This window comes from Equus quagga, chromosome 13, assembly GCF_021613505.1.
Source record: "Equus quagga isolate Etosha38 chromosome 13, UCLA_HA_Equagga_1.0, whole genome shotgun sequence".
NCBI lineage: Eukaryota > Metazoa > Chordata > Mammalia > Perissodactyla > Equidae > Equus > Equus quagga.
In genome coordinates, this window is record NC_060279.1 from 87127230 (window position 1) to 87199318 (window position 72089).

Consider the following 72089-nt stretch of genomic DNA (forward strand, 5'->3'; position numbering starts at 1 on the left):
ATACAGAACATTGCACATATCATAAATGTACCATCAGTAAGTGTTCACAATGTAACCGACACCCAGATCAGGGAGCAGAACATCCCCACTAGCCGCATCCCAGTCACCCTACACACTCAAGTATACACGCTTTCCTCACTCTAATCAGTATCCTTTAGTTCCTTGGTTTTAAAACCTCATGTGAATGGAATCGTACAGTGTGTCCTCCTTTATGCCTGGCTTCTTTCACTAAACAATATGTCTGTGAGATGCATCCAGAGTTGTGCATGTGGTTATGATTTGCTCATTCTCATTCCTATAGGGTTAGCATCTCCCTGTGTGAATACACTCTATCTCTTTTCATTGTGCAGACAAGCCTCTTCAGGAGGGATTGTTAATAGATCCATTTTACAAATGAGAAGACAGAGGCTCAAAGATCCAGGAGTCTGGGCCCCCGGAACTCCCTCTTAGTCACCCAAGAACTGCGGTTCTCAGTTCTCTACCTATCAGATCTGTTTCTGATGGGCCCAAAGCTTTTTAAGCTTTGGTGATGTCCGAAGGAACAGGGCTGAGGGACAAGAAGGGGAAGTAGACCTGGGGCAGCTTGAGTAACAGGAACTTGATCCCCTTCTGATTTCCAAACAGCCAAGGATGTGAGGCCACAGTGCCTGTGTTAGCACCATTACGGGGGAGCCTGGGCCCCCTGGGAACCTAAATATCCAACCCCCTGACCTCCTTCCATTGCATCACCTCCGTGTTCCTACCATCCTGCAGCCCTCTGCACGTTGGGGGATGATTTATTACCTTCTTGCTGAGGCCATACAGATCTCTTGGAGGTTTTAAAGGTTAGCAGCAAACGCCAACGGCTGTCTCCCAAACACATTTGTCAAAAGTAGAAAGAAATCTGGAAAATGGGAGAGTGTGTGGATGCTCATTCCTTTGTGTTTAGTGTGGCCTGTGTGCCAGGCTCTATGGGCAGAACAAAGAGGCAAATTGGACCCAGAACAGCCTTAACAAGCTGAAAGTGTGGTGGAAGAGGAGGAAGGGAGGCCCTCAGTCATACTAGAGCCACACAGGTCAAGACGTTGGCCACTAGCCACATGCAGCTATTTCAATTTAAATGAATTAAAATTGAATTTATAATCTATCTCCTCCACTGGTTATTTAGACTCTGAGCTGGATACACTGCTGCCATGAAAAGAGTGCAGTCCATGAGGAAGAAAGTGAGGCATGACTGTTGACGGGTGCAATGGTCGGATTCCACCACCAATTCTGATGTCTGGGTCTCCACCACACCATGCAGGCTCTGACACCAGGTGGGTGTTCTGCAATTCAACCCAATTCTGACGCTGTCTACCTGGAGATAGCATCAGTCACCACAGGTTAAGGGCTCAGTCCTACAAGACTGCCCCTCAGTTCAGATGCCAATCACAAGTCCAGGCTGTTACCTGTGCTTCTGGCAGACTGGCTATAAATCAGAGGTTACCATGACCTCCTCTTGAGTTCAATTAATTTGCTAGAGTGGTACAGAGAATTCGGGAAAACAGTTTACTCACTAGATTACCAGTTTATTATTAAGGATATTAAAGGATATGAATCAACAGCCAGATGAAGAGATGCATAGGATGAGGTCCTGAACAAAGGAGTTTTTATCCTCGTGGAATTTGGGGTCCAGCATGGTGGCACGTGGAAGCGTTCTGGTTCACCAACCTGTAAGCTCTCCAAACCCTGTCCTGGGTTTTTATGAAAGCTTCATTACATTGATGGGATTGATTAGATCATTAATCATTGGTGATGGAACTCAATCTCCATCCCCTCCCCTCTTCCCGGAGGTTCCACCCCTTAACCACATGGTTGGTTCCTCTGGTGACTAGCCCCCCATTCTTAGGTGCCTTCCAAAGGTCACTTCATTAACACAACAAAAGTCACCTTTATGCTCTCACCCTAGGAAATTTGAAGGGTCTTAGGAGCTCCCTGCCAGGAACAGGGATGACGATCAAATATATATTCCTTATAATAAATCACAGTATCACAGATGCTCCTTTAGCTAAGGCAGATTACTTAGCCAAGGAAGACAAGGTCCTTACCCTCCAAGAGAAAATACTGGGCAAAAGGTGTAGAGAGAGCACAGGCAGTCCCACAGAAACCTGCACAAACCTGTTCACAGCAGCACTCTCCACACAGCCTGAAGGTGGAAACGACCAAAACGTCCACCAACAGATGAACAGAGAAACAAAATGTGTTCCATCCATACCATGGAATATTATTCAGCCATAAAAAAGAATGAAGTTCTGCCACCTGCTACAACATGGATGAAGCTTGAAAAGTGAAAGAAGCCAGACACAAAAGATCATGTATTGTATGATTCCATTTAGATGAAATATCCAGGATAGGGAGATTCACAGAGACAGAAAGCAAGTTAGTGGTTGCCAGAGACTGGGAAATGCGGTGTTACTGCTTGATGGGTACAGAGTTTCTGTTTAGGGGGATGAAAATGTTCTGGAACTAGACGGTGGTGATGGTTGCTCAGCAATGTGAATGTACTTAACACCAATGGATTATATATTAAAATGGTTAAAATGGGAAATTTTATGTGTATTTCATCACAATTTCTATAAAGGAAAAAAAAAGAAGGTGTATGGACATCAGAAAATCCACGGTAGACAGCTTCTGTGACTCATTGTCAGGCAGTCGGGAGCTAAGGCTGGTCTTCCTCCTATGACTTTCTTCCTGAGGGCTATAAGGTAGGCAACTTCTCCATCCCAGAGTCTGCCCCTCTCTCCTAGGGGGCATGAAAGCCTCTTTTCTTCTGCCGTTGTGAGAAGTCAGGTGCAATATCTGGTTAGCTTTCAAAGTGAGGCAAAATGGATCAGTGGGTGATACCAGACAATGTGGAATCAAGTAGTTACACCTTGTGGATTCTGTGTTTGAGGAAGTCAGAGCAGGAGACCCCATTTCCATTCTTGTCTCTGTGGTTATCTCTGCCTAATGGATGGGATGTGCTTTTCCATCCACTGGGTGGGCTCAGTACTCTTGGGGACGAAAAAGCGCATGACAGTATTCTATCCAAATACCTGCTGGGTGTGAGACTTAATTAGATTCGGTATGCAGACCACAAGCCAGGCTCTTGCAAACAGCTTTTCTTCTCTTCTAACCCTTGCAGCATCCTTCTCAATGGTTGTCGTGAGGAGGAAGTTGGTGAATACCAGAAAGCATGGGCCAGTGAGTGACACACAATACGTACGCAGGAATGTTAGCTTATTGTTATTATTATTATACCCATTTTATAGATGAAGAAAGTGAGACTTAGAACATTTAATTGCTTAAAGTCACCCAGAAGCTCAGGCTGTCAGATTCCAGCAAAGGCCTCTTTCTGCCCCTGCCCTGCCATCCTGCCTCCGCGGCTGAGCTGTCTAACCCAGCAGCCACTCACCATGTCAGGCCCTGGGGAACGTGAAATACAGGTAGGACTATTTGGGAGGGGACGTAAGAGGAAAATATGGATTAGATTTCAAAAACTTAGGTTGAAAAACCTAATGTGACATATCTCATTTATAATTTTTATATTGACTACATGTTCAAATAATAATAATTTGACCATAGAAGGTTAAGTAAAATATTTTATAAAGATGAACCTCGCTTGTTTCTTCTTACTTTTTCACAGTGCCTGTCGGACAATTTGAAGGTCCATGCGTGGTTCGCATTTCTCCAGAACTTCGATGCTCTACAGTCTCAGAAACAACCTGGATGTGTTTTCCCACCCCACCCACCATCCGACCACAGAGACACCCTGAGAGCTATTTGTCCTCAAGAATCTCTAAGGCAACCATTTGAAAAGACTGATGCAATGAATCAGGAAGAGTCTGTAATGAGAGGAGGGGACACACCAGAGAGGAAAAGCTGTGCAATTGTGACTCCACCAAGGTTTGAGGGTGGGGGAGAAAACCTGTGGTCTGCAACCTGTGACCTACGTGGCAGTCACTGTAACACATTCTTACCTTCTTGCCTCTGATCTCAACAAGCTCCGGATTGGCTAAGCACCGTCATCACCTTGTGATAGAAGAAACCTGGGCTTTGAGAGTGTAGGTGACTGGCCTAATGTCTAAGCTTGCAATTCTTGAGGGAGCAGAGCTGAGCCCTGCTGATGGGTCCCAAGGAACATCCAGGACCAGTCTCTTCATGTGAAGGCGCATCACTGCTCTGGAAATCTACGCTTCCCTGTTACATTCATCTTCCCATGATCCTAATAATTATTTTGCTCCTTCTGATTTCTCCTCGAAGCTTAGAACCTCCTCTCCCGTCCCCTCTCAGCTGATGCCCTTGCTTCCTACTGCACCAAATCCACCCTCCTGTCTGCTCCTGCTCCACTGCTCTCTGCCTTTGCCTCTCCAACCAGAGAACAAGCAGCTCTGCCCAAGACTTGTCCCCTGTCGTCCTCTGAATCCTGGCCCCCTCACTTTCTCAAGAACTTCCCTCCTTCACTGATCCCTTCTCGCTCCTGCAGCATCAATATTTTCCCTCCACTCCATCACTCCCAGCAGCCCAATATGGTCTAGAACTTCTTCTTTTTCTTTTTAAATTTATCCTTCAAGTCCACATCCTTCTTTAGTTCCAACCAAATCCTTGGTTCTCTGTCACAGCACCACCTCCTGACAGAGTTGGGTATGTTTGCCGTGCTCATTTCTTCACCTTACATTTCTCTACAACTCACTCCAAAGAGTCTTTTGTCCCCACCATGCTATGGAGCATACCCTTCTCTAGCTCCCCAGCCCCCAGGGATGCATTTCTCACCTGGACTTTCCACAGACTGTGGGCTTGCTCAGGACGGTTCCAAGTCCTGGTCTTCTGAGGAGAGTGACTCTGGACTAATGGTCTTAGCAGAAGGTACCCCAAAGGGATGGGAAAGGGATAAATGAGCTGAAACAAATTGAGGAACAGGAAACCAGGCCTCTTGTGCTTCTCAGTGGCCCCAAGAATACACTCATATGGCACTTGTTTTAACAGCATTTGGGGAGTAGACTGGGCCCTTTTAGAAACTCAAGTGTGTATGGATTGTTTTCCTCAACCTCCATCCTCTGCGGGATGCCAAAGTTCAACTCCCTCAACATCAGGGGTCTAGGAATCTGAGTAGCTCTTCAACAACTTCACCTGGATCTCTTGCAACATTCTCCACCCTAAGACCTCTTCCAATGGATTTCTCCAATCGGGAACATTCTCAAATCCATCCCTTTGCTGGATTCTAGGACAGTTTTGTTCCCTGAAGCACACGCATAACAATTCCCTTTCCTGCTTAAATGGCTTTGCATGTTCTGAAGAAGAAATTCCAAGTCCTTCTTGTAGCATTCAAGACCCTCTAAGAGATGGCCCCTGCCGCTCTCTACAGCCTCCTTGCTTGTTGCTCTCTGTCCCACCATCTGTCCCCCAATAACCAAACGAAACCTACTTCTTGGCCTCTTTCCTGTGTGTCTTCACTCCCCTTTGCCTGGAATGCAATTTTCTTTCTCCTCTTTACCTTAGGCTCTAGGTTCAGCCTAGATGTTACCTCTTTCAGGAAGTAACACTAGACCCTGTCATTCTCAGTTAGCTGTTCCTTTTGGGGAATCCCATAATAACCCCGGCAGCATACTGTCACTACATATACCCCCACTCCACCTCTCTAAGCACTGCACTCTCATCTCTCCCTCCAGTTGGCCAGCTTCTCCAGGGCAGAACCCATGACTGATTAACCTCTATGGCCTAGGAGCCAGCAAGGGAGCACCTCTTTGGAGGCTATACCTATATAATACCTATCAGCCTTTTCCCTCGATAAGTGAAGTCCATTATATGCAGGTGCAATGTACCTTCATCTTAAGCCAATCGTGGCAACTTCATTAATTTTTTTTCCCCGAGGATTGCTCTAGAGACGGGTATGTCACTCAGTTCTGCCAATGAAAGGTAAGACAAGGTCCCGTAGAGACTCTAGAAAAAGTTTCCTTCTCTTATAAAATGAGAGAGGCATGTGAATGAAGTCAATTTTTCTGCTCATCGTCCTCCTTCTGGCTTGGGAGGTTATGTGGATATAATGTCTGGAACAATGGCAGTCACCTTATTGTCATGTTCAAGAAGTCCTTGGGAGAAACCAATAAAATGGTGGCATGGAAGGATTAAATTAAGCTCAATTCTTGTTCAGATTCAGAACTAACTTTCTTCCAAATTTTTTAAAGCAATGAATTTCTTCATGGTTTAAGCAATTCATGGGTTTGCTATAACTTATGCCTGAAAATATCCTGTTGGTGCAGTGATTTGGGGAAAACAAAGGGAACAGTTGTCTTTATCTCTTTCTCTTGGACATTTGTTTTCTGGCTCTCCCCTTTTCTTCATGGTTATATCCACTGGGTTTGAGAACAACTCTGAAGAACATTCTGATGGCACTTACAACCTTAGAAAGGGCCCATCTCCTCAGATCAGTGGCCCACAAGTTATCTCCTTCAGGAGCAGAAGGTTAGGGGATTAATCTTGGTGATGATGTTGGGTTAAGAGTGCTCTCTCACATATCTGCTGGACCTCTCTTTGTGTTCCTGGTTATTGTCTTTTTTAGCACCCCCCATACCTTGCCCTATGCATTTCTTCCATTTGGCTGTTCTTGACTTGTATCTTTTATATAATACAGTGGTAAACATAAGTAAATAGCCTTCCTGAGTTCTGTGAGTCATTCTAGCAAATTATTGAACCTGAGGAGGGGTCATGGCTATCCCTGATTTATAGCTGATCAGGCAGAGGTATAGATGTCCACCGGAGACTTGCAAGTGGCATCTGCAGTGGGGGTAGTCTTGTGGGATGAGCCCTTTAACTTGTGGGATCCGATACTAGCTCCAGATAGATATTGTCAGAATTGAATCGAATTGTAGGACACCCAGGTGGGGTTCACAAGAAATTGGAGCATTGATGGTGTAGAAAAAAAATCACAATTTGGTATCAGAGTGTCATGTGAGTAGAGAAAAAGTTTTTGTTTAACCATCATCTCTGCGTTTTATTACCTGCCCTTAATTCTTCTCACCTCAGTAATTGTTTCTTTCATTTTCCTGAATCTCTGAAGGAGAAAAGCCATGGACTCCCAGATTCCTTAACCCTTGATATTCAGAGGATTGAAATCCTATCTCCTCAGAAGGTTGGAGGTGAGGGAAGCGTTCATATATTAAGTTTCTAAGGTGAGTTATGCTGTCAACACCTCCAGGGTGCTTTTTCGGAAATTGCAAGATGTTCTGAGTTTCTGCCACCTGATTGGTTGCAGCTCCATTGTCCCTCCCCCTTGTCTTTCGATAAAGCATTTGCAGAAGCCCTTCCACCTACATTGCTCAGCAAGAAGCCAGGAACCAGCCACCGGAAAAGGATCTCGGCTGGTGGTAAGGTGGGGGCCTGACAATTTAAAAATTATCGTTTCAACATCTCCTATGTGGCTGATGCCTCCTAAACTCTAGAGCTGGGCTACCCAATATAATATGCACTTGCCGCATATGGTCATTGACCTGAGATGTGCTGTAAGTGTAAAATGCAGCTACTATCTTCAAAGACTTAGCATGAAAAAAGAATGTAAAATATCTCATTGGTAATTCTTATATTGGTTACATGTTCAAATAATACTCTTCTTGATATGTTAGGTTAAATAAAGTGTGCTATTAAAATTCATTAAGTTATTAAAAATAATTGCTTTCACTTTGTAAAAGGAATTGTAAGTCACATGTGTGTAACTCATATTTGTGGCTTGCTTTTGGTGGCTCACATTTATGTGTTGGACAGCATTACTCTAGAGATGTAGTGCTGAAAGAACTTGGTCATCTTGTGGAGCTTATATCCTGATGTGGAGGGTATTTATAATAGAAAATAAATGAATGGATAAACCAACAGGAAAAGCATCTGGTGAGATGGCCTGTGTCTGGGGTAGCTGATTTGCATTATAGAGGCAGGACCTCTCTGAGGATGAAATATCTAAGCTGAGATATGAATATTCAGAAAGAGCCAGATGTGGGAAGCCTGAAAGGAAAAGCATTGTAGGCAGAGGAACAGAGGACACGAAAGCAATGAGATGGCAATGAGCTTGGCGTGCTCAAGGAATCGAAGGAATTCAGGGTGGATGGAGCACAGTGTGTGAGGGGAGAGTGGATGTGTGAGGTATGAGGAACAGACTGGGCGGATCTCGGAATGCTTGGCAAACTTGAATTAGGAGTTTGGAAGCCATTGAGGGTGTTGAGTAGAATAATGTCAGGATCTGATTTGTGTTTTTGAAAGACCATTTGGCTTCTGTCAGAAAGGATTGGGGGAGGGGGCAGCATCAGGAGCAGGAACAAGCTATTTGCAAGGTTAGTGCAAATATGCAGGTCAGATGAGGCCATGGATAAGGGAGGTGGTGATGGACATGATCCCGGGTGTGGATTCAGTTGCTCTGTAGATAGAGTGAACAGACTTGGATTGGACTGGATGGTGAGGGAAAGGAAAATCGAAGGTGAGTTTCAGATTTGGAGCTTTAACAACTGAATGTTTAAGCTCCAAATAGATACAGATACCGGGAGAGAGGCAGACTTGGGAGGATGGAACAATTTAGAATTTGGTTTGGGCAATGTTTGGTTTGGGGTCACTCTGAGATTCCTGTGGGGAGATGTCAAGTCAGTTGATTATACCAGGCTAGAGCTCTGGGGAGAAGCCAGGGCTGATGGTTTAGATCAGAAGTTATCAATATGATGTTACAAGCCATGAGATTGTATAGAGGATGGGGAGGGGGGGCAGTTACAAGCCCTAGGATGCCTCAAAATTTAGAGTTAAATTTGGAGGCAATAAAGCTGGGAAACTGGACTGAGGAGAGGTGACCAAGTATGCTATAAAGACAACCAAAATTGTTGTTTGTACATTTTATCATCTCCAGGCATAAGAAAAATATGTCTTAAGAAGGAGGAAGGGGTCAAGTGGGTCCTTTGTCACTGAGATATCAGGGTAAGAACTGGAGGCAGCATAGAGGCCATGAGCATCCTTAAGGAGAGCACATTCCGTGGAGTGCTGAGGATCAAAGTCAATGTCGGGTGTGTTTAGGAGAAAAATGTGAGGTGAGGAGGTGGAGACACTCCCTTCTAAAGTTTGGCTGTGAATCTTCTTCACAGAAAGAATCCTCTTGGAGAAATAGGGCTGAAGCTGGAAAGGAATAAAGGCCAAGGATGGCTTCCTCTTTTTTTTTTATTAAGGTTATGAAAGTTAACATCCTTGTGAAATTACAGTTGTACATCATTATTAGTCATGTTGTAGGTACACCACTTCACCCCTAGTGCCCTCCCCCCACCCCCCTTTCCCCTGGCAACCACCGATCAGTTCTCTTTGTCCATATGTTAACTACCACCTATGAGTGGAGTCATACAGAGTTCGTCTTTCTCTGTCTGACTTATTTCACTCAACATAATACCCTCAAAGTCTATCCATGTTGTTGTGAATGGGATGACTTTGTCCTTTTTTATGGCTTAGGAGTGTTCCATTGTATATATATACCACATCTTCTTTATCCAATCATCAGTTGCTGGGCACTTAGGTTGGTTCCATGACTTGGCTATTGTGAATAATGCTGCTATGAACATAGGGGTGCATGGAACTTTTGGAATTGCTGATTTCAGATTCTTAGGATAGATACCCAGTAGTGGGGTGGCTGGGTCATAAGGTATTTCTATTCTTAACTTTTTGAGGAATCTCCATACTGTTTTCCATAGTGGCTGCACCAGTTTGCATTCCCACCAGCAGTGTATGAGGGTTCCCTTTTCTCCACAGCCTCTCCAATACTTGTCACTCTTGGTTTTGGATATTTTTGCCATTCTAACAGGTCTAAGGTGATATCTTAGTGTAGTTTTGATTTGCATTTCCCTGATGATTAGTGATGATGAGCATCTTTTCATGTGTCTATTGGCCATCCGTATATCTTCTTTGGAGAATTGTCTGTTCATGTCCCCTGCCCATTTTGTAATTGGGTTATTTGATTTTTTATTGTTGAGTTGTGTGAGTTATTTGTATATTATGGAGATTAACCCTTTGTTGGATAACTTGTGAATATTTTTTCTCAGTTAGTGGGCTGTTTTTTTGTTTCAAATCCTGTTTTCCCTTGCCTTGAAGAAGCTCTTTAGTCTGATGAAGTCCCATTTGTTTATTCTTTCTATTGTTTCCCTCAGGTGAGCGATTATGGTGTCCGAAAAGATTCTTTTGAAGCTGATGTCAAAGAATGTACTGCCGATATTCTCTTCTAGGAGACTTATTGTTTCAGGCCTAATCTTTAGGCCTTTGATCCATTTTGAGTTTATTTTAGTAAATGGTGAAAAAGAATGGTTGATTTTCATTCTTTTACATGTGGCTGTCTAGTTTTCTCAGCACCATTTGTTGAAGAGACTTTCTTTCCTCCATTGTAGGCCCTCAGCTCCTTTGTCAAAGATTAGCTGTCCATAAGGATGGCTTCCTTTTGAAGGGAGGAGATATGATAACGTTTATGTGACAGTGAGAATGATGTAGTGTAAAGAAAATCTTGAAAGTGTTTTGGCAGAAAAGAAAAGGGATGATGCAGGAGGAAACTTCTTGGGAATGTGAAAGAGAGAGGGATCCAGAGCAAACACGGGGAGCAGGGCAGCCTTTGGAATGACCAAGAACTCTTTATTCACTGTAACAGGTGCAGATAGATTGGAGGGTTTGGGTAAGGGAAGGCTAAGAAGTTCACAACTAATTTTTATGATTTTCTCATTAAAATATGAGTTAAGGGCTTCAGCTGAGAATAAGGATGGGGGAAGAGGTTAGGAAGTCTGAGGAGAAAGCAGAACTGAAAGCATTATTTCAAAGCACAGAAATGCAAATATGCTGGAGAAGAGGATCAGCTAACAAGGAAGTGCTGAGTTTCCATCTGAAATCTGTGGTTGTAAATCCAGAGGGTCCCTTAATAATTGTGACATTGGTCAACCCACTTTGCCTGCAAGAGTCATGGTTTCCTGTTGTAATACACAGTGATGATACTTAGGCGAAAGCAAGGATGTTGTAATTGGAGATGATAAAATGTACAGTGACTGACACATATTTGGAGTTCACCAAACAGCAACCACCATAGGCCACGCGAGTGTCATCTGTGGTCACAGGTTCTCTCCCCAACGCTGCAACAAGGGTGGGCCCATAATTTTACAACTTTGCTCCTCTGTCCTTTCCCCAGCTGTCATTGCACAATTGTCCTTCCTGGTTGTATCAACATTTTTAAAGGAATGATTTAGAGATTATTAAGTGCATCCTGTCTTCTAAGCACCTTGTAGGGTGTTTAGTGGGTGCATAGAGAGAAACAGATTCAGTTGAGTAAATATGGGGTGGGAGAGAGTTAATAGCGCAATTCTGGTGGAGTCGGTCTGGCTGAGCTCAAATTCTGACTCCACCTCTTCCTCAATGGGGGCATTAAACAATGAATATAACCAGCTGAAGTCTTAACTTCCTCTTCTGTACAATGGCCATACTAATTATAGCTAATATTATTCCATATTTACAATGCTGCAGAGTATGCTTGATGGTTTATACATATTAACACATGCAATCCTCAGGAAGCCTAAGAGATGAATCATTATGAGGGTGGAAGAGAAGCTCTTGGCATGTGGAAACGCTTCATACGTAGTACTACTACTGTTTCGAGCATTGTTCTTGCCCTAACTTGAGCTTCTACAATGCGTGGCCCCAGAACAAGGCATAGAGCCTGGTGAGGACTGAGACTTCACATTTGTTAAGGAGTCACTCGGTCCTACCTAAAAGATTTTCATGTCTGTTCTCACTAATCCTCACCTGAAACTCAGTCGTCACCACAAAATCATTCCCATTCTGCAGAGGAGGAAAGTGAAGTTGGAAGAGATGTCACTGACTAAGAACTCACTGGGCAGGTGTCAGAGATGAGATTAGAATACAGATTGACCAAACTCCAGGGCCCAGCACTCCTTACCCTGTAACAGTGACTCTCAACTGGGGGTGACTTTCCCCCCAGGGCACATTTGACAATGTCTGTAGACACTTTTGGTTGTCACAACTGGAGGAAGAGGGTGCTACTGGCTTCTGATAAACAGAGGCCAGGGATGCTGCTAAACATCCTACCATGTAAGGGATGGTCCCCCACAACAAAGAAAGATAGAGCTCCAAGTGTCAAAAGTACCGTGGTTGAGAAACCCCACACTACACTAAGTCATGTCCCATAGAAAACTTTGCTGAAAGTGACTGGTAAAGACAGGAAGAAAAAAAAATGGAGTAAAGGAAGAAGGAAGGGAGGGAGGAAAACGAACATACTGAGGGATGATCATCTCCCAGAGGTCTTGGGGGAATCCCTTGGAAAGGCAGCACTTTAGAGAGGCAGAGACACAGGTTCTGGAGTTGTTTAAATCTGGTTTTCAAAGCTTGCTGCCTCCACTGACAGGCTGGGCATGACGTTAAACAAAGTACTGAAACCCCTGGGCCATGGTTTCTCCTTGATAAAAGATGGATGATAATGAGTACCCTGAAATATTATTATGAGTATTAAATATGAACAGGTGCTCTGTAACTGCTATTTCTCTTAAGGAGGCAGGATAGCCTAGGGTAAGATGATTCTCAAATTTTTGAGGCCATAGGAAATCACCCTAGTTTTTAGGCAAAGAGATTCTAGGGTGGGGTGCATGAATGTACATTTTAAAAGCCACCCTGGATGTTTCTGATATGGCTACCCGACTACAGGTGAGGAAATTTGGACAAGTGGCATGGACAAGGGGCTCACATAGACCTCCGGGTTGAATTTGGATGCAATAGTTACAGGTGTGACCTGGTCCAGAGGCAGACCCTACACCTTTTGGATTCTCATCCCTAGAGCAAGGAAGTCTATCCCAGAAGTTCCCCAGGATATCTTCCCGTGGTGTTATTTTCCAGGATTTAGTCATGTGCCCACTGCTAAAACAATCCCTTGCAAAGCAAACAGGATTCTAACCACTAGTGAGACTAATCTCGATTTGCCTCCAAAGATGGAGCAATGGACATCTTCCCTGATGGGTGAGTGGCTAAACAAAATTGTGGTTTGGTAGCAGAGAAGAAGAGGGAAATGGTTGTTGGGTGGACAACCAGCAATGTTGCTCACAACCAGCAATACACAGTTGTGTAGTGGAGAAAAGACTTGGAAGTCAGATCAGGCTGGATGAAGTCATTCCTCTACCACTTAGTACTTAAATGACCTTTGGCAGGTTTCATTATTGCTCTGAACAATTATGAATTTATTCTTATAAAAACTATAAATAATGAACATTATCGAGTTGTTATGTAGATGAAACTGGATGCCTATATACAGCAATTAACACAAGGCATGGTCTCTAATAAGAGTCCCACAAATATTATTAACAATACTTACTACTCTCATACTCTTTATCTTACAGAATTCTAAAGCTGTACAATGAGTGAAAATTCTTTTCACCTCAAATAGAGGAGAGCCGCATAAGAAGCAGAGACAATGAAAAACAGAGGGTTGAACATAGAGACAGGGCCCCCTGCGCTGACTTCCTCTAGCACAGAATCACAGGATGTAACATATTACTACATATTACCAGTAACTGTCCAAGATCCTCTTCAACATTAAACTCAAACCCAACTCTAAAACTTTAACTTAAAGACTAACCAAACAATAGGTCAAGGGTCCTCAGAGTGGGAAGGGACAGGAGCTGGGAGTCTGGGAGAACCTGGAGCTGAAAGAGGCTGCACAGCTTGCCAGCGTCCATGCACTGAGTCATGGGTGGAAGAAGATGTGAACCTGCTCACTCTGAGTCTAGTGCTTCCCTTACTCTGCTGAAGCTGCCTCCCGTCAATTTTCTGTTGTCTATGCACCTTCAGTTCAGTATTCTGCTGGTGCACAGGATCCTTGAAATCCTCTTGGTTAAGTAATCAGCGTGTTAGGTTGAATGCATATTACTAATTATGGGAATATGCAGAACTATCCTTTCCCTAAGGAACAGCCAACAGGGCATCAATTTTATAGTATGACTGGCCACAAGGTTCAGTACAGTGGGTATCCTGATTGGAGTGGGAACTACAGTGGAAGTTGATGTTTGCCATGAATAGGGATGCTGTATGATGGTTCTGCAGCTGAAAAAATGGTCATTTTTTATATGTTTCAGGTGTCAGCAAGATGGAAACCAACTTCTCCATGCCTCTGAATGGATCTGGTGAGGGGCCCCATGAGCCTCCTGGCTACGCTGTTGTGAATATCCTCTCATTGGTGGTGCTTGGGGTCACTTTTGTCCTCGGCATCCTGGGCAACGGGCTTGTGATCTGGGTGGCTGGATTCCGGATGGCACGCACAGTCACCACCCTCTTTTACCTGAACCTGGCCATAGCTGACTTCTCTTTTTCTGCTTCTGTCCCATTCATTTTTGTCTCAATGGTCATGGAAGATCAATGGCCTTTTGGCTGGTTCTTGTGCAAGTTAGTTAATGGTGTGGCGGACATCAACCTGTTTGGAAGTGTCTTCCTAATTGCTTTCATTGCTCTAGACCGCTGTATTTGTGTCCTGCATCCCGTCTGGGCCCAGAACCATCGCACTGTAAGTCTGGCTAAAAAAGTGATCATCGGACCCTGGATTGTTGCTCTAGTCCTTACCTTGCAAGTTTTCATCTTCGTGAAAACAGTAACGGATGTGGATGGAAACACATACTGTACTTTCAACTTTAGATCCTGGGGTAATACCATGGATGAGATGGTTAAGGTGGCCATCACCGTGTTGACGGTCAGAGGGATCATCCGGTTTATCATTGGCTTCAGTATGCCAATGTCTATCGTTGCTATCTGCTATGGGCTCATTGCTGCCAAGATGTACAAAAATGTCATGATTAAATCCAATCGCACCTTACGGGTCCTCACTGCTGTTGTGGCTTCCTTCTTTCTCTGTTGGTTCCCCTATCAGCTGGTTGCCCTTCTGGACACAGTCTGGGTCAAGGAGATATATATTGAAGGTCAGGACACAATCATTACTCACCTGATTAACCCAACGAGCTCCCTGGCCTTCTTCAACAGCTGCCTCAACCCAATACTCTATGTCTTCATGGGTCGAGACTTCCGAAAGAGACTGATCCACTCCCTGCCAGCCAGTCTGGAGAGGGCCCTGAGCGAGGACTCAGCCCAGACCACTAACACAACAACCAAGTCTTCCTCTCCTTCAGAAGTCCAGTTACAGGCAATGTAAGGAGGCCTGGGGGACATTTTTGAGCTCTGCCTTCTCCTACCTTGCTCCCAGTTCCAGCTTCACCTTACCTTGGGTCATCCTGAGCCACTCAACATGAAAAATACTTTGGGGCCCTCTGATTTTGGGGGAAGAAGGACATAAGGACACCATTGGTGTCATTTTTTGTTTTTGGACCTCAGCCTATATACTCCGGTGTCAGTGGAGGTGGGAAATGAGAACAAGAGAAAGAGTGTTGGGGAATTTGTAAAGCTTAGATAAAAGAGTCTATTAAGGGAGAAACTTTATTATTTCACCATGAAGTAAGACGTTTGCTGTAGGGTTTTTTTTAAGCTATTTTTTTTTTGTCAGACTACAGAAGTCTATTCCTATTTTATTAAGAGTTTTCCTCTTTTTCTAATCGTGAATGACTATTGCATTGTGTCTAATGCGTTCTCTGCATATATTAAGATGATCATGTTATTTTTATCCTTTTACTTATGTCATCATAAATTATTCTGATTAATTTTTGAGTGTTAAACTAGCCTGCATTCCTAGAATAAATCACACTTGGTGATGTATTTTACATATTTGTAATTAATTTCACTAGATTTATTTAGAATTTCTGCACTTATGTTTATATAAAGGTTAGTCTGTTATTCTGGTTTCCTCTAATGTTCTTGTCAGGTTTTACATCAAACTTATAATGGCCTCCTGAAAGGAGTCAGAAAGGGACTCCTCTCATTCTATTCCCTTGTGTTACATCTTTTACAAATGTTTAGAGAAATTCTCCAGTGAAGCCAATTGGGTCTTAGCTTTTGTTTCTGGGAAGGTTTTAATGGCAAGTTCAATTTCTTTATGAGTTATTGGACTATTCAGATTTTCTATTCCATCTTCTGTCAGCTTTGGTAAACTGTGACTTTCAAGGAATTTAGCCATTTCATCAAAACTGCCAAACTTATTGGCATGAAACAGTATAATAACTGTGTACAGCGCTTGTATGGTTTCCTTCATGTAATGAGAGTGTAAGCTGAGGGCAGGGATTTTGGTCTGCATTGTTCACTGATGGCTCTCCATACCCTATGTGTAAAATAGTGCCTGATATGCGACAGAGTCTCAATAAATAGTTGTGGAATTAATGAATCAATAAACAATAATATCACTCAGGTGTCAAGTGAGAAGCTTCAATGTTCAGTTAAAATTGTCTCTGACTCTCCTACCATGCCTTGGGCCATTTGCAGTGAACTCTCACCCCTGTGCTCACCATTTTTACAAATTCCCACGTGGTTTACATTTTATGAACACCTGTGGTTTGGGGTTTCTGCTAAAGTACTCTGGCTAACTGTTGCCTGACGACTTTGTTTTGAAATAAATCAGTCCACAATAGTACTGGGTCTTTTTCCTTGCTTTCTGCAAATAATCACTCACCAATTGTCCTTCAGTGCATAACGTATTTTCCTGGATGTTCTGGCAAAAGAAAGAACTCAAAATAAATATCAGTCTTGTTTTCAAAAGCCCTTCACCCACCCCACTGCCTTACTCAGTCATTCTTCTCCCTTTCCCTCCTGTCACTGCTAAAGTCTTTGCAATTCCAATGCAGAGCAGCTTACCCATCTCATCTGCATCCTTGACTCCTAGAAATGCTTTCCAGTTTCCAAGAAATGTATACTCTTTAATGCTTAACTAAGGTGTGGCCATAGAAAATAAGGAATAAGAAAGAAATGAAGGGGGCAAAGCCAGGAGCCATGAAGGACAGTATACATCCTGTAGATAGAGAACCAGTGCTTCCAACTGGCTAAGAAACTTCCTCCACTGGCAGGGCAGGGAGTTCTTACTATCCCTGCCCACTGGCCTTGGTTAATTGCAACAGAATAGTACCAGCTACATCCTCTCCTTTTTTCTTTTCTTCATTGGGAGTTTTCACTGTGGATGCCCACTTCCCATTGCATCATTGTATATTGGGTCTCTGGAAGGTAAGGGTTCTTTAAAGTTTATGTACTGCTCCCCACAAAGAAACACTTCTAGACCTGATTGAGTCAAAAACTCCCAAATAAAACTTGGGGGCCATCAACCTGGGGAAGGATGAGACTACTTCTGTTTCGGGAGAAGAGTATCCAGGGATGTTGAGTAGGCATAGGGATAAGATGTGGTAAGAACTTCCAGCTTCCTACCCAGTGCTCATCCCCTTCCTTCATTAACAAAAGTGGCTGAAAACTCATCCACCTAAAACAATACTTTCTCCATCATCCTTCCAGCTACACATGAGTAAATTCTAAGCAATAAAGATGCATGGTTGTGTACATCAGTACATAAACAGCTTCCTTGTTCTTTTCAATACTTGCATGGTACTCCATTGGGTGGATGAAACAAAATTTATTTAATCACTCACATATTAATGAAACTTTAAATTGTTTCTAATCTTGTGCTGTCACCAAGAATGCACAACTGTGCACACACATGTCCCTTGGTGTGTGTGTGGGTTTATCTGTAGAGTAAATTAAAAGGTAACAGAATTTAGTTGACTTCCTTGCCATTATCTATTCCTAGGGTTATAAGGCCCATTGCTAATCTTTTTTAGGAAGACAACTTTTCCTGGTACATATATAGAAACCTGAATAGGCTGCCCAGGAAAGATCAATACAATTAAGAAATTACTGTAATTTTGTTTGGGTGTAGTAGTGGTATGGGGGCTATTGTTTTTAAGGTCCTTACCTGTTAGAGATACAGATGGAAGCAAGTTATGATGGAATGGTTGAAACTTGCTTTAAAACATTCCAGAGTAGGAAAAAAAAGGGGAAGAAAAATGCAATAACATTGGCAAAATATTTATAATTGATGAAGCTGATAATTCATTATTCTACTTTCTTTTCTTTTGTGCATACTTAAAATTCCTAAGACTTGTTTTTTTAAAAGACTCTCTCATACCCAGCAATCCCACATAGCCTCGATTATATGTATTCACGTTCAACAGCATATGTGTTCACAAATTTTCATTGCAGAATTATTCATGGTAGCCCAAAACTATAAAGAAGCCAAAGTTCATCAGCAACAGAATGAAAAAATTGTAGGGTATTCGGACAGTAAATTATTATTCAGCAATAACTTAAGAAAAATTACATCTACATGGATGAATCTCAGATATCATGTTGAGAAAATGAAAGAAGACAGAGTATGTACAGCGTGATCCCATTTATATTAAAAATAATTTTTGTTGACAAAATTAAACTGTACAGTATAGGGATACACAACTAGGTAGCAAAACTATACAGGAAAGTGATGAATTGATTACCATAATAGTCAAGGCAGTGGTTATAGTTGGAGGGAAGGAGAGAAGATGCTGAGTAAAAGTATGCTGTGACTGGTGGCTTCTAGAATGCTGGCAGTGATCTCTGTCTTGACTTGCTGGGGGTACATAGGTGTTTCTTTTTAAAAAATGTATTGATCTTTATGTTTATCTTTTATTCTTTTTTTTCTGCTTAGGTCTGTTATATTCTACATTTTAAAAGTTAAAAAAAAAGTATCAATCAAATTTAGGTCACTTTTCCTTTATGCCAGGAAAGCTTCATAGCTTCTGGAGACAGGCTGCTTGAAGTAGGGCGACCCATTCATATAGACACTGCAATTCTCTAAATCTGGATTGGTTAAGACTGGTATTGCTGAGGAACCAAAAGGCAGTATCAGTAAGCAAGCCTGGCATGACCGGCTTTGGGGTCCTTCTGTTGGTCTCAAGTGCTGATGAAAACTAACTCATTGGAAATCGAGCTCCACCTGGTGACTGCGACAGCACACAGCAGGGAAATGGAAGTCTTGAGCTTCATCTTCAGCTCTATGATCTCACTGGGAGAGAACTCTTAGGAGCTTGGTTATTTTCCATGAGCTCGCCTAGAAGAATTGTGTAAGTGCATCTGAACAGGGAACTTTGTTTTTTTAAATCCAGAAAGTCCCCTTCAATCCAGAATGTACATTCCAGAGAAGGGAGGGTCTGGAGATCTCTCCTGTATCTATCCCCGCCTAAGAGTTCCCACTGCTACTACATAAGTGAAAACCTGTGTGACACTTGGATTGTACAACTGGGTTTTCCCCTCACATTCCCATCTCATGCCTCTCCCAGCTCCAAACATCTAGGTAACTGATTCCCAAATCTTGATCTACAACTGATGTCCCAGCAGAATCACCTGGGGAGATATTTTTTAAAATATAGGTTCGGTCACTGCAGCCTCAATGCATTTGATTAATAATATCTGGTGCTGAACTCAGGAATCTGTATTCACAAGGCTCCCTGGTATTTGTGATGTGCAGATTCCTCTGATCATTAGCAGTTGAATAAACGCTCTCTTTACAAGAGAACAGAGTAAGAACTAATATTAGTTCTTGGAAACACAGACATAGCTTTATAGTCCACACCAAGAACTAATGGTCTTCTTCCTATGTAACTGGTGAGGCAGCCATTGGGAGGCAATGTGAATAGAAGTTCACTTAGCAACATAAATCTTGACAGAAAGGGTGTTGACCCCAACATCTTGTTCAAGGCCCTCTGGAACTACTCTGGTCTTGGTAAGCTGTCAATATTCCGTTCTTCTGAAGGGAGAGGTTCTCAGAACAGTTAACAGAATTACTAATTAATCAGAAAGATGTCTTCCCCACCCTTTCCACCCCTTGAATCCTCAGCCTCCATAATCATGTGAGCCAATACCTTACCCAACACTCTATTGGTTCTGTTTCTCTGGAGAACTCTAATATATTAAAGGATTACTATTAATTTTGTTGAGTACAATGGTATGGTGGCTATAGTCTTTTTAAATCCTCATCTGTCACAGATACGTATTAAAGTATTCAAGGGGGAAATGATATGACACATTGATGAGGATCAGGGCTGTCCTAGGGAGAGAAGCCCAAGGTGACCTGTCCTATATACCAATCTATATCATCCTCCTAAAGCATAGGATGTCCTGACTTAATCCAATCTGATTCTTATCTACAGTTATAGGACCACCCAGTAACCAGACCCCACCTGCACTGACACCATTTAATGACTTTTTACGCCATCTTTCCTTTGTCTTGTAAAGAAGTAACTCACATACTTATGCCTTATAAATTTAACTCTAACCCTCAACACATTGCAGCTCTTCCACTGCCCATGGGTCCTGTCCTCATGCTATCCCATGCTATCCTCTGAATAAAAGAGCACTGCTGTCAGACCTTGAGAGTCCAAGAAATCTTTCTTTTGACTCCTTGACTCACTGAGCCCACATCAACATGATACTAGATTAGAAATATTCCTGGGGAAAAAAAGGAAAGAAAGACAATCAATGAGAGACGAACAAAATGTTTTAAATTTTTGAAGTTTCCTACTTTTGCATATGTTTATAGTTTCTATTTTAAAGTCTTCTTAAAGACTTTAAAAAAGACTATGACTCAACAAATCAATGTGTAGACACATGCCCTACCAAAAAATGTATGAACACTAGGATACAGAACATGTGAGGAAAAAACACGGTTGAACAGAGTATGCCCAAGATGATAAAATATTTACATATTTCAAAATAGTCCCAAACTGGAAACGAACGAAATGCCCATCAAAAGTAGGATAAGCAATTGCAGTATATTTCTAAAACAAAGTACTATACAGTGATAAAAGTTATTGAATTAGCCACACAATGTGGATGAATCTTAAGGTCATCATGGTAAATGAAAAAAGTTACATGCTTCAGAATAGACATGTCATATTCCATTTACATAAAGTTTCCTAAAAGGAAAAATTAAACAATACTTCTTAGGTATGCATAATCAAAGGAGTTTTTAAAAAACAAAGAATGCATTACATAAAATCCAAGAGAGTGATCACAGCTCAGGGGAGAGAGCAGATCTGATCTGTAAAGTATCTGAAAAGCTGACATGGTTGGCTGGCAGGCTTGCAGGGTTCTGGTTAGTTTCTGTTTCTTGATCTTTGTGAGGGCACATAGGTATCTGTTTTACAAGAATGGGTTAAGCTGTACATTTATCTTATGCACTTTTCTGCACCTTTGCTGTTTCACAATAAAAGGGCTATTATTTTTTTAAAATCAATCTATCATGTGTGTACCCTGCCCTTTACACTAAAGAAACATCACAGCTCCTGGAGTCCAGGCTGAACTAGGGCAACCTATTGCTATCGGAGCTGTGGTATCTCACATTGGGTGCCCTGGGGAGAAATCTAGGGGTTCAAAGGACAGCAGAAGTAGAACACCTCTGGTTTGACTTGACGTTGACGCCACTTGGGTTACCTTTATTTGTCCTGAGAGAAAATGAAAACTCAATTTAGAACACAATTTCCAGCTCGTGATTGTTTAGAGCTACACCATGATGAAGAAAGTGGAATTTTTGCTAAATCTCACTTTTTCATCCTCCCTGGGAGAGCCCCTTAGGAAAATGTCTTTATTTCCCTGTCAGCTTCTCCAGGGTGAGTTTTCTGGGGCCCTCTGAATGAATACCTTCCAGGAAATCCAGGATATCCTCATCCATCCAGAATGTATATCCCAGAGATGGGACCTCATCTCATTCCTCACTGTGATGAGACAGAGGAAAACAGTTATAAATGTTTCACAATCTTGGGACACTCTGTTGTTCAACTGTGTCCCCTCTCATTCCCACCTCCCTCCCCCATCTCCAAGTACCATCTGTGGCAGTGTGTCCATAGTGTCTGTCTCTAGTGTGGCCCAACAGGATCACCTGGAGAGGGAGTTAAAAATACAGATTAAGAAACTGTATCTTCTGAAGAACCTCCCCAGCTTCTAAATATTTACCCAAGAGAAACAAACACAGATTCCAACAAAACAACTTCAAGAAGGTTCATAGTAACTTTATTCATAATATCCACAAACTGGAAATCCCGGGAGTCCATCAAGAGGAATAAGGATAAACTGGTGTGCTCATTTATGTTTTCTGCAATTTTCTGTATTGTTATACTTCACAGTAAAAATGGTTAGAGAAAAGTAATACAGGGTATTAGAGGTATGTAAAAGCATTGTGCAGAAGGTAAATATTAACCTTAGTCTCCACTATTCTTGTATATAAAATGTGTGGCACAAACTAAAAGTCAAAAGACACACACGAAGAAAGAAAATTTGATACCCATTCAAGAAGAGACACACATAAAAGGTAGACCCAGAGAACCACCTAGATTTTGGATTTATCAGACAGGGACTTTACTATAAAATGTAAAAGGATTTAGCGGAAAAGGTGGATGGACAATAGGTGTGAAGAGCTGGGAAATTTCAGCAGAGAGATAGAAATTACAAAATAATCCAATGGAAATGGTACAAATGAAAAATACGGTATCAGAGGTGTTTAACAGCAGATTGAACTCAACATCAAGCATCAGTGGACTTGGATTCACATCAACAGAAAGAATCCAAAGTGAAACAAAAGGAAAAAACAGTGGGAAGATCATCAGAATAGAGGTTCCAAGATCTGTAGTAAAATATCAAATGATGTTAAACGACAACAACAAAAACAGTAAAAATACAGGTAGATTTTAACAACATGATCACTCAACTGGCCTAACTGGTATTTATGAAATACTACACTGAAAAACAGGATAATACATAATTCTTCTCAAGTGCTGGGTTATAAAATGTCTCAATAAAAGTCAAAGGCTTTCAATGATACAAAGCATATTCTATGACCACAACTGAAATCAACATATCAACAAAAATATAACTAGAAAATATCCACATATTTGAAAACTAAACAACATACTTGTAAACAACCCATGGGTCAAAGAAGAAATCTCAAGGAATACTAGAAGATAATTTTAGCTGAATAACAGTAAAAAATAAAATATATTAAAGTTTGTGACTTACAACTAAAGGCAGTGCTTAAAGGGAAATTTTTACCTTTAAGTGTTGTTATTAGAGGAGAAAGGTGTGAACTCAATGAAATAAACTTCCTTAAGAAGCTAGAAAAAGATCAAATGAAACCCAAAGGAGGTATAACAAAATAATTAAAGAAAAGTGGAAATAAATGAAACAGAGAACAATCAATAAGAGAAAATCAACAAAGTCAAAAAGAAGGTTATTTTAAGGTGCCAATAAAACTGATACACTTCTAGCAATACTAAGCAAAACAAACAAACAAAAAAGAGCGAGAGAGAGAGAAAACATAAATTACCGGTTTTAGGAATAAAAAAAGGGACATCCTCACAGATCCTAAACACATGAAAAGGATATTATAAATAATTTTATGTCACTATATTTAACAATCTAGATGAAATAGACAAATTCCTTGAAAAGCACAACATACAAAACTGACACAATGAAATAAAAAATCTTGATAGTACAATACTAAGTAAAGAAATTGAATTCCTAATCAAAAACCTTTATTGAAAACTCCAGCCCTGCATTGCTCTGCCTGTGAATTCTACTAAACATTTAAGGAAGAAATAACACCAATCTTACAACAAACTCGTCCAAAAGACAGAGAAGGGAACACTTCACCTTTACTTTTTTTTTAAAGATTTTATTTTTCCTTTTTCTCCCAAAGCTGCCTGGTACATAGTTGTGTATTTTTAGTTGTGGGTCCTTCTAGTTGTGGCACGTGGGTCGTCGCCTCAGCATGGCTTGATGAGTGGTGCTGTGTCCGCGCCCAGGATTCGAACTGGCGAAACCCTCGGCCGCCAATGCACAGTGTGCAAACTTAACCACTCAGCCACAGGGCTGGACCCTCACATTTACTTTTAAATACACCAGTTCAAAATAAACATTGTGCTTGAAGAGTAATGTAACTTTTAGGAACTGGAATCATGATTAATACTGTCTTTCAGTGCAACCAATGTTCAAGAAAAGGGTTTTGTTCTCTTTCTTTTTTTTTTTTGGCAGGGGCACAGTCAGACATAACAGAGAGATCAGTATCTTGGTTGCATTATACAGTTTTAGAGAGAGGCATACTATGCACATGAGTGGTTTAAAAAGGTAGGTTTTCTTACACTAATGTTATGGCAATACATGGAAGAGAAAACATCTACTTCTTTAAAACAATAATACAAACCTTGGTTTCTAATGATTTGTCATGTGCAAATTTGTGGTGAAGCAAAAATGAAACCAAGCAATTCAATTCTTACTGTTCCAAAATCTCTGCATGCTGTAGCTTTCCCAGGTTTTTGACTATATAATAAGGTTGTCCCGACCTTACTGTCAGACACTTCACGAAATCCTAAGATGATAAAAACAATAGAGACACTATGAAACCTTACTGTTCAAATACTTCTGCTTCCTTGGTGCCAAAGTACTTGAGTTAGACACTTGTTAATTAGGGATCGCAGTGTGAAAACAAAAGGAAGCGATGTGTTGATGTTTCAGACGTTTATGTAAGTTAGAAGAACAATTAGGGAGCACTCATATCCACCACCAGGCACAAGAGAGAGAACACCATCAACATTGCTGAAAGCCTTCTCTTTGTGCTTCTCTGACTACATACCTCTTCACACCACGAAGTGCCCATTATCCTAAATTTTGTGCTTAGCATCACCCTACTTTTCTTGATGGTTTTGCTATATGTGCACCTCTCAGAAACTTGTTTATACCATTTAATTTTATTTAGTAGTAGTACACTGCTCTATGAAAAGATTTCTATTTTATGAACAGATTTCTCATTAACGTTCTATTGGTAGGTTGAGTCATACTGATAAATATTGCTCTGGGTCATTTCTTTGAGTAGTGTATGGCATCCTGCTAATGAACACGTGTGATTTTTGCCTTTGCACATAAAAAATAGATAAAATAATTAGCTATCCTCTTTTGTAAAGGCGTCCACTGGGGGTCTTGGAATGTATCCCCCAGAGATAAGGCGGACTACTGTATTCTACAAGATAAGTGGCCTTTATGCTTCAAAATGGCAAAGTCATGAAGGACAAAGACAGGAACTGGTCCACAGTATAGGAAACTAAAGAAATATGACAATTATACACAATGTAGGGTTTTGAATCTAGATTTTTTTTTTTTGGTTATAAAGGATATTAGTAGAGACAGTCAACAACCTTCAAATAAAATTTATAAATTAGATAATAGTATTGGATCAGTGTTCCTGATTTTAGTAGTTATACTGTCATTATTCTGGAGAATGTCCTTGTTACATACAGAATTGGTGTCATGTCTGAAACATACTCTCAAATGGTTCCAAGAAACAGAATAATTTTTACGTATGGAGAGTGAGAATGTAATAAGGCCAATGTAGTAAAATGTTAACAGTTGGCGAATCTGGATGAAGAGGTCTTTGTACTATTCTTGCAACTTTTCTGTAATTTTGAAATCATTTCAAAATAAATCTACAAAATATCACATGTATTCATTTCGTGCCCATAAATACTATACTTACATACAAAACTCAAGAAGCCACAAAATTCATACTCCCTGATATTCTCAGGGAGAAAACATCCAGATACAGCTGAAATTGCTGGTATCTTCTTCACCTCTTGTTCTGATTATTCCATTTATTCACACACTTAAAAAGTCTCATACCCCACAATGAAAATCTCTTCATACTGAAAGTCTTTGGAATTACTTTTGTTGTTTTTGCTGAGGATGATTTTTCCTGAGCAAACATCTGCTGCCAATCTTCCTCTTTTTTGTATGTGAGCCACTGCCACAGCATGGTCAGCGACAAATGAGCAGTGTAGGTTCAAGCCCAGGAACTGAACCCAGGCCCCTGAAGGTGAGCACACTGAATGTAACCACTAGACCACTGGGGCTGGCCCGTGAAATATTTTCTTTATCAACATATTAGTCACAGCAAGAACATGACTCACTTTATGAAATAATTTCTAGAGAAAATGATTTCCTCAATTCATTGACCTGGCTTAATTTTCCCTAAATGTTAATTATCTTATACACAATAAGACAAGAAGACTTTTAATAGGGCAATCATCCAAATATTTAAATATTTATAGGTTTGGATTCTTATATGTATTATCTGTGGATATTTTGTCATAATCAGAAAACGCTTTAATGTATTTCATGGCAATCAGAGAGTTCTTCCTTAGTGTAAATTCTCTAATATCATATGATTTTGACTTTTAATAAACCGTTTTTCTCACATTTATTACTTTTACATGATTCATTCTGGTGTAAATTCTCTGACGCATCTGAAATTTGATATCTCAATGGAAATACTGCAACATTTCCCTCTTGTGTGTAGTTTCTTTCCCATATGAGTTTCTCTGATATAAAATAATGTATACTTCTGGGAGAAAGTTTTCACAAAATTACTACATTTGTAGTGGCTTTCTTTCTGCTGTGTAATGAATGTGCTAGGACTTGTATGTGAAAACTTTTGCACACATGCTGAATTCACAATTTCTCTCATGTATGCATTATCCTGATAAACAAGGAGCTGCAGGTTATTACTGAAGATTTTGCCATATTTATTTACTGCATTACAGATTTCTCTATCATTTTAATTCTCTAAGAAAGCAATCATCTAAGTTTTTCTTGATTCTTAAAACTTTTCTTTATTCATAAAACTTTTCTTTATTCACTGTCTGTATAAGAATTCTCTCCTATATATACCTGGATCTCATGTTGGAATGACCTCCTTAAATGCTCTCTTATTTTCTCTGTATCCATGATTTCTCTCCTGTATGACATCTTTGGTGTCTACTGAGGTGTGACTTGACACGAAAGGACTTCCCGCATTCACTGCATCCATTGGGTCTCTCTCCTGTATGTGTTCTCCAGTCTATGATGAGTGGTGACTTACAGCTGAAAGCTTTCTGACATTCACCACATTCATATGGTTTCTGTCCTTTGTGAGTTTTCTGATGTATAATGAGTCGTGACTTCTGTGAGAAGACTTTCCCACAATCACTGCATCTGTAGGGTTTTTCTCCCATGTGTGTTCTCCAGTGTATAATGAAGGGTGATTTAGTGCTGAAGGCTTTCTGACATTCACCACGTTGGTAAGGTTTCTCCCCAGTATGACTCCCTGATGTAAAATGAGTTCTGACTGCTGCATTAAAGCTTTCTGATATTGAGCGCATTCATAACACTTCTCTCTTGCATGAATTCTCTGGTATAAAATGAGCTCTGACTTTTGGATGAAAGCTTTTTGACAATCCTTACATGAGAAGGATTTTTCTCTAGTGTGAGTTCTTTGACGTTCAATGAGCTGTGACCTGTGGATAAAAGCTTTCTGACTCTGATTACATTCCTTTGTCTTTTCTGCTGTATGCGTTTTGCAATGTAGAGTGAGACTAAACTTAAGAGAGAATGTTCTTCCACATTCCCTACATCCATAGGGTTTTTCACCTGTATGAGTTCTGTCATGCTTAATGAGAGGTGGCTTACTAATGAAAGTTTTCTGACATTCAGTGTATTAATAGAGTTTCTCTCTTGTGTGACTTCCCTGATGTAAAATCAGACTAGATTTATGGGGGACGGCTCTCCCACATTTGCTGTATTCATAGAATTTCTCTCTTGTGTGATACCTCTGGTGTATAGCAAGCTGAGACTAACTATTAAAAGTGTTCTGACATTTCCTGAACTCATAAGGTTTCTCTCCTGTCTGAGTTCTCTGATGTAAAATGAATTCTTCCTTCAAATAAAAGCTTTCAGGCATTCATTACATTTATATGTTTTCTCTCGTGTATGAATCCTCTGGTGTACAATGAGCTCTTATTTCTGTGAGAAATATTTTCTGCCTTCACTGCATCTATAGTGTTTCTCTCCTGTGTGAATTCCTTGGTGTAGAAGGAGTTTTGACACATGGTTAAAGGATCTCTGAGATTCACTACCTTTGGAAAATCTCATTTCTACATCATTTAAATTTAGGTATGACTTCTTACTAACCACTTCTCCACAATCAGATTCATAGCAAAGAATTCCAGAATGAGTGCTTTTGGGCACAGTATGGAGAAATAATTTCTCAGGTAGACTTTACACCTTTCTTACTTACATAATTTCTGTTCTGGAAAAGTAAATCTTAACTCTGTTTCAAAGTTTTTCCATTTGACTCAAGTTGATCAAAGTCTTTTCTCAGGAGAGATATTTTTCCAAGTACATCCCATTCCCAATGCCTCTCCATGGGATCAGGCTTATCAGTATTTTTCTGGTGGCAGTCTCTGTTATCACCACCTTGCCAGGCATCTTCTAGAAAGAAGAAGAACGTCTACATATGAGCTCTGGCTGGTCATACATGTTGCAAATATGTTCTCGCAGTTTTTGGCTATTTCTCACACTTTAAAAAAGATGGTTAGGGGGCCAACCTGGTGGTGCAGTGGTTAAGCTTGGCACATCCTGCTTCAATGGCCAGGGTTCCTGGGTTTGGATCCCAGGCGCAGACATACATCGCTTGTCAAGCCATGCTTTGGTGGCATCCCACCTACAAAATAGAGGAAGATAGGCACAAGGTGTTGGCTCCAGGCCACTCTTACTCAAGTAAAAAGAGGAAGGTTGGCAATAGGTGTTAGCTCAGGGCCAATCTTCCTCACCAAAATATATATATATATATATATATATATTTAGTAAAATTATTTTTAGTTGTTACTATATAGAAATAAGGTAATCTTTGTTTATTGATTTTGTATCTAACTATGTTATAAAACTTTCTGTTAGTTTTATTAGTATATCTGGAGAGTCTTTCCTTTATAAACAATCATAACAAAAGCAAATTATGACAGCTGTGTGACATCATTTTCTATCTGTATACTTTTTGTTTCTTTTCCTTGTTTTTTCTTGGCCAGGGCGATCAATATAATGTAGAATTGAAATATTGATAGTTGGCATCCTTTTCTTCCCAATTTCAGTAGGGTAAAATTTTCAGTATTTTACCCTTAAGTATGATGTTTGATGTAGGGTTTTTTGTAGAAATGAGATTTGCCTATAATTTTCTTTTCTTGCACTATTCTCAGAATTCAGTTTCTTCCAGTTATTGTGTGTTTCTCAGTAGATCATAGTTTTGAAGTTGTGGATTTTAATATATAGTCAAAGACTCAAATTTTTATTTAACTTCATACTACCTAGAAAAGTTATCACTACACAAATATCCTCAGGATATATTTGAGAGCATCTCAGCGTTGGACATTGTATTTCCAGAGCCTTTGGATTAAGCTAACTATTTGAGGTGTCAAACTCCATGTAATTTTTGTCCCCAGCTGCCTTGATCAGGGTCAACAGAAAGCCGAGGTCTCTGCAATAAAAGCAGAGATCAAAGGCCTGAAGTTCATATGGCATATAAAGTGAATATTCCTCTTAAATCCACAGATCTTGACTTTCTGGGGAAAGACTAGCCCCAAGATTTGAGGAGGTAGAGGTCCAAGAACAAGCAGTATCTTGTTGCTGGGGGTTCTCTTGGTCAGAGAGCTCTCACCAAGATTCAGAGCAGAACTGGAAAAGTCATTTGAGCAGATGTTGGAGTCACTGGCGTTTCCCAAAAGCAGCTGAAAATGAGCAAGATCCAGGTGAGCTGTTTTCCGAAGGGTTTGTGGGGATTTCTAATACTGCACACAGTTAACAGTAACACTATATGCAGATAAAAGTCAGATGGGAAAAAGTCATAGAAGGGGAGATAGAAGATTAAGACTGCAGCCCAGTTGAAGCATGGATGTAGACACAGATTACAGCACGTTCACAGTGCTTAACACTGAAACATTGCTATATTAACCATAGGGTCCAAAGCTGAGTTGCCGATTTTCCTTTGGTGCTGATGGCAGCCATAATCAAAAGAGAAACAGGCATTTTAAAAAAAATTGAGGTCATAATAGTTTATAACATTGTGCAATTTAAGTTATATATTATTGTTTGTCAGTCACCATATAAATGCACCTCTTCACCCCTTCACCCCTTGTGCCCACCCCCCCCTTCCCCTTGGTAACCACTAAACTGTTCTCTTTGTCTGTGTGCTTGTTCATCTTCCACATGTGAATCAAATAATATGGTGTTTGTCTTTCTCTGCCTGGCTTATTTCACTGAATATAATACCCTCAAGGTGCATCCATGTGGTTGCAAATGGAACTGTTTTCTCTTTTTTACGGCTGAGTAGTATTCCATTGTATTTATATATCACATCTTCTTTATCCAATCATCAATCGATGGGCACTTGGGTTGCTTCCACGTCTTCGCTATTCTGAATGATACTGAAATTAACATAGGGGCGCATAAGTCTCTTTCTATTGTTGATTTCAAGTACTTTGGATAAATACCCAGTAGAGGGATAGCTGGGTCATATGGTAATTCTGTTTTTAGTTTTTTGAGAAATCTGCATACTGTTTTCCAAAGCGGCTGCTCCAGTTTGCATTCCCACCAGCAGTGGGTGAGGGTTCCCTTTTCTCCACAACCTCTCCAACATTTGTTATTTTTTGTCTTGGCCATTATAGCCATTCTAATGGGTGTAAGATGATATCTAAGTGGAGTTTTGATTTGCATCTCCCTGATGATTAGTGATGTTGAGCATCTTTTCACGTGCCTATTGGCCATCTGTATATCTTCTTTGGAAAAGTGTCTGTTTATATCCTCTGCCCACTTTTTTATTGGGTTGTTTATTTTTTTGTAGTTCAGTTGTGTGAGCTCTTTTTATATTATGGAGATTAACCCCTTGTTGGATAAATGATTTGCAAAAATTTTCTCCCAGTTGGTGGGTTGTTTTTTTCATTTTGCCTTTGATTTCCTTTGCCTAACAGAAGCTCTTTACTCTGATGCAGTCCCACTTATTTATTTTTTCTTTTGTTTCCCTTGTCTGAGTGGACATCATATTTCTAAAGACCCTTTTAAGGCTCATGTCAAAGAGTGTACTGCCTACATTTTCTTCCAGAAGTTTTATGGTTTCAGGTCTTACCTTCAAGTCTTTCATCCACTTTGAGTCTATATTTGTGTATGGAGAAAGATAATGGTCTACTTTCATTCTTTTGCATGTGGCTGTCCAGTTTTCCAAGCACCACTTTTTGAAGAGACTTTGCTTTCTCCATTGTATGTTGTTGGCTCTTTTGTCGAAAATTAGCTGTCTGTAGATGTGTGGTTTTATTTCTGGGCTTTCAACTCTGTTCCATTGATCTGTGTTCCTATTTTTGTACCAGTTCTGTGCTGTTTTGATTATTGTAGCTTTGTAATACTTTTTGAAGTCAGGGATTGTGATGCCACCAGCTTTGTTCTTGTCTCTCAAGATTGCATTGGCTATTTGGGGTCTTTTATTGCCCCATATGAATTTTAAGATTCTTCTATTTCTGTGAAGAACGTCATTGGGATTCTCATTGGGATTGCATTGAATCTGTAAATTGCTTTAGGTAGTATGACAATTTTAGCTATGTTTATCCTTCCGATCCATGTACGTGGAATATCTTTCCATTTCTTTATGTCGTTGTCGATTTCTTTCAGTCATGTCTTATAGTTTTCCTTGTATAGGTCTTTCACCTCCTTGGTTAAATTTATTCCTAGATATTTTATTCTTTTTGTTGCGAATGTAAGTGGGGTCATATTCTTGAGTTCTTGTTCTGTTAGTTCATTATTAGAGTATAGAAATGCCATTGATTTTTGTACGTTGACTTTGTATCCTGCAACTTTGCTGTAGTTGTTGATTATTTCTAATAGTTTTCTGATGGATTCTTTACGTATAGATGAATTCTGACATAGAAAATCATGTCATCTGCAAAGAGTGAGAATTTCACTTCTTCAGTGTCTATTTGGATTCATTTAATTTCTTTTTCCTGCCTAATTACTCTCGCCAAAACCTCCAGTACTATGTTAAATAAGAGTGGTGAGAGTGGGCATCCTTGTCTTGTTCCTGTTCTCAGCGGGATGGCTTTCAGTTTTTCCCCATTGAGTATGATGTTGGCTGTGGGTTTGTCATGTATGGCCTTTATTATGTTGAGGTATTTTCCTTCTATACCAATTTTATTGAGAGTTTTTATCATGAACGGATGTTGAATCTTGTCAAATGCTTTCTCTGCATCTATGGAGATGGTCATGTGGTTTTTGTTCCTCCTTTTGTTAATGTAGTGTATCACATTGACTGATTTGCAGATGTTGAACCATCCCTGTGTCCCTAGTATGAATCCCACTTGATCATGGCGTATGATCTTTTAAATGTATTGCTATATTCAGTTTGCCAATATTTACTTGAGGATTTTTGTATCTATGTTCATCAACAATATTGGCCTGTAATTTTCCTTCTTTGTGTTGTTCTTGTCTGGTTTTAGGATCAGGGTAATGTTGGCCTCATAGAACGTGTTAGGAATATTTCCGTCTTCCTCAATTTTTTGGAACAGTTTGAGAAGAATAGGTAATAAATGGTCTTTGAAGGTTTGGTAGAATTCTCCTGAGAAGCTGTCTGGTCCTGGACTTTTATTTTGGGGAGATTTTTGATTACTGTTCAATCTCTTTACTTGTGATTGGTCTATTCAGAGTCTCGATTTCTTCTTGATTCAGTTTTGGGAGGTTGTAAGAGTCTAATAATTTACCCATTTCTTCTAGATTGTCCAGTTTGTTGGCGTATAGTTTTTAATAGTATTCTCTTATAGTCTTTTGTATTTCTGTGCTATCCATTGTAATTTCTCCTCTTTCATTTCTAATTTTATTTATTTGAACCTTCTCTCTTTTTTCTTAGTGAGTCTAGCTAAGGGTTTATTAATTTTGTTTATTCTCTTAAAGAACCAGCTTCTTGTTTCATTGATCCTTTTTACAGTCTTTTTTGTTTCAATTTCATTTATTTTTGCTCTAATTTTTATTATTTCCCTCCTTCTGCTGAGTTTGGGCTTTGTTTGTTCTTCTTTTTCTAATTCTGTTAGGTGTAGTTTAAGATTGTTTATTTGAACTTTTTCTTGTTTGTTAACGTGGGCCCGTATTGCTATAAATTTCCCTCTTAGGACCACTTTTGCTGCATCTCGTAAGAGTTGGTATGGTGTGTTTTCGTTCTTGTTTATCTCCAAATATTTTTTTATTTCTCCTTTTCTTTCTTTGATGAACCATTGGTTGTTCAGTAGCAAGTTGTTTATTCTCCACATTTTGTTACTTTTCCAGCTGTTTCCTGTAGTTGATTTCTAGTTTCACAGCTCTATGGTTGGAAAAGATAGTAGATATGATTTCAGTCTTCTTAAATTTATTGAGGTATGCCTTGTTTCCCAATATGTGGTCTATCCTTGAGAATGTTCCATGTGTGATTGAGAAGAAAGTATATTCTGCAGTTTTTGGGTGGAGTGCTCTCTATATATCTATTAAGTTCATCTACTCCAGTTTTCCATGTAAGTCCACTATCCTTCTGTTGACTTTTTGTCTGGTTGATCTATCCATTGATGTAAGTGGGGTGTTGGGGTCCACTACTATTAGTGTGTTGTCATTGATATATCCTATTAGGTTTGTTAATAGTTGCTTTATGTAGTTTGGTGCTCCTGTGTTGGGTGCATACATGTTTATAAGTGTTGTGTCTTCTTGGTGGAGAGTCCCTTTTATCATTATATACTGCCCCTCTATGTTTCTCTTTACCTGTTTTATCTGGAGGTCTACTTTTTCTGATATAAGTATGGCAACACCTGCTTTCTTTTGTTTGCCATTAGCTTGGAGTGCCACTGACTGCTTTTCTCTCTGAGTGACTGATCAATGGCAAACCTGGAACACTGGACAAGGTGGGGTACTCTCCTTCCCCAGTGCTTCCCTGGCCCCTACTTGTCTCTCTATATGGAGCTCTGGGCAATTGCAGGACTGTGCACTTGCCCTTTCCCTGCCACCACTGCCAAGATCTCCGCACCATGCTCCAGACAATTCTGGGGCTGGAGTACTGGGTGGGGACCAGGGAATCTCTCTCACCTGTGCACTTTCTCCTCCATGGCTACTGTGCTCTCTGCACTGTGCTCCAGACAACTCTGGGGCTGGAGTACTGGGTGGGGGCCAGAGCACCTCTCTGACCTGCACACCTTCCCCTCTATGGCTGCCACATTCTCTGCGCCATGCTCTGGATGACTCTAGGGCTGGAGTACTGGGCAGGGCTCGGGGCACTTCTCTCACCTGTGCACTTTCCCCTCTGTGGCTGCCACACTCTCTGTGCCATGCTCCAGATGACTTGGGCTGTGCACTTTCCCTGCCACCACTGCCAAGGTCTCAGTGCCCTACTCCATGCGATCCTAGGGTTGCAGTGGTGGGCAGGGATGGGGCACCTCCCCAACTGCATACCTTCCGCACACCTCTGCCACACTATGTGTGCCATGCTTTGGACAATCTGAGGCTGGAGTATCAGGCAGGGATGGGGTGCCCTTTTCACCTGCACACTTCCCGCCACCGCAGCCCATCTCTCTCCATGGAGCTCCTGTAGATCAGCTTCAACTACTTCTGAATGATCCAGTCTCACCCCTATCTTCAGGCATATGGCTGCATGTGTCTCCCAGACACCTTTTGTGATGTATATATGTTTTCTGTTGGTGTAGGAATGTCCTTTCGGTTGTATCTTAGAAGAGAGAGTCCAAGGGAAGAGCTAACTCCGCCATGATGCTGATGTCCTACCAGAACACGTAGTTTCTTAATCTGTATTTTTAACTCACTCTCTAGGTGATCCTGTCATGGCCACACTAGAGACAGACACTATGGACACACTACCACAGATGGTGTTTGGAGATGGGGGAGGGAGGTGGGAATGAGAGGGGACACAGTTGAACAACAGAGTGTCCCAAGATTGTAGAACATTTATACCCTATTTTCTTCTGTCTCGAAATAGTGAGGGTTGCAATGAGGGCCCATCTCTGGGATATACATTCTGGATGGATGAGGATACTCTGGATTTCCTGGAAGATGATTCATTCAAAGGGCCCCAGAAAACTCACCCTGGAGAAGTCGACAGCGAAGTAAGCATGTTTTCTTAAGGGGTTCTCCCAGGGAGGATGAAAAAGTGAGATTTAGCAAAACTTTCACTTTCTTCATTGAGGTGTAGCTCTAAACAATCTCGAGGTGGAAATTGTGTTCTAACTTGAGTTTTAATTAGCTTTTGGGATAAATACAGGTAACATGAGTGGTGTCATCATCAGGTCAAACCAGAGGTGTTTCACTTCTGCTGTCCTTTGATGCCCTAGATTTCTCCCCAGGGCGCCCAATGTGAGATACCACAGCTCCGATAGCAATAGGTTGCCCTAGTTCAGCCTGGATTCCAGGAGCTGTGAGGTTTCTTTAAGGTAAAGGGCAGGGTACACACATGATAGATAGATTTTTAAAAAATAATAATAACCCTTTTATTGTGAAACAACAAATGTGCAGAAAAGTGCATAAAACATAAATGTGCAGAAAACCCATTCTTGTAAAACAGATACCTATGTGCCCTCACAAAGGTCAAGAAACGGAAACTTACCAGAACCCCACAAGCCTGCCAGCCAGCCATGTTGGCTTTTCAGATACTTTACAGATCAGATCTGCTCTCTCCCCTGAGCTGTGATCACGCTCTTGGCTTTTGTGTAATGCATTCCTTGTTTTTGAAAAATACCTTTGATACCTAATTATGCATACCTAAGAAGTATTGTTAATTTTGCCTTTTGAGAAACTTCATGTAAACGGAATATGACCTGTCTATTCTGATGCATGTAACTTTTTTTCATTTACCGTGATGACTTTAATATTCATCCATATTGTGTAGCTAACTCGATCATTTTTATTCGTATTTAGTAATTTATTTTAGGAATATACTGCAAGTGTTTATCCCATGTTTGGTGGACATTTGGTTTGTTTCCAGTTTGGGGCTATTTTGAAATATATAAATATTTTATCATCTTGGGCACACTCTGTTCACCTGTGTTTTTCCCTCACATATTATGTATCCTAGTGTTCATAAGCACACATTTTTTTGGTAGGGCATGTATCTAGGAGTGGATTTGTTGGATCATAGAGTGATTTTAAAAAGACTTTAAAATAGAAACTATAAACATATGCAAGATTAGAAAACTTCAACAATTTAAAACATTTTGTTGATCTCTCATTGATTGTCTTTCTTTCCTTTTTTCCCCAGGGATGTTCTAATCTAACGTCATGTGTCGTATGATTTCCCCCTTAAATGCTTTAATATGTATCTGTAGCGGATAAGAATTTAAAAAGGCTATAGACACCATACCCTTGTACCCAGCAAAACGAACAGTAATGCTTTAATATATCAGTGTTCTCCAGAGAAACAGAAGCAATAGGGTGTTGGGTAAGGTATTGGTTCATGTGATTATGGAGGCTAAGAATTTCGAGGTGGAAAGGGTAGGGAAGACGTCTTTCTGATTAATTAGTTAACGGTTAACTATTCTGAGAACCTCTCCCTTCAGAAATACGGAACATTGACATCTTACCAAGACCAGAGTAGCTCCAGAGGGCCTTGAACAAGATGTTGGGGTCAACACCCTTTCTGTCAAGATTTTTGTTGCTAAGTGAACTTCTGTTCACATTGCCTCCCAATGGCTGCCTCACCAGCCCCATAGGAAGAAGACTATTAGTTCCTGAGTGTGGACTATACAGATATGTCCGTGTTTCCAGGATCTAATATTAGTTCTTACTCTGTTCTCTTGTAAAGAGAGCATTTATTCAATTGCTAATGATCAGAGGAATCTGCACATCACAAATACCAGGGATCTTTGTGAATAAATAGAGATTCCTGTGTTCTGCACGAGACATTATTAACCAGATGTCTTGAGGCTGCCTTGATGGAACCCATATTTAAAAAAACACCTTGCCAGGTGATTCTGATGGTAGAACATCAGTTGTAGATCAAGATTTGGGAAACAGTTACCTGATGTTCTTTGGAGCTGGGAGAGGCATGAGATGGGAATGTGAGGGGAAAACCCAGTTGAACAATCCAGGTGTCCCAAGATTTTGAAACACTTACACAGACTTTTGCTTATCTAGTAGCAGTGGGAACTCTTAGGTAGGGATAGATACAGGAGAGATCTTCAGACCCTCCCTTCTCTGGAATGTACATTCTAGAATGAAGGGGAATTTCTGGCTTTAAAAAAACAAAGTTCTTTGTTCAGATGCACTTAGACATTCCCTCTGCGTGAGCTCACGGAAAATAACCAAGCTCCTAGGGGTTCTCTCCCAGTGAGGTCATAGAACTGAGGGTGAAGCAGGACTTCCATTTCCTTGCTGTGTGCTGTCCCAGTCACAAGGTGGAGCTCGATTTCCAATGAGTTAGTTTTCATCAGCACTTGAGACCAATAGAGGGACCCCAAAGCTTCATACCAGGATTGCTTACTGATGCCACCTTTTGACTCCTTCAGCTCTCTCAGTCCTGATAAGTCCAGATTAGAGGTTTGCAGTGTCTATATGAATGGGTCGCACTACCTCAAGCAGCCTGGATCCATAAGCTATGAAACTTTCCTGGTATAAAGGAAAAGGCACCTGAATTTGATTGATAGTTTTTTTAACTTTTAAAATGTGGAATATAACAGACCTAAGGGGGAAAAAAAGAATAAAAGATAAACATGAATATCAATACGTTTTTATTAAAGAAACACCTATGTTCCTCCAGAAAGTCAAGACAGAGATCACTGTCAGCATTCCACAAGGCACAAGTCACAACATACTTTTTCCTCATCATGTTCTCTCTGTCCATCCAACTCCAACCACTGTCTTGACTATTACGGTAATCATTTCATCACTTTATGGTTTTGCTGTATAGTTTTCTATTCCTAAACTGTATAGTTCAATTTTGTTAATCAAAATTATTTTTAATATAGGGGCCGGCCCGGTGGCGCAGCGGTTAAGTTTGCACGTTCTGCTTCTCGGCGGCCCGGGGTTTGCTGGTTCGGATCCCGGGTGTGGACATGGCACTGCTTGGCAGCCATGCTGTGGTAGGTGTCCCACGTATAAACTAGAGGAAGATGGGCACGGATGTTAGCTCAGAGCCAGGCTTCCTCAGTAAAAAGAGGAGGACTGGCAGTAGTTAGCTGAGGGCTAATCTTCCTCAAAAAAAAAAACAAAAAAAATTATTTTTAATATAAATGGAATCAAGCTGTACATGCTCTATGTCTTCTGTTATTTCCTCAACATGATATCTGAGATTCACCCATGTTGATGTAGGGTTTTTTTTAGTTTATTGCTGAATAATAACTTACTGTCTGAATTCCCTACAATTTGTTCATTCTATTCTGATGAATTTGGGGTTCTTTACTTTGGGCTACCATGAATAATTCTGCAATGAACATTTGTGAAGACAGATGCTGCTGAACATAAATACATATAATTCAGGGTATGTCGGATTGCTGGGTTTAAGAAAGTCTTTTAAAGAAAGGTCTTAACAGGAATTTCAAGTTTTACACAAAAGAAAAGAAAATAGTATAATGAATCACCAGCTTCACCACTTATAAATATTTTGCCAATGTTATTGCATTTTTCTTCCCCTTTCTTTTTTCTACTCTGGGATGTTTTCAAGCAAGTTTCAACCATTCCATCATAAATTGCTTCCGTCTGTATCTCTAAAAGATAAGGACTTTAAAAACAATAACCCCAATACCACTACTACACCCAAACAAATTTACAGTAATTTCTTGATTGCATTGATCTTTCCTGGGCAGCCTGATCAGGCTTCTATATATGCACCAGGAAATGGTGTCTTCCTAAGAGAGATTAGCAATGGGCCTTTAACCCCCTAGCAATAGATAAGAGCATGGAAGTCAACTAAATTATGTTATCTTTTAATTTACCCTACAGATACAACCACACACACACAAAGGGACATGTGTGTGCACAGTTATGCATTGTTGGTAACAGCACAAGATTAGAAACAATTTAAATGTTTATTAACATGTGAGTGATAAATTTTGTTTCATCCGCCTAGTGGAATACCATGCAAGTATTATAAAGAATGAGGAAGCTGTTTACGGACTGATGTGACGCAACCGTTACGTCTTATTGCTTAGGACTTACTTGCATCTAGCTGGAAGGATGGCTGTGAAAAGTATTGTTTTAGGACGATGAGTTTCTACCCACTTCTGTTAAAGAAGGAAGGGGATGAACATTGGGAAGAAGCTGGAAGTTCTTACCACATCCTACCCCTGTTTCTACTCAACATCCCTGCATACTCTTCTCCCCAAACAGAAGTAGTCCCATCATTCTCAAGGTCAAGGCCCCCGAAATTTTATTTTGGACATTTTTGACTCAGTCAAGTCTAGAAGTGTTTCTTTTCTTTTCTTTTCTTTTCCTTTTTTTTTTTTTTTGATGAAGATTAGCCCTGAGCTAACATCTGCTGCCAATCCTCCTCTTTTTGCTGAGGAAGACTGGCCTTGAGCTAACATCCATGCACATCTTCCTCTATTTTATATGTGGGACGCCTGCCACAGCATGGCTTGCCAAGAGATGCCATATGTGCACCCAGGATCTGAACCGGCAACGCCCAGGCCACCGAATCAGAACGTGTGAACTTAACCGCTGTGCCACTGAGGCAGCCCCAAGAAGTGTTTCTTTGTGGTGAGCATTCCATAAACTTAAAAGAATCCACAGCTTCCTGAGATCCAATATACAATGATGCAATGGGAAGTGGGCACCCACAGTGAAAACTCCCAATGAAGAAAAGAAAAAAGGAGAGGATGTAGCTGGTACTATTCTATTGCAACTAACCAAGACTGGTGGGCAGGAATAGCAAGAACTCCCTGCCCTGCCAGTGGAGGAAGTTTCTCAATTAGCCAATTGGAAGCACTGGTTCTCTATCTACAGGATGTATACTGTCCTTCATGGCTCCTGGCTTTGCCCCCTTCATTTCTTTCTTATTCCTTATTTTCTATGGCCACACCTTAGTTAGGCATTAAAGAGTACACATTTCTTGGGAACTGGAAAGCATTTCTAAGAGTCAAGGATGCAGATGAGATGGGTAAGCTGCTCTGCATTGGAATTGCAAAGACTTTAGCAGTGACAGGAGGGAAAGAGAGAAGGGCTTTTGAAAATAAGATTGATATTTATTTTGAGTTGTTTCTTTTGCCAGAACATCAGGAAAATATGTTATGCACTGAAGGACAATTGGTGAGTGATTATTTACAGAGAGCAAGGAAAAAGACCCAGTACTATTGTGGACTGATTTATTTCAAAACAAAGATGTCAGGCAACAGTTAGCCAGAGTACTTTAGCAGAAACCCTAAACCACAGGTGTTCATAAAATGTAAACCATGTGGGAATTTGTAAAAATGGTGGGCACGGGGGTGAGAGTTCACTGGGTGTGGCCCAAAGCATGATAGGAGGGTCAGAGATAATTTTAACTAGACATTGAAGGTTCTCACTTGACACCTGGGTGATACAATTGTTTATTGATTCATTAATTCCACAACTATTTATTGAGACTGTGTCACATATCAGGCACTATTTTACACATAGGGTATGGAGAGCCATCAGTGAATGATACAGACCAAAATCCCTGCCCTCGGCTTACACTCTCATTACATGAAGGAAACCATACAAGCGTTGTACACAGTTATTATACTGTTTCATGCCAATAAGTTTGGCAGTTTCGATGAAATGGCTAAATTCTTTGAAAGTCACAGTTTACCAAAACTGACAGAAGAGGAAATAGAAAATCTGAATAGTCCAATAACTGTTAAAGAAATTGACCCTGCCATTAAAACCGTCCCAGAAACAAAACCTGAGAACTGATTGGCTTCACTGATGAATTTCTCTAAACATTTATAACAGATGTAACACCAGGGAGTAGAATGAGAGGAGTCCCTTCCTGAGTCCTTTCAGGAGGCCATTATAAGTTTGAAATAAAACCTAACTAGGGCATTAGAGGAAAGTAAAATAAGAGATCCATCTTTACATAAATTTAAATGCCAAAATTCTAAACAATCTAGTGAGATTAATCTCAAATATGTAAAATACATCATGACGTAGCATGATTTATTCTAGGAATGCAGGGTAGTTTAACATTCAAAAATTGATCAGTGTACTTTGTGATAATGTAAATAAAAGGATAAAAATAATAGGGTCATCTTAATATGTGCAGAAAATGCATAGATACAATCCAATAGCCATTCATGAGCAAAAAAAGAAGACTCTTAATAAAGTAGGAATAGAAAACTTCTGTAACTGATTAAAAGAAAATAGCTTAAAAAAAAAAAAACCCTACAGGGATTGGCCCCACGGCCGAGTGGTTAAGTTTGTGAGCTTCTCTTCAGTGGCCTGAGGTTTTGCCGGTTCAGATCCTGAGTGCAGACATGGCACCGCTCATCAAGCCATGCTGAGGCGGTGTCCCGCATGCCACAACTGAAAATACACAACTATGTACAGGGGGGCTTTGGGGAGAAAAAGGAAAAATAAAATCTTTAAAAAAAAACCCTGCAGCAAACATCCTACTTAATGGTGAAATTGTAAAGTTTTCTCCTTAATAGATTCTCTCATTTAAGCATTACAAATTCCCCAACACTCTTTCTCTTGTTCTCGTTTCACACCTCCACTGACACCGGGTTATAGGCTGAGGTCCAAAAAGCAAAAATGACACGAATAGTACCCTTATGTCCTTCTTGTCTCCCAATCAGGGGACATCAAAGTACCTCATGCTGAGTGGCTCAGGATGACCCAAGGTAAGATGAAGCTGGAACTGGGAGCAAGGTAGGAGAAGGCAGAACTCAAAAATGTCCCCCAGGTCCCCTTACATTGCCTGTAGCTGGACTTCTGCAGGGGATGAAGAAGATTTGGTTGTTGTGTCAGTGGTCTGGGCTGAGTCCTCACTCAGGGCCCTCTCCAGACTGGCTGGCAGGGAGTGGATCAGTCTCTTTCGGAAGTCTCGACCCACGAAGACATAGAGTATTGGGTTGAGGCAGCTGTTAAAGAAGGCCAGGGAGCTCGTTGGGATAAGCAGGACAGCAATGATTTTGTACTTACCACCAAAATATATTTCTTTGATCCAGACTGTGTCCAGAAGGGCCAGCAGTTGAAAGGGGAACCAACAGAGAAAGAAAGAAGCCACAACAGCAGTGAGGACCCGTAAGGTACGATTGGATTTTATCATAGCTTTTTTGTGCATCTTGGCAGCAATGAGCCCATAGCAGATAGCGATGATGGACATCGGCATACTGAAGCCAATGATAAACCGGATGATCCCTCTGGTTGTCATCACGGTGATGAACACCTTAATCCTCTCTTCCATGGTGTTACCCCAGGATCTAAAGTAGAAAGTACAGTATGTATTCCCTTTCTCATCCTTTACTGTAGTCACGAAAATGAAAATTTGGAAGGTAAGGAGTACAGCAAGAACCCAGGGTCCAATGATCAGCTTTGTAGCCAGACCTACAGTGCGGTGGTTCTGGGCCCAGACGGGATGCAGGACACAAATACAGCGGTCTAGAGCAATGAAAGCAATTAGGAAGACACTTCCAAACAGGTTGATGTCCACCACACTGTCAACTAACTTGCATAGGAACCAGCCAAAAGGCCATTGCTCTCTCATGGCCATTGAGACCATGAGGAATGGAATAGTAGCACTGAAAGAGAAGTCAGCTATGGCCAGGTTCAGGTAACAGAGGGTGGTGACTGTGCGTGCCATCCGGAATCCAGTCACCCAGATCACAAGCCCGTTGCCCAGGATGCCGAGGACAAAAGTGATCCCAAGCACCACCAATGAGAGGATATTCACAACAGCGTAGCCAGGAGGCTCATGGGGCTCCTCACCAGATCCATTCAGAGGGATGGAGAAGTTGGTTTCCATCTTGCTGATACCTGAAACATTTCAACAATGACCATTTCTTAGCTGCGGAACCATCTTACAGCATCCCTATTCATGAGCAACCTCAACTTCCACTAAAGCTCTCACTCCAACCAGGATACTCACACTACTGAACCTTCTGGCCAGTCATGCTATAAAATGTCCACCAGCAGAATACTGAACTGAAGGTGTATAGACAACAGAAAATTGATGGCAGGCAGCTTCAGCAGAGTGAGGGAAGCACCAGACTCAGAGTGAGCAGGTTCACATCTTCTTCCACCCATGACTCAATGCACAGATGCTGGCAAGCTGTGCAGCCTCTTTCAGCTCCAGGTTCTCTGAGACTCCCAGCTCCTGTCCTCCCTACTCTGAGGACCCTTGACCTATTGTTTGGTTAGTCTTTAAAGTTTTAGAGTTTGATTTGAGTTTAAAGTTGAAGAGGATCTTGGACAGTTACTGGTAATATGTAGTAATATGTTACATCTTGTGATTCTGTGCTAAAGGAAGTAAGCGAAGGGGGCCCTGTCTCTATGTTCAACCCTCTGTTTTTCATTGTCTCTGTTTGTTATGGCACTCTCCTCTATTTGGGGTGCAAAGAATTTTCACCCATTGTACAGCTTTAGCATTCTGTGGGACAAGAGTATGAGAGTAGTAAGTTTTGTTAATAATATTTATGGGGTTCTTATTAGAGATCATGCATTGTGCTAACTGCTGTATATAGGGATTCATTTGATCTACATAACATAGTGTTCATTATTTCTAGTTTTTATAAGAATAAATTCATAATTGTTCAGAGCAATGATGAAACCTGCCAAAGGTCATTTAAGTTGTAAGTGGTAGAGGAAGGACTTCAATCCAGCTTGATCTGATTTCCATGTCTTTTCTCCACTACACAACTGTGTATTGCTGGTTGCAAGCAACATTGCTGGTGCCCACCTAACATCCATTCCCCTATTCTTCTCTGCTACCAAACCACAACTTTGTTTAGTCACTCACCCATCAGGGAAGATGTCCCTTGCTCCATCTTTGGAGGCAAATTGAGATTAGTCTCACTAGAAGCTGGAACTAGTATCCCCTTTGCTTTACCAGAGATTGTTTTAGCAGTGGGCACATGACTAAATCCTCAACACGAACACCATGGGAAGATATCCTGGGGAACTTCTGGGATAGACTTCCTTGCTCTAAGGATGAGAATCCAAAAGGTGTAGTGTCTGCCTCTGGATCAGGTCACACCTATAACTATTGCATCCAAATTCAACCCAGAGGTCTGTTTGAGCCCTGTGTCCATGCCACTTGGCCAAATTTCCTAACAGTGTAGTCAGGTAGCCATATCAGAAACATCCAGGGTGGCTTTAAAAATGTACATTCATGGGGGCTGGCCCTGTGGCCAAGTGGTTAAGTTCGCGCACTCTGCTGCAGGCGGCCCAGTGTTTTGTCGGTTCGAATCCTGGGCGCGGACATGGCACTGCTCATCAAACCACGCTGAGGCAGCGTCCCACATGCCACAACTAGAAGGACCCACAACAAAGAATATACAACTATGTACTGGGGGCTTTGGGGAGAAAAAGGAAAAAAATAAAATCTTTAAAAAAAATGTACATTCATGAACCACACCCTAGAATCTCTTTGAATAAAAGTTAGGGTGATTTCCTATGGCCTCAAAAATTTGAGAACCATCTTACCCTAGGCTATTCTGCTTCTTTAAGAGAAATAGCAGTTACAGAGCATCTGTTCACATTTAATACTCATAATAATATTGCAGGACATCCATTATCATCCATCTTTTATTGGGGGGAGACTATGGCCTAAGGGTTTCAGGGCTTTGTTTAATGTCATGCCCAGCCGGTCAGTGGATGTAGCAAGCTTTGAAATCTAGATTTAACCAACTCCATAACCTCTGTCTCTGCCTCTCTAAAGTGCTGCCTTTTCAATGGATTCCCCCAAGACTACCGGGAGATGATCACACCCTAGGATATTGATTTTTCTCCCTCTGCCCTTCCCTCCTTCGCTTTCTCCTTTCCCTTTTGTTCTTCCTGTCTTTACCAGTCACTTCCACCAATGTTTTCTATGGGACATTGCTTTACATGTAGCGTGGGGTTTCTCAACCGTGATACCTTTGACACTTGGGGCTCTATCGTTCTTTGTTGTGGGGGACGGTACCTTACATTGTAGGATGTTTAGCAGCATCCATAGCCTCTGCCTATCAGAAGCCAGTAGCACCCCCTCCCTCCAGTTGTGACAACCAAAAGTGTCTACAGACATTGTCAAATGTCCCCTGGAGGGAAAGTCACCCCCAGTTGAGAGTCACTGTTACAGTGTAAGGAGTGCTGGGCTCTGGAGTTTGGTCAATCTGTATTCTAATCTCATCTCTGACCCCTGCTCACTGAGTTCTTAGTCAGTGACATCTCTTCCAACTTCAGTTTCCTCCTCCGCAGAATGAAGGTGATTTTGTGGTGACGACTGTGTTTCAGGTGAGGATTAGTGAGAACAGACATGGAAATCTTTTAAGTAGGACCGAGTGAGTCTTTAACAAATATGAACTCTCGATCCTCACCAGGCTCTATGTCTTGTCCTGGGGCCACGTATTGTAGAAGCTCAAGTTCAGGTCAAGAACAATGCTCGAAACAGTATTAGTACTACGTATGAACCTTTTCCACGTGCCAAGAGCTTCTCTTTTCACGCTTATCATGACTCATCTAGTAGGGGCCCTCAGTATTGCAAGTGTTAATATGTATAATGCATCGAGCATACTATGTTTCATTGTAAATATGGAATAATATTAGTTATACAATTAGCATGGCCATTGTACAGAAGAAGAAGTTAAGACTTCAGCAGGTTATATTCATTGTTTAATGCCCCCAGTGAGGAAGAGGTAGGGTCAGAATTTGAGGTCAGCAGACCAATTCCACCAGAATTGTGCTCTTAACTCTCTCCCACCCCATACCTCCTCAACTGAGTCTGTTTCTCTCTACCTGCCAACTGGACACCCTGCAAGGCGCTCAGAAGACAGGATGCGCTTAATAATCTCTAAATCGTTGCTTTGAAAATGTTGATACAACCAGGAAAGACGATTGTGCAATGACAGCTGGGGAAAGGACAGTGGGGAAAAGTTGTAAAATTATGGGCCCACCCTTGTTGCAGCATTAAGGAGAGAACCTGTGACCACAAATGACACTCGCGTGGACTATGGTGGCTGCTATTTGTTGAATCCCAAATATGTGCCAGTCACTGTACATTTTATCGTCTCCAATTACAACATCTTTTCTTTTGCATAAGTATCCTCGTCGTGTGTTACAATAGGAAACCATGACCCTCGCGAGGGAAGTGGGTCACTCAATGTCACAATTATTAAGGGGCACTCTGGATTTTCAACCACAGATTTCAGATGGAAACTCAGCACTTCCTTGTTAGCTGATCTCCTCTTCTCCAGCATATTTGCATTTCCATGCTTCGAAATAATGCTTTTAGTTCTGCTTTCTTCTCAGACTTCCTAACTTCCCCCATCGTGACTCAGCTCATGCCTTTGTATTTTAATGAGAAGATCATAACAATTAGCTGTTAACTTTTTAGCCTTCTCTCACCCAAAGCCTGCCATCTAACTGCACCTGTTACAGTGAATAAAGAGTTCTTGTTCATTCCAAAGGCTGCCGCGCTCCCCATGTTTGCTCTGGATCCCTCTCTCTCTCATCTTCCCAAGAATTTTCCTCCTGCAGCATCCCTTTTCTTCTCCAAAACACTCCAAGGATCTTCTTTCCACTCGATCATTCTCACTGTCACATAAACGTTATTATATCTCCTCTCTTCAAAAGGAAGCCATCCTTGGCCTTTATTCCTTTCCAGCTTCAGCCCTATTTCTCCAAGAGGATTCTTTCTGTGAAGAAGATTCACAGCCAAACTTTAGAAGGGAGTGTCTCCACCTCCTCACCTCACATTTTTCTCCTAAACCCACTCCACATTGACTTCGATCCTCAGCACTCCACGCAATGCGCTCTTCTTAAGGATGCTCATGGCCTCTATGCTGCCTCCAGTTCTTACCCTGATATCTCAGTGACATAGGACCCACTTAACCTCTTCCTCCTTCTAGAGACAGATTTTTTTATGCCTTGAGATGAAAAAATGTACAAATAACACAATTTTGGTTGTCTTTATAGCATACTTGGCCGCCTCTTCTCAGTCCAGTTTACTAGCTTTTTTGTCTCCAAGTTGGACTCTAAATTTTGAGGCATTCTAGGGCTTGCAACTACCTCCACCCCCGACATCCTCTATACAATCTCATGGCTTGTAACATCATGCTGATAACTTCTGATCTAAACCATCAGCCCTGGCTTCTCCCCAGAGCTCTAGCCTGGTATAATCAACTGACTTGACATCTCCCCAGGGGAATTCCAGAATCACCCCAAACCTAACATTGCCCAAACCAAACTCTAAATTGTTCCATCCTCCCAAGTCTGCCTCTCTCCCAGTATCTGGATCTATTGGGAGCTTAAACATTCAGTTGTTAAAGCTCCAAATCTGAAACTCACCTTCGATTTTCCTTTCCCTCACCATCCAGTCCAATCCAAGTCTGTTCACTCTATCTACAGAGCAACTGAATCCACACCCAGGATCATGTCCATCACCACCTCCCTTATCCATGGCCTCATCTGACCTGCATATTTGCACTAACCTTGCAAATAGCTTGTTCCTGCTCCTGATGCTGCCCCCTCCCCCAGTCCTTTCTGACAGAAGCCAAATGGTCTTTCAAAAACACAAATCAGATCCTGACATTATCCTGCTCAACACCCACCAATGGCTTCCAAACTCCTAATTCAAGTTTACCAAGCACTCCTGGATCCGCCCAGTGTGTCCCTCATACCTCACACATCCACTCTCCCCTCACACACTGTGCTCCATCCACCCTGAATTCCTTTGATTCCTTGAACACGCCAAACTCATTGCCATCTCATTGCTTTTGTGTCCTCTGTTTCTCTGCCTACAATGCTTTTCCTTCCAGGCTTCCCACATCCGGCTCTTTCTGAATATTCATATCTCAGCTTAGACATTTCATCATCAGAGAGGACCAGCCTGACCCATAGTGAAAATCTACTACCCCATGCACAGGCCATCTCACCAGACACTTTTCTTATCGGTTTATCCATTCATTTGTTTCCATTATAAATACCATCCACTCAGGATACGAGCTCCACAAGATGACTAATTTCTTTCAACACTACATCTCTAGAGTAATGCTGTCCAACACATAAATGTGAACCATCAAGGCAAGTCACAATGTGAGTTACACATATGTGACTTACAGTTCCTTTTACAAAGTGAAAGAAATTATTTTTAATAACATATTAATGATTTTTAATAGCATACTTTATTTAACCTATCAAGAAGAACATCATTTGAACACGGAACCAATATAAGAATTATCAATGAGATCAATGAGATATTTTACATTCTTTTCTCATGCTAAGTCTTTGAAGATCCTAACTGCATTTTACACCTACAGCACATCTCAGGTCAATGACCATGTGCGGCAAGCGCATATTATATTGCGTAGCCCAGCTCTAGAGTTTAGGAGGCATCGGCCACAGAGGAGATGTCCAAATAACAATTTTTAAATTGTCAGGCCCCCACCTTACCACTAGCTGAGATCCTTTTCCTGTGGCTGGTTCCTGGCTTCTTGCTGAGCAATGTGGGTGGAAGGGCTTCTGCAAATGCTTTATTGAAAGACAAGGGGGAGGGACAATGAAGCTGGAACCTATCAGGTGGCAGAAACTCAGAGGATCTTGCAATTTCCAAAAAGCAACCTGGAGATGCTGACAGAATAACTCTCCTTAGAAACTTAATGCCTGAACATTCCCCTCAGCTCCAACCTTCTGTGGGAGACAGGAGATCAGTCCTCTGAATACCAAGGGTCAAGGAATCTGTGTGTCCATGCCTTTTCTCCTTCAGAGATTCAGGAAAATGAAAGACACAATTGCTGTGGTGAGAAGAATTAGGGGCAGGTAAAAAAAAAACACACAGATAATGATGGTTAAACAAAAACTTTTTTCTCTAATCACATGACTCTCTGACACCAAATTTGTGGGTTTTTTCTACACCAAGCAATTTTCTAATTCCCTGTGGATCCCACCTGGGTGTCCTACAATTGAATTCAATTCTGACAGTATCTATCTGGAGCTAGCATCGGATCCCACAAGTTAAAAGGCTCATCCCACAAGACTACCCCCACTGCAGATGCCACTTGCATGTCCCAGGTGGCTACCTATACTCCTGTCTGACCAGCTATAAATCTGGGGTTCCCACGACCAGTTCTCAGGTTCAACAATTTACTAGAATGGCTCACAGAACTCAGGAAGGCAATTTACTTATGTTTACCACTGTTTTATATAAAGGATACTAGTCAAGAAGAGCCAAATGGAAGAAATTCATAGGGCAAGGTATGGGGGAAGGTTTGTGCAGAGCTTCCATGTCCTCTCTGAGCGCATCACCCTTCCAAACCTTGATGGGTTAACCAACCCGGAAGCTCATCAAAACTCACTGTTCAAGAGTTTTTTGAGGAAGATTAGCCCTGAGCTAACTGCTGCCAATCCTCCTCTTTTTGCTGAGGAAGACTGGCCCTGAGCTAAGACATGTGCCCATCTTCCTGTACTTTATATGTGGGACGCCTACCACAGCATTTCTTGCCAAGTGGTGCCATGTGCGCTCCCGGGATCTGAACCAGTGAACCCTGGGCCACTAAAGCAGAACATGTACACTTAAGAACTGAGCCAATGGGGCCAGCCCCTGTTCAAGAGTTTTCATAGGGAGAAATCTGCAAAACCGCTTCCACCTCCCCTACACAGAGGTCAGCATGTTGGACTAAAGGTTTCAAGCTGTAACCCCTGGTCATTCTGAGGCTATCTAGGGGTGCCACTGTAAGTCACCTCATTAGCATAAACTCTGGTGTGATCAAAAGGGGCTCCTTATAAATAAAAAAAGGAAAAAAATCACTCAAGAAATTGCAAGAGTTTTAGGAGGCTTGTGCCAGGAACCAGTGACAAAGACCAAATACATTTCCTATTATACCACATTGGTGCTAAAAGAAATGGTAATCAAAAACAAAGAGAGAGGTACAGGAGATGAGTGAGAGAGCACCATTCACTGAACACCATCACCGTAATCTCCTAGCCTGCTCCTGAAGGGGGTAATTTGTGAGCCACTGATCTGAGATTATAGGCCCTTCCTGAGGTTTTAAGCACCATCAGAATGTTCTATAGAGTTATTCTCAAACCCAATGGAGATATATATATCTCCAATATAACCATGGAGAAAAGGAGAGAGCCAGAAAACAAATGTCCAAGAGAAGGAGATAAAGATAATTTTCTTTGTTTCTCCCATATCACTGTACCAATAGGATGTTTTCAAGTCTAAGTTATAGGAAACCTGTGAATCACTTAAATCATGAAGAAATTTATTATTTTAAGAAATTTAGAAGGAGTCACATTCTGAGTTTCAACAGGAATTGAGTTTAATTTAATCCTTCCATGGCACCATTTTATTAGTTTTCTTTCAAGGGATTCTTGAACATGACTACAAGATGGTTGCCATTGTTCCAGACATCACATCCACATAACCTCCCAAGCCACAAGGATGAGGATGAGCATAAAAATTGACTTCATTCACATGCCTCTCTCATTTTATAAGGAAGGAAACTTTTTCTAGAGTCTCTACGGGACCTTGTCTTACCTTTCATTGGCAGAACTGAGTGACATACCCGTCTCTAGTCCAATCTTTGGCAAAAAAATAACAATTAATTAATGAGGTTGCCATGATTGGCTTCGAATGAAAGTACATTTCAACTGAATATAATGAAGTTCACTTATCAAGGGATAAGGGTGGCAGGTATTATATATGTATAGCCTCCAGAGAAGCGCTCCCATGCTGGCTCATAGGGACATAGAGGTTAATCAATCATGGGCTCTGCCCTACAGAAGCTGACCAGTTGGATGGAGAGATGAGAGTGCAGTGCTTAGAGAGGTGGAGTGGGGGTATATGTAGTGATGGAGTGATGACTGGGTCATTACGGGATCTCCCAAAAGGAAGAGCCAACTGAGACTGACAGGGTCTAGGGTCACTTCCTGGAAGAGATAGCATCTAGGCTGAGTCTTAGAGCCCAAGGTAAAGAGGCGAAAGAAAATTGCTTTACAGGCAGAGGGGAGAGAAAATGCACAGGAAACAGGCCAAGAAATAGGTTTCATTTGGTTGTTGGAGCACAGATGGTGGGGCAGAGAGCAATAAGCAAGGGAGCTATAGAGGACGGCAGGGCCATCTCTCAGAGGGTCTTGAATGCCACAAGAAGGACTTGGAATTTCTCCTTCAGAACATAAAAAGCCATTTAAGCAGGAGAAGGACTTGTCACTTGTGTGTTTCAGGGGAAGAAACCTGTCCTAGTGTCCATCAAAGGGATGGATTTGAGAATATTCCCAATTGGAGGCAGAGATCTTAGGGTGGAGAATGTTGCCAGAGATCCAGGTGAAGTTGTTGAAGAGCTACTCAGATTCCTTGACACCTGATATTGAAGGAGTTGAACTTTGGCATCCCACAGAGGATGGAGGTTGAGGAAAACAACCCATAGATAGTGGAGTTTCTAAAAGGGCCTAGTCTACTCCCCAAATGCTGTTAAAACAAGTGCCATATGAGTGTATTCTTGGGGCCATTGAGAAGCACAAGAGGCCTGGTTTCCTGTTCCTCAATTGGTTTCAGCTCATTTATCCCTTTCCCATCCCTTTGGGTATCTGCTGCTAAGACCATTAGTCCAGAGTCACTCTCCTCAGACCAGAACTTAGAACTGTCCTTAGCAAGCCCACAGTCTGTGGAAAGTCCAGGTGAGAAATGTCTGGGGGCTGGGGAGCTAGACAAGGGTATGGTCCATAGCATGGTGGGGACAAAGACTCTTTGGAGTGAGTTGTAGGGAACTACAAGGTGAAGAAATGAGTACAGCAAACGTTCCCAACTCTGTCAGGAGGTGGTGCTGTGAAGGAGAGCCAAGGATTTGGTTGGGAACTAAAGAAGCACGTGGACTTGAAGGATAAATTTAAAAAGAAAAAGAAGAAGTTCTAGACAATATTGGGCTGCTGCTGGGAGTGATGGAGTGGAGGGAAAATATTGATGCTGCAGGAGCGAGAAGAGATCAGCGAATGGGGTAAGATTTTGAGAAAGTGAGGGGGCCAGGATTCAGAGGACGACAGGGGACAGGTCTTGGGCAGAGCTGCTTGTTCTCTTGTCGGAGAGACAAAGGCAGAGAGCGGTGGAGCAGGAGCAGACAGGAGGGTGGATTTGGTGGAGTATGAGGCAAAGACATCAGCTGAGAGGGGATGGGAGAGGAAGTTCTAAGCTTCGAGGAGAAATCAGAAGGGGGAAAATAATTAATAGGTTCATGGGAAGAAAGAATGTAACAGGGAAGCGTAGATTTCCAGAGCAGTGATGCACCTCCACATGAAGAGACTGGTCCTGGATGTTCCTTGGGACCCACCAGCAGGGCTCAGCTCTGCTGCCTCAGGAACTGCAACCTTAGACCTTAGGCCAGTCACTTACCCTCTCTAAGTCCAAGTTTCTTCTTCTGTCACAAGGTGATAATGATGCTTAGCCAATTCAGAGCTTGTTGAGATCAGAGGCAAGAAGGTAAGAATGCGGTACAGTGACTGCCACGTAGGTCACAGGTTGCAGACCACAGGTTTTCTCCCCCACCCTCAAACCTTCGTGGAGTCACCATTGCACATCTTTTTCTCTCTGGTGTGTCCCCTCCTCTCATTACAGACTCTTCCTGATTCATTGCATCAGTCTTTTCAAATGGTTGCCTTAAAGATTCTTGAGGATAGATAGCTCTCAGGGTGTCTCTGTGGTCGGATGGTGGGTGGGGCGGGAAAACCCCTCCAGGTTATTTCTGAGACTGTAGAGCATCGAAGTTCCGGAGAAATGCGAACCACGCATGGACCTTCAAATTGTCCAACAGGCACTGTGAAAAAGCAAGAAGAAACAAGTAAAGTTCATCTTTATAAAATATTTTACTTGATCTTCTATGACTAAATTATTATCATTTCAATCTGTAGTCAATATAAAAATTGTTATTGAGATATGTCACGTTAGTTTTCTCATCCTAAATCTTTGAGTTCTGATGGGTATTTTCCTCTTATGTCCCTGCCCAAATAGTCCTAGGCATATTTCAAGTGCCCCAGAGCCTGACATGGTGAGTGGATGCTGTGTTAGAGAGCTCAGCCGTGGAGGCAGGATGGCAGGGCAGGGGCAGAGAGACCTTTGCTGGAATCTGACAGCCTGAGCTGTTGGGTGACTTTAAGCAATTAACTTAAATGTTCTAAGTCTCAGTTTGTTCATCTATAAAATGGGTATAATAATAATAAGAAAAAGAATAAACTAACATTACTCAGTGTGCACTGTGTGTCACTCACTGGCCCATGCTTTCTGGTATTCACCTATTTCCTCCCCACAACAACCATTTGAGAAGGTTGCTGCAAGGGTTAGAAGGGAAGAAAAGCTCTTTGCAAGAGCCTGGCTTGTGGTCTGCATACTGAATCTAATCAAATCTCACACCCAGCAGGCATTTGGACAGAACACTGTCATGTGCTTTTTCGTCCCCAAGAGTACTGAGCCCAGCCAGTGGATGGAAAAGGGCATCCCATACATCAGGTGGAGACAACCACAGAGACAAGTGTGGAAATGGGGTCTCCTGCTCTGATTTCCTCAAGCACAGACTCCACAGTGTGTGATTCCTTGATTCCACCCTGGTATCAAGTACTGTATCTTGTCTCGTATCACCCACTGATCCATTTTGCCTCACTTTGAAAACTAACCAGGTATTGCCCCTGATCTCTCACAATGGCAGAGGAAAAGAGGCTTTCATTCCCCCTGAGAGAGAGGGGCAGAGTCTGGGATGGAGAAGTTGCATACCTTGCAGCCCTCAGGAAGAGGGTCATAGGAGGAAGAAACCCTTAGCTCACGACTGCCTGCCAAGTCACAGAAACTGTCTCCCATCAATTTTCTGATGTTCATACACCTTCTCCCTCCTTTTCTTTATAAAAATTGTGATAAAACACATATAGCACAATATTTGCCATGTTAACCATTTTAAGCATATAATTCAGCGGCTTTAAGTACATTCACATTGCAGTGCAACCATCACCACCGTCTAGTTCCAGAACTTTTTCATCCCCCCAAACAGAAACTCTGTACCCATCAAGCAGTAACTCCACATTCCCCAGTCCCTGGAAACTAATTTGCTTTCTGTCTCTGTGAATCTCCCTATTCTGGATATTTCATCTGAATGGAATCATACAATACATGACCTTTTGTGTCTGGCTTCTTTCACTTTTCAATGTTCATCCATATTGTACCAGGTGGAAGACTTCATTGCTTTTTATGGCTGAATAATATTCCGTGATATGGATGGACCACATTTTGTTTCTCCACTCATCTGCTGATGGACATTTTGGTTGTCTCCACCTGCTAGCTGTTGTGGAGTGTGCTGCTGTGAACGTTTGTGCAGGTTTTTGTGGGACTGCCTGTGTTCTCTCTACACCTTTATCCCAGTATTTTCTCTTGGAGGGTAAATACCTTGTCATCTTTAGCTAAGTAATCTGCCTTAGCTAAAGGAGCATCTGTGATACTGTGATTTATTTTAAGAAAAATATATTAGGTCTTCATCCTAGGTCCTGGCAGGGAGCTCCTAAAACTCTTGGAGTTTCCTGTGATGAGAGCATAATTTTTTAACAAAATTTCTTTTGTTATGTTAATGAAGTGACTTTTGGAAGACATCTAAGGATGGGGGCTAGTCACCAGAGGAACCAACCATGTGGTTAGAGAGTGGGACCTCCGGGGAGGGGAGAGGGGCCAGACATTGAGTTCAATCACCAATGAGTAATGATTTAATCAATCCCATCAATGTAATGAAGCCTCCATAAACCCAGAAGGACAGTGTTTGGAGAGCCTAGAGGTTGGTGAATCAGAATGCTTCCATGTGCCACCATGCTGGACCCTGAATTCCACAAGGACAAAAGCTCCTTTGTTCAGGACCTCACCCTATGCATCTCTTTATCTGGCTATTGATTCACAGCCTTTAATATTCTTAGTAATAAACTGATAATCTAGTGATTAAACTGTTTTCCTGAATTCTCTGAGCCACCCTAGCAAAATAATTGAACCCAAAGAGGTAGTCATGGGAACCTCTGATTTATAGCCAGTCTGCCAGAAGCACAGGTATCAGGCTGGACTTGTGATTGGCATCTGAAGTGGACGGCAGTCTTGTAGGACTGAGCCCTTGACTTGTGGTGACTGATGCTATCCCCAGGTAGATAGTGTCAGAATTGAGTTGAATTAGAGGACACCCACCTGGTCTCAGCCCCTGCTTGGTGTGGGGGAAACCCAGGCATGGGCACTGGTGTCAGAATCGACCACTGTACCTGCCAACAGCCATTACTCATTTTCTTCCTCATGGACTGCACCCTTTTTCATGGCAGCAGTGTATCCAGCTCAGAGTCTAAATAACCAGTGGAGGAGCTAGATTATAAATTCAATTTTAATTCATTTAAATCGAAATAGTGGCATAGGGCTAGTGGCCAATGTCTTGGCCTGTGTGGCTGTAGTATGACTGAGGGCCTCCCTCCCTCCTCTCCCACCACACTCTGAGCTTAAGGTTGTTCTGGGTCCATTTTGCCTTTGTGTTCTAGCCATGGAGCCTGGCACACAGGCCCCACATAACAGGAAGGAATGAGTGTCCTCATGCTCTCCTGTTTCCCAGATTTCTTTCTGCTTTTGACAAATGTGTTTAGGAGACAGCCATTGGCATGTGCAAGTAACATTTAAAACCTCCAAGAGATCTGTATGGCCTCAGCCAGAATTTCACAGATCAACTCCCAACATGCAGATGGCTGCCGGATAGTAGGAGTATGGATGTGATGCAATGGAAGGAGGTCAGGGGTTGGATATTTAGGTTCCCAGGGAGCTCCAGCTTCCCCCAATGGTGCTAACACAGGCATTGTGGTCTCACATCTTTGGCTGTTGGGAAATTGAAAGGGACCCAGGTTCCTGTTCCTCAAGCTGCCCCAGGTCTGCTTCCCCTTCTTGTCCCTCAGCCCTGCTCCTTCGGAAATCTTGAAAGCTTGAGAAGCTTTGGGCCGATCAGAAACAGATCCAAGAGGTAGAGAACTGAGAACCACAGTTCTTGGGTGACTAAGAGGGAGTGCCGGGGCCCCAGACTCCTGAATCTTTGAACCTCTGTTTTCTCATTTTTGAAATGGCCTCTTAACAATTCCTCCTGAACAGCCTTGTCTGCACAGTGAGAAGAGTCAGAGTGTGTTCACAGAATGAGATTCTAACCCTATAGGAATGAGAATGAGCAAATGATAACCTCGTGCACAACTGTGGATGCATCTCACAGACACGGTGTTGAGCAAAAGAAACCAGGCATGAAGGAGGACACACTGTATGGTTCCATTTACATGAGGTTTTTAAACCGGGAAACTAACCATTGCTGATTAGAGTCAGGACAGTGTGTACCCTTGTGTGCGTGTAGGGTGACTGGGATGGGGCTGGTGGGGATGTTCTGCTTCCTGATCTGGGGGCCGGCTACACAGGTGTGTTAACATTGTGAACACTTATTGATGGTACATTTATGATATATGCAACATTCTGTATGTATTTTAACTTTAGCAAAAATTTTATTGAGAGAGAAAAAAGGAGGGAGGAGCAGAGGGAGAGAGAAGAGAAGGATGGGGAAGGAAAGGGATAGAGAGAGAGGTGAGAGATGGAGAAAAAAGCAAAGGAAGGAGAAAGAAAGGATGGAGGGAAAGAGAAAGGAAGAAAGGAGGACAAAGCAAATGTGCTTAAGATTCTGTAAGAGTAGTGTTCAAATCGCAGCGCTGTCACTATTTGTGTGAACTTAAGTCACTTCTCTTTTTGAACCTCGTTTTTGTCTTCCTTAACATGGGAGCTATCATAACTATCTGAGCTCCCTCTTTTGGTTAGAGCTAATGAATATGGAGTGGGTAGCCCAAGGCTTGGTATATATCATGGTCACTATCAACATTACGGTCATTCCGACCTGCTGGAGACAGGCCTGCTCTTCTCTGCTTTCTCTGTTCTCTGAGATCCAGACCACCATAGCATGGCCTTGCCTGTCAGACCTGTCCTTTGTGGTCCTCAAAGTCTTCCTTCCTCATTACACTTCCCTTTGACAATGAACAGAATGGGAAATCATTCAGTAGATTTTACTCTGAAATCCTTGAATGTGGGAACGGAGGAAAGGGAACACCTTCCTTGCATTGACTTGAAAAGCCTCAAAATGAGTTTATTTGGGACTACCCAAAAGAATCGCAATTCAGGATGCGCATGCTATGGCAAACCACAGGCAAATCCGACAAAGAATGGGAGCTGCCTTTACAGAGACAAAGGAGTAATAGGGAGGGGCTGTTCTAAAGGAAAGGTCATTGGGGGAAAGTAACAGTGCAGGGTGGCAATAGCTTCTCATTGGCTGAGCTGTGGCGTTTCACATTGGCTGAGCTTCAGTGTTTCTCATTGGCTGAGCCGCAGTGTTTCTCATTGGCTGGGCTGGTGCCTGCTGGGAAGAGAAATCTTCCTTGGGTAGTAAAGTAGTTTTTCTTTCTGTCCAAGATGCAAGCATCTGGCTCTTCCAGTTCAATGTAATTGACCATGTGTGCTAGGACCTGAGAGCTCCCCCAGAGGCCTTCCTGACTCCAATTTAGATAAAGTTTCTTTTGCTAATTTCTACACTTGTGACCTGTTCCGGTCCCGTGCACCTTAGAGGAAGAAGGTCCCTGTGAACTTCTCCACGGCAGAGACCAGCACCCGCTTTATTACACGCTTGCGTGTGCTGGGCACTGGGCTGGTGTATCAGTTTGCTAGGGCTGCTATTACTCATTACCACAAACTGGGTGACTGAAAACCACGGAGATGTATTCTCTCATAGCTCTGGAGGCCAGAAGTCTGAAATCAAGGTGTCAGGAGGGTTGCTTCCTTCTGAAGGCTCTCAGGGAGATCTCTTCTATGCCTCCTCCTAGCTTCTGGTGGCTGCCCACAATCCTTGGTGTTATGGATTGAATTGTGTCCCCTCAGATTCCCAAGTTGGATTTCTAACTCCTCAGTACCTCAGAATGTTACCTCATTTGGATAGTGGGTTGTTGCAGATGTGACTATTTAAGTTAAGATGACATCATATGGAGTAGGATGGGTCCCAAACCAATATGACTGGGTGTCCTTATGAAGAGGGGAAAATCGGACACAGACACACACACAAGGAGAATGTCAGGTGAAGATGAGATTGGGGTGATGCTTCTGCAAGGCAAAGGACACCAAAGGTTGTCAGTGAACCACCAGAAGCTAGAGAAGAGGGCTGCAACAGATTCACAGCCCTTGGATTCACAGCCTGGTGAAAACTTGACCTCTAGCCTCAAGATCTGTGAGATGATACAAATTTTGTGAAGCCATCAAGTTTGTGGCACTTCAGACAGAAGCCCTAGAAAGCTAATGCTCTTGGTTTACAGATGCATCACTCCAGTTTCTGTCTCTGTCCTCACATCACCTTCTCCTCTGTGTCGAGTGTTCAATAATCTCCCTTGGCCTCACTCTTACGAGGACACCTGTCATTGAATTTAGGTGGGGTGGTCATATCTCAAAATCTGTAACTTCATCACCTCTGCAAAGATCCTTTTTCCAAATAAGGTCACATTCACAGGTGGCAGGAGTTAGGACTTGAACATATCTTTGGGGGGCTACCAGCCAACCTGCTATATCTGGTGACTCATATACATCCTCTCATGGAATCCTTGCTCTGAAACAGTGTGAGAAGAGGGAAACTGAGGCTACAAGAGATCAAGTCACTTTACCAAAGTCACAATGCCGGATGTCAGAGATGGGATTAGAATACTGGTTCTTCAACTTGCTGCCGTGTCATCCTCTGTCACAGAGGAGGCCTCAGTAACAATGACTGATGAATGGGTGAGTGAGCGAGTGAATGAAGGAACTCAGCAACAGGCATAGAAAGCTATCTTGTGTGAATATTTCCTAGAAATAGAAAATTATCAATGAATGAGTTGGCAGCTCACTTAAACCAGGGTTCCATTCCTGGTACCTACAGCTGTCTGTGTGACATTAAATATATCAAAATTTTAGTTCCCTTACCTGTAAAATGGGGATTATAATACTTTCCTCAAATATTTTTCGAGGGTGTTAAGTGATAGAAAAAACATAGATCAATGCCAGGCACCAAGTAGGAGACTGGAAAATGTAATTTCACTCTGGGAGGCATTTTTTCCTAGTCAGATGGTTCTCAAACCTTCCAGTGCATGAGAACCATCTGGGACATGTATTCAAGTCATTTTTGGGGGCCCCAACCTCACTTACTGGGAGTGGGGCCCAGTAATCTGTATTTTTAGCAAGTGCACACAGAGGACTCGGATTCTCTGGTGCTCATAGACCAGTTTACAGAACATCTGGATATGTGATGACAAGAGCAAGTGGTGGAGCCAGTTTCTGGTTGTGTCCTCTTGGGCACCTTCCATCATCTCTCTGAGCTCCGCTTTCAGCATTTGGAACTCATCAGAGGGATCAGAGCAGTGTTGGCCAGGGTGAGATCTGGGTTGAAAACCCACAGCCCAAGTGCTGGCAATAGATGGACAGAACACCACAGAAGCCTTATTTCCTCTTCTCATGTGGCAGGTTTCATCAGGAAGGATGATGTGGTTGAAACCACTGGATGTTGGGTGCCTGCAGCACTGACCACAGAAGGGGCCTCCAGACTTCTGCTCTTCTGACTTCCTCTATATGGAACCTGCAGGGGTGCCCTCTTGTTGGCACACCATCTGTGCTGCACACTGTCTGTTTGCCTGCTCCCCAAACTTTCCTGAGCTTCCTGCTATGCCAAGCTCCTTGCAATAGCTCTGTCACTTTGTTCTATTTCCGTGCAGAATGTCATCGGGATTCTTATAGGGATTGTACTGAATCTGTAGATTGCTTTAGGTAGTATGGACAATTTAACTATGTTTATTCTTCCAATCCTTGTGAATGGAATATCTTTCCATTTCTTTATGTCATCATCAATTTATTTCAGTAATGTCTTATAGTTTTCATTGTATAATTCTCTCACCTCCTTGGTAAAATTTATTCCTAGTTATTTTATTCTTTTTGTTGTGATCGTAAATGGGATTGTGTTCTTGAGTTCTCTTTCTCTTGGTTCAGTGTTAGATATAGAAATGCAACTGATTTTTTTAAGTTGATTTTGTACCCTCAACTTTGCTGTAGTTGTTGATTATTTCTAATAGTTTTCCAAAGGATTCTTTAGGGTTTTCTGTATATAAAATCATGTCATCTGCCAACAGTGAGAGTTTCACTTCTTCAATACCTATTTGGATTCCTTTTATTTCTTTTTCTTGCATAATTGCTCTGGACAAAACCTCCAGTACTATGTTGAATAAGAGTGGTGAGAGTGGGCCCCATTGTCTTGTTCCTGAAAAACAAGCATTTTTATGAAGTACATTTTACATTAAAAGGAAGCAGACAATTCCTCACTGCCAATAAATGTTTGCTGGCACATAGGCATCAGAAGCATTTTCACAGGTTTTCATCAATAATCAAAAAAGTTTCCCAAATTCAGCATCATCCATTCCTCCTCACTTTCTTTCTTGAACCTAGTTCAGTTGCTTTTACTCCCACCCTTGCTCCAAAAGTGTTTTTTTTATCAGTATCACCAATGACTCCATGTTGTTAAATCCCATGATCAATCTTTACTTGGCCTTTCAGCAGCATCTAACATAGTTGATCCTTCTTCCTTGAAATACTTTTGTCATTTTGTGTCCAGAATGCCACACTCTCTTGATTTCTTTTCTGTCTTTGGCCACTTCTACTAGGGTTCAGTTTCTTTTTGTAGTTTTATCTTGTCTCTCATCCTCTAACCTTAATTCTCAGAATGGCTCAGGGCTCATTCCTTACATCTTTTCTGTCTGTACTCACTCCCTTAGTGCCCTAATGTAGTGTGACAGGTTCAGGCACCACTCATAAGCTGGTGACTTCCTGTTTATGTCACCAGCCTGGGCTTCTCCCCTGAGCATCACCTCCTATGTCTGACTGCCTCCATAACATCTATAAGGTACATCGTGTCGTCTGAAATAAAGAGTCTAGGTGATATTAGTGAAGGAGTTTATTCAATAATCAGCATGAGGAGTTCGAACCCCAGGAAAACAGTTCAACAGGGTGCTCCAATGGAACTGCTCTGAGGTGTGTGAGTTTAAATGCAGCTTATATCTCTTTCACAAAACAGTGCATTTGCAGGGAAGAGGAAAAGAAAAAAAAATTACAACTAGATTTCTTATATGTCAAAAGAAAGAGATGGAGTATATGTGGGCTTTTGTCTAGATTATACATTGAAGATAACAAGAACAAGAATGCCTTCCAACAAATTCAGAGATGCTGACATTATCTGTGTGTGAAGGGAGGCAAGGACGAGGTTCATTACTTCTTCCCTCAAACTCAACAAATGCAGCTGTGAAATGTGAGAGTGAGGTTCCCTTTGTCTTTCTGTGTTGTAGATCTGTGCATCTGGCATCTTCAGTCTTGAGATGAGGGGTTGCAAGGTCATTTTGACACAGGCTGAAGATGGTCTGCACGGCTGCTTCTCAGGACAGCATAGATTTTATTGTACTGACTTAATGTCTATGCAGTTTGCTTGCTAGATTCCCCTGTTAGATCAGGGAGAGGGGTCCCAAAAATCTGTCCACAATTTCTATAGGTGTCCAACTTGCCAGTTACTAAACCAAGCTCCTCATATCACCTCAAGCCTGTTGCCTCCACAGTTTCCATTTTTCAGTTAACATCTTCTCCTAGTTTCTCAGATGAGGCATCAAACCTCTGTAAAGGGCAAGATAGTAAGTATTTTAGTCTTTGTCGGCCAGACCGTCTCTGTTGCCACTGTAGCACAAACTTAGCCATGGACAATACAGAAACTAAGGGGCATAGCTCCACTTCTCACGCTTTCATCAATGTCTGTGCTTGCCACCATCCCAGGGCAGATCCTGTAGGTTCTGCTTGCAAAGTAGACCTCAAATCTGTCACTCTTCTCCATTGCCACAGAACCACCCTAGTCAAAGCCATCATCATCTGTCATTTGGACCACCGTGGCAGCCTCCTCATTGTTCTTCTTGCTAACATCCTTGTTTGTCTTGCAGGCCCTTCTCCAGATTGCAGTGGTGCTTTGGCCCTTCTTATTTTTCTGTAAATTTTGGAGTCAGCTTGTCAGTTTCCACAAAACACCTGCTGGATATTGGTTGTATTGCATTGGTTCTATAGATAAATTGGGAGAATAATCAACATTTTTATAAAATAAAATTTTCCAATTCAGAAACATGGCATATCCTTGCATTTATTTAGGTTTTCTTTAATTCTTTCAGCAGAGTTTAGTAATTTTCAGTGTTGAGGTCTTGCACATCTTTTAAAGAATTATTTGTAGGTATTTCTTGTGTCTGGATGCTATTATGAATGACATTATTATTGAGTTTCATTTTATAATAGTTGGTTAGCATATTGAAATGGAATTGATTTATAAATACTGACTTTATAGTCAGTGACATTGAGAAATTCATTTATGAATTCTAATAGTTGGTAATTCTTATGGATTTTATACCTTCAAAATCATGTCCTCTGTGAAGTACAAATTTCTTCCTTTCCACTTCTTTTGCCTTTTATTTCTCTTTCTTGCTCAGTTGCATTGGCTAGGATCTTCAGCACCACGTTGAATAGAAGTGGAGATAGCAGGCATCCTTGTCTCATTATGATCTCAGTGCAAAAACTTTCAATAATTCACCATTAACTCTAATGTTTGCTTTAAGTTTTATATGGATATCATTTTTCAGATTAAGGAAAGTTACTTATATTCCTAATTTGCAAAGAATTTTCATCATTAAAGGTTGTTAAATTTTATGATGTACGTTTTTTCTAGTTTTTCCTAATGTTTTGTTATAACAAACTTTCAGATGTACAGAAGAGTTGAAAGACTTTTACAGTGAACACCCATATTCCAGCGAACTAGATTGTACAATTAACATTTTAGTGCGCTTGTTTCATCACCTATCCTCCGTCTAGCCATCCTTTTCTCTCTTAATTTTTGATTCATCTCCACGTAAGTTGTAAACATTAGTACATTTCCCCCTAAATACTCCAGCATGTGTATCATTGACTGGGTTTAATATTTGTTTATAGTACGTTTATTTATTTTGATGTAAAATTCATATACAACAAAATGTACAAATCTTAAAGTACCATTCAGACGTTGTGACACACGCATACACACCTGAGTTCCATGCATTTCATGTACCCATTGTCATGATGATATGATTTTGATCCTTTATTCTATCAATGTGGTCAGTTACATTGGTTGATTTTTCAATGACAGGATATTTTTAATGAGCTTTAATTTTCTTCCATAAAGTGTAAGTCAAAACTGGATTCACCAGACCTTGGATACATAATGTATTGTGAAAATGATCATAATAAATTCATGTGCACTTTTTCCACATTATTGAATTAAAAATCACTTGAAATAAGAATATGCTGTTTCAGATAAATGTTGTCATTTAAGGACGTGATTGTGGACTTCACCTCAGAGGAATGGCGGCTTCTAGATGCTGTTCAGAAGAACCTATACTGGGATGAAATGTTGGGAAATTATAGCAACCTTGCACAGGTCAGTAAGGACAACTTTCCTATATATTCCTTGGTGAACCCCGAGTCTGTTGCCTTGCCTGTCTTAACTGCTAGAATTTACAGGTCCTCTGAAGAGTTTAATGTCTTTGAACTTAGGATTTATAGATGATGGAATCGTTGTGTCCTTTGTGTAAAAGGAGAAATATGCAGAGAGGGCCATCTAGGTGAGTGAATAAAACCCAGATAGATGAATGGAAGTGTAAGGAGTTAGAACTTTTGATGTGTTATTTTGAGAATTCTACTTAAAAATACTCAAACGCTTAAACATGATACAAAACAGTTGACACAAGCTTCCTAGATGTCTTCTAGATGTCACCTTGCTCATAGTAGGACTCTCTTTTGCTTGACATTTAGAAGGAGGTAGGTCCCTTATATCTATGCTTTGTATTAGATCTCTGGAAACTGAACTAGGACCTTGCTCTCTCGGTTATTCTTTCTTTCTAGCATCTTCCCTCTTCCTCACCAACACTGTTCATGTTGCCTTCCTCCTACTCAACATCTCGCCTATGGTCAGAATTATGTTCCAGACACACATGGATTTTTCCCCTTTCCCATGTTTTGTATGCCTTTCATGTTCCTCTGTTTCTCTTCCATTTCCTCTTCTCTTTCTACTAAATGTCTCTAACTTGTATCCTGTGTATAGAATATTCACTCTTTTCCTCGATCCTTGATCCTTGTTATGAGAGTTTACCCCTTCGAGTACATACTCATATACGGATTCATTGGTCTCCTTCCTAGAAGATACCTGGCAAGGTGATGATGATATAGACTGTCACGAGGAAAACTCTCGCAAGCTTGGCCCTGTGGAGGGGCACTGGAAAGGGGATGTATTTGGAAAAACATCTCACCTGAGAAAAGACTTTGATCAATTTGATTCAAATGGAAAAACTTTGAAACATAATTTAAATTTCCTTTTCCAGAACAGAAGTTTTGTAAGTAGGAGAGCTGTAAAGTTAAATCTACCTGAGAAATTATTTCTCCATACTATGCAGAAAAAACACTCATTCTGTAATTAACGGCTATGGATATGATTGTGGAGAAGTTGTCAATAAGAAGTCATGCCTGAATGTAGAAGTCGAATGGAAATGAGATCTTACAAGTGTAGTGAATCTCAGAGATCCTTTAACCATACGCCAAAACTCCATCTACACCAGGGAATTCACCCAGGACAGAAACCCTTACATGCAGTGAATGCAGAAAATTTTTCTCACAGAAATCAAAGCTCATCCTACACCAGAGTATTCATACAGGAGAGAAAACATGTAAATGTAATGAATGTCTGAAAGCTTTTATTCCAAAGGCTGAGCTTACTTTACATCAGAGGACTCACACAGGAGAGAAGCCTTATGAATGCAGGGAATGTCTGAATGCTTTTAGTAGTAAATCTCAGCTTACTGTACATCACAGGTGTCACAAAAGAGAGAAACCCTCTGAATGCACTAAACATCAGAAAACCTTCATTGGTAAGCCACCTCTCATTAAGCAGGACAGAACTCATACAGGTGAAAGACCCTATGGATGTAGGGAATGTGGAATAACATTCTCTCTGAAGTTTAGTCTCACTGTACATTACAAAACACATACAGCAGAAAAGCCCAATGAATGCACTCTGTGTCAGAAAGCTTTTTTCTGCAGGTCACAGCTCACTGAACATCAAAGAACTCACACTGGAGAAAAACTCTTTTCATACAAAAAATGTCAAAAAGCTTTTATGCGGCAATCAGAACTCATTTTACATCAGAGAGTTCATACCAGGGAGAAGGCAATGTCAGAAAGCCTTCAGCATAAATCACCCCTCATTATACACCGGAGAACACACATGGGAGAAAAACCCTACAGATGCAGTGAATGTGGGAAAGTCTTCTCACAGAAGTCACAACTCATTGTACATCAGAGAGCTCACACAGGACAGAAACCATATGAATGTGGTGATTGTCAGAAAACTTTCAGCCATAAGTCATCACTCATCATACACTGGAGAAGACATGCAGGAGAAAAACCCTATGTATGTAGTGAATGTGGGAAAGCTTTCACCTGGAAACCTTGTCTATATAGACATCATAGAACACATACAGGAAAGAGACCCTATGAATGCAATGAATGTGGAAGGTCCTTTTATGTCAAATCACACCTCAGTAGACACCAAAGATGTCATACAGGAGAGAAATCATCGATACAGGGAAAATGAGAAAGCATTTAAGGAGGTCATGCCAAAATGAGATCCAGGCATGTAGAATAGAATTCTTATACAGACAGTGAATAAAGAAAAATTTTCACTTAGGTGTTTATTTCTTAGAGAATGAAAATGAGACAGAAATCTTTAATGCAGTAAATAAATATGGCAAAATTTTCAGTAGTAACTTTGTACTCATTGTTCATCAGGAAAATGCATAGACAAGAGAAACTGGGAATTCATCAAATATGTGACAGTTTTCACCCACAAGTCGTAGCATGTTCATTATACAACAGAAATGAAGCCATTACAATTGTAGCAATTTTGTGAAAACTTTCTGACAGAGTGTACATTATTTTATATCAAAGAAACTCATATGGGAAAGAAACTATTCACATGAAGGGAATTTCTTTGGGAAATCAAATTTCAGAGGCATCAGACAATTTAAACCAGAGTGAATCATATAAGAGTAATAAATGTGAGGAAAAGTTTTTATTAAAAGTCAAAATCATGTGATATTAGAGACTTTACATTAAGGAATAACTATCTGATTGTCATAAAATTCTTGAAAGCCTTTAGTGATTATGGAAAAAAAGTCCACACATAATAGATATAAGAATGCAAATGTATGAGTGGCTTAGATATCAGGATGACCGCACCATGAAATGCTACTCTATTGTGTATAGACAATTAACATTCAGGAAAAATTAAGCCAGGTCAATGAATTGAGGGAATCATTTCCCCTAGAAATAATTTTCTAAAGTACATCCTGTTCTTGGTGTGAATACTATGTTGGCAAAGAAAATATTTCAAAGTACTTTCAGTATGAAGAAGAGATTTTTACTGTGGGTTATGAGACTTTCTAAATGTGTGAATAAGTGGAATAATCAGAACAAGAGATGAAGAAGTTACCAACAGTTTCAGCTGTAGCTAGATGTTCTCTCCCTGAGAATACCGTGGAACATGAATTTTGTGGCTTCTTGAGTTTTGTATGTAAATGTAGTATTTATAGGCATGAAATGAATACATGCGTTGCTTTGTAATTTTATTTTGAAATGATTTCAAAATTAGAGAAAAGTTGCAAGAATAGAGAACTCTTCATCTAGGTACCCCAACTCTTAACATTTTACTACATTGGCTTTATTATATTCTCTTTCTCCATACATACAAATTATTTTGTTTTTCGGAGCCGTTTGAGAGTACGTTTCAGACACGATGCCGATTCGGTCTGTGTTTATTGAGAACAAGGACGTTCTCCAGCATAATCACAGAACAACGATTAAATCAGGAACACTGCTCCAGCGTTATTGTCTCATTTGCAGATTTCATTTGAAGTTTGTTGATTGCCTCTAGTAATATCTTCTATAAGCAAAAAAAAAAAAAATTAGGATTAAAAAACATACATTGTATGTAATTGTCATATTTCTTTCATCTCCTTTAATGTGGAACGGTTCCTATCTTTTTCCTTCATGACTTTGCCATTTTGAAGCATAAAGGCCATTTATTTTGTAGAATATAGTAGTCCCCCTTATCTGTGGGGGGTTCATTCCAAGACCCCAGGTGGATTCCTGAAATCACAGATAGTCCCAAACCCTACATAGACTATGTCTTTTCCTGTACATGCATGTTTGAGGTGCAATGGCAAAACTAGCACCAATTTCTTTTTCCTTCTTCACAATTTCACAGGTAGAAGATTCATTCTTACTGTAGATCTTAGCAACCTCAGCATGCAACTTCTTTTCTTTCCTTATTAAGTCAAGAACTTACAAGTTTTCTTTTAAAGGAAGCACTTTATGACTTCTCTTTGCATATCCAAATTGCCAGCATCACTACTCTTGCGCTTTGGGGCCATAACTAAGTAAAATAAGGGTTCCTTGAACACAAGCACTGTGGTACCTCGACAGTCGATCTGATAACAGAGACACTATTAAGTGACTAATGGGTGGGTAGCTGCTACAGTGGATCCCCGGACAAAGGGATGATTCACATCCTGGACAGGTGGAATAGGACAGTGTGAGATTTCATCATGCTACTCAGAACAGTGCACAATTTAAAACTTAGGAATTGTGTCTGGAATTTTCCATTTAATATTTTCAGACTGTGGTTGACTGCACGTAGTTGAAAATGCAGAGGGTGAAGCTGCATGTAAAAGGGACTACTGTATCCTTCAAGTTAAGTTTGTCTGATGTCTCTTAATGATTGGTTATGTGTTTTTGGCAGGAATACTATAGAAATGACATTGTGTCAGTGCATCACATCAGGAGGCACATGATGTTATTGTCTCATTACTGACGATATGAACTCTGGCCATTGGTCGAGTGTTGCCTGCCTGGTTTCTCCAGTCTGCAGTTACTGGTTTCCCCTTAGAAATTAATAAATTGCAGAGAGATAACTTGAGACTATGCAGGTATTTGGTTCCTCGTCAAACTTTCATTAGTTTCAGCAACCATTGATTATTCTTGCCTGGTTCACTTTTACCATGATGGCTGCAGAATAGTGATTTTATAATTCTGTTATTTCATACATATTTACTATTGGGTATTCTACTGCAAGAAAGCGTTTTCCTTTCTCCCCCATTTATTTGTTTGTTTATTTTTTAAATGTGACTATGGATTCAAGAATTATTTTATTCGCTGGTTTATGATCGTTGCTGTCATTGTTTGTTTTGAGCTTATATTTCCTCAGATTTGGCCAGCGCAAGTCCTGTCACATTGGCTTCTGTGTATTTTTCACATTTCCACCATTTTTTGAGCGCTTCTTTTTGGTTCAAGAATATTGTCCAAGTTCCTTTATTTTCCTTGCCCCAGAACTGAAACAGCCATTTCTCCAAGGAGTCCTGGGTTTCTCAAGTGCAGGGCTGTATTTAGAAACCAAGATCAGGGTGCTAGCTGTACCCATTGCTACTGAGGTGTCATTGCTTTCGGGTTGTCTCAGTGGAAAGAACTACAAAACACATACATATGTATATGGATCTGTGTATTTATGTATGTATAAATGTATATGTGTATACAACCATGAATCACACTAATATTTCTCATTTTAATCCAACACCTTGGATTCATTCCAGTCTTCTCCCTCTCCGTATGTGTTACTCTCCCCTCCAACAGTGGGAAGATCTTTCTCCTATTATTCTAAAGATATTTCTATACTTTCTCATTTCCTAGAATACACAGAAAGGAATTTCAAAGTAGCTAACCCATACTGTTTTGCGAAAAACTTAGTGACTAGAGTTAGTATTCACTTACAGTTCTTTCAGTCTCAAATGTGTAGTTAAGGTACTGTGTTTAAAAATTACTTGGGAGCCAGCCCTGATGGCATAGTGGTTAAAGTTCAGTGTCCACTGCTTCAGCGGCCAGATTCATTTCCTGGTCTTGGAACCACATCACTCATGACTGAATCTACAAATAGGACCTTGAATGAGAAATCTGTTCGTAGAATAGTAATCTGTTCATAGAACAATATACTACTATTTACTAAAATTAAATGGTATAAACAAGTTTCTAAGAGGTGCATATGTAGCAAAACCATCAAGAAAAGTAGCAGAATACTAAGCACAAAATTTAGCGTAATACTTACTTTGTGGTGTGAATGGGAATGTGGTCAGAGAAGCGCAAAGAGAAGGCTTTCAGCAATGTTGATGGTGTTCTCTCTCTTGCTCCTGTTGGTGGATATGAGTCCTCACTAATTGTTCTTCTTACTTACGTAAAGCTCTAAAACATCAACACATCACTTCCTTTGGTTTTCACACTGTGATCCCTCCCTAATTGACAAGTGTCTAACTCAAGTACTTTCACATCAAGGAACCAGCTGTATTTGAACGGTAAGGTTTCATAGTGTCTCTATTGTTTTTATCATCTTAGGATTTCGTGAAGTGTCTGACAGTAAAGTCAGGACAACCTTATTATATAGTCAAAAACTTTATAAAGCTACTGCACGTAGACATTTTGGAAGAGTAAGAATTAACTTCCTTGGCTTCATTGTTTCTTCACCACAAATGCACATGACAAATCATTAGAAACCCAGGTTTTTATTATTGTCTTAAAGAAATAGATATTTTCTCTTCCATATATTTCCATGACATCAGTGTAGGAAAACTTACCTGTGTAAAACCATTCATGTGCATAATATGCCTCTCTCTAAAATTGTATGATGCAAACAAGATACTGATCTCTCTGTTAGGTCTGACCAGGCCCCCTCTCAAAAAAAAAAAGAAGAAGAAGAAGAAAAACCCTTTTCTTCAATTTTGGAACACTGAAAGCCAATATTAATTGTGATTCTAGTTCCTAAAAATTACATTACTCTTCAAACACAATTTTTATCTTGAACTGATCTATTTAAAAGTAAACGTGAAGTGTTCCCTTCTCCTCTGTCTTTTGGACAAGTTTGTTGTAAGATTGGTGCTATTTCTTCCTTAAACGTTTGGTAGAATTCACAGGTGGAGCAATCCGGGCCTGGAGTTTTCAATAAAGGTTTCTGATTAGGAATTCAATGTCTTTACTTAGTATTGTACTGTCGAGATTTTTCATTTCGTTGTGTCAGTTTTGTATGTTGTGCTTTTCAAGGAATTTGTCCATTTCATCTAGATTGTTAAATATAGTGACATAAAATTATTTATAATATCCTTTTAATGTGTTTAGATCTGTGAGGATGTCCCTTTTTTATTCCTAAGGCTACTGATTTCTGTTTTCTCTCTCTCTCTTTTTTTTTTTTTCTTAGTATTGCTAGAAGTTTATCAAATTTATTGGTACCTTAAAATAATCTTCTTTTTGACTTTGTTGATTTTCTCTTATTGATTGTTCCCTGTTTCATTTATTTCCACTTTTCTTTTTATCATTTTCTTATACCTCCTTTGGGTTTAATTTGATCTTTTTCTGGCTGCTTTTTTTTTTCTTTAAAGATCGGCACCTGAGCTAACAACTGCTGCCAATGTTCTTCTTCTTCTTTTTTTCCCTGCTTTTTCTCCCCAAATCCCCCCAGTACATAGTTGTGTATTTTAGTTGTGGGTCCTTCTAGTTGTGGCATGTGGGACGCCGCCTCAGAGTCTCCTGATGAGTGGTGCCGTGTCCGCACCCAGGATCCAAACCAGGAAACCCTGGGCCGCTGAAGCTGAGCACTCGAACTTAACCACTCGGCCATGGGGCTGGCCCCTCTAGCTTCTCAAGGAAGGAAGTTTATTTCATTGAGTTCACACCTTTCTCCTCTAATAACAGCACTTAGAGGTAAAAATTTCCTTTTAAGCACTGCCTTTAGTTGTAAGTCACAAAGTTTGTTTTATTTTTTTATTATTGAGTTAAAATTATTTTCTAATTTTCCTTGAGATTTATTCTTCAACCCATGGGTTATTTACAACTATTTTGTTTAATTTTCAAATACTGGGCATTTTCTATTTATATTTTTGTTGATATGTTGATTTCAAATATTGTAAGTTGTGGTCATAGAATATAGTTAGTATCATTTAAAGCCTTTGACTTTTATTGAGATATTTTATCGCTTAGCACTTGAGAAGAATTATGTTTTGTATTATGCTGTTGTTTGGTGTAATATTTCATAATGCCAGTTAGGCCATTTGAGTGATCGTGTTGTTTAAAATCTCCCTGTATTTTTACTGTTTTTTTGTTGTTATTTTTACATCATTTGATGTTTTCCCACAGATCTTGGATTCTCTATTCTGATGATCTTCCCACTGTTTTTTCCTTTTGTTTCACTTTGCATGCTTTCTATTGATGTGAATCTAGGTCCACTGATGCTTGATTTTGAGTTCAATCTGCTCTTAAACACCTCTGATACTGTATTTTCATTTGTACCATTTCCATTTGATTATTTTGTAACTCCTATCTCTCTGCTGAAATTTCCCAGCTCTTCATACATGTTGTCTATCTACCTTTTCCGCTAAATTCTTTAATATATTTCATAGTAAAGTCCTTGTCTGACGACTCCAAAATCTGGGTGGTTCTCTGGGTCTCTGGTCTTTATGTGTTTCTATTCCTGAATGTGTACCAAATTTTCGTTCTTTGTGTGTGTCTTTTGACTTTTATTTTATACCAGACATTTTGTATAAGAGAAGAGTAAGAGAGACTCAGGTTAATATTTACCTTCTGCACAATGCTTTTACAGAACCCTGATAGCCTGTATTACTTTTCTTTAACCTTTTTTATTGTGAGGTATAACACATACATAAAATTACAGAAAACATAAATGAACACACCATGGTGTATCCACACTCTTCTTGATGGGCTCCCGGGCTTTTTCGAGTTTGGGGATATTGTGAATAAAGCTACTATGAATCTTCCTGAAGTCTTTTTGTTGAAATCTGTGTTTATTTCTCTAGGGTAAATGTTTAGAAGCTGGGGAGCTTTTTCAGAACATGTAGTTTCTTAATCTGTATTTTTAACTCCCTCTCCAGGTGATCCTGTTGGG

The 72089-nt window shown here is 40.9% G+C and overlaps 2 protein-coding genes across 2 annotated transcripts; one reads left to right on the forward strand and one right to left on the reverse strand.

The window, feature by feature from the left end:
• Positions 1-14128: 14128 nt before the first annotated feature.
• LOC124251184 (N-formyl peptide receptor 2-like) lies at positions 14129-15525 on the forward strand. Its single transcript, XM_046683746.1, has one exon. It carries the CDS (start codon positions 14129-14131, stop codon positions 15179-15181), a length of 1053 nt encoding a protein of 350 aa, XP_046539702.1. The 3' UTR covers positions 15182-15525.
• Positions 15526-41695: 26170 nt separating this feature from the next.
• Positions 41696-42751, reverse strand: LOC124251183 (N-formyl peptide receptor 2-like). Its single transcript, XM_046683745.1, has one exon. The coding sequence runs from the start codon at positions 42749-42751 to the stop codon at positions 41696-41698; it is 1056 nt and encodes a 351-aa protein (XP_046539701.1).
• Positions 42752-72089: the final 29338 nt, after the last annotated feature.

What these genes read in the sequence shown, in the direction of transcription:
- LOC124251184 (XM_046683746.1), top strand. Translation starts at nt 14,129, where the DNA reads ATGGAAACCAACTTCTCCATGCCTCTGAATGGATCTGGTGAGGGGCCC.
- LOC124251183 (XM_046683745.1), bottom strand. Translation starts at nt 42,751, where the DNA reads ATGGAAACCAACTTCTCCATCCCTCTGAATGGATCTGGTGAGGAGCCC.